Below are 65,605 nucleotides of genomic sequence, written 5' to 3' on the forward strand. Positions count from 1 at the left end.
GACACGGGGGTGGACCCTTGTTGCTGCCTGCGGACAATGTGGTCTCAATGGACCGTCGCCTCTTATACGCTCCCTGACGCTCTGGAGCCAGGCCTCCAGGAGCCCCAGGGAGTTGGTTCCAAAGCTGGGAGGAGGCAGCCCCTGTCTTGGAATGGACAGTGTGTGGGGGTCGGGTGAGGTGGGGTGGGGTGGGGTGGGGGTTCCAGCCTCTGAGGAAGGCTCCAAGGCTGCCCTTTCCCCAGCCCCGCCCCTTTGCTCCTACCCAGCTCCACTCCCCTTCAGGAAAACTTCCCAGCTGTCGTCAGCCTCAGGCTGGATTGCCTGCCTCTGCCTCCCTGTGGGTCCTGGGTGTGGGCCCCAGCTCCCACGGCAGGGCCCTCTGCCTTCTTCCTCCTTCGGTCTGGATTGGATCCGTCTCATGGAATCTTTCCAAAGAAGCGACCAAACAGGATTCCACAGAGTGGAAGGGAGTGAAGGGCCTGGCCTTCGGGGAGGCTACCTGTAGCCAGGAGATGCCAGTCAAGTTGCATCCCGGTGCTGCGGAGCTCGGGACAGGGTGAGGGCCGGGCGGGCGCAGGGCCCGAGGGGAGGGGCACGCCTCAGAGCCCTCCTGCCAGAGCTCTCTGCTGCTCGGGTCCCTGGGCTTCCAAAGCTTTGCTCGTAACACTTCGCAGTGGAATTTGGTTGGGTCTGGAAGGGGATTGCCTTTCTATGCCAAATTCTTAAAAACACGTTTTCTGTCCGCCTCTCCTCCACGCCCACCTCTCCAAATCCTATGCGTTCTGCATACCCTTTCAAAGAAAGCATGGTGCTGCTAACTAAGGCTAGAAGCCGAAGGCATTAAAAGGAAGAAAGAAACAAGACCAGTAAGTCAGCACAACCAGGACGGGGAGGGCAGAGGAGGCAGGGTGGGGAGGGGGAAGACCTGGCCCACCATGAGCCCTGTCCCCCAAGTGCCACTACATGTCACTCACCCACGTCATCTCGCCTGAGAAAGACCATGCTACATGACTGTTTGCCCAGGGTCTGCAGCACACATGGGTCCCCCACTTTTGAGGGCATATGTACTCCCTGAACGCTCTTTGGGGGGCCTGTGTGTACAGGCGCTCCGGTGGGAGTTGAAAGGCCAAAGATATGGGCCTTGATTTAAACGTTTGTCCAGGGATATACCCATCAGAGATCCTCTGTGTATGTCCCCAGCTGGGCCACTTACCATGTCCACTGCCTCGGCTCCTGTCTCTTGCCTAGGTCACAGCAAGAGACGGCATGACTTCTGTCCCCATTCTCTGCCCTCACAGCAGCCACGGGGAGTCCCTCCAACTGGAAGTCAGTTCCTACCAGTCCTCTGCCCAGATTGCTGCTCCCCGGCTCCCATGAAGCCCAAGGCCTTACAATCGCCCCTGCGGCTGTCACGGCTGTTACACGCCAACCTCTGCCCCGCTCTCTGACCCCTACTGCAGCTCCCCCCACCCCGCTTACTCTGCTCCAGCCACGCTGGCCTCCTTGCTGCTTCCCGAACACACCAAGCACACTTCTGCCTCAGGGCCTTTGCACCTCTCACTTTCTCTGGAATGTTCTCCCCCCGACTGTCATATGACTCTCGTCTTCACTTCTTTCAGGTCTCTGCTCAACCGTCACCTCCTCGGAGAAGCCTTCCTTGAACAGCCATCTAAAACCTTAGGTACGTATGTCGCTCCCTCATCCCCTTACTTCATGTCACTTATCAGCCCCCAAAGGAAGGGAGTCCCTGGAGCCTTTGTTGGCCTACAATGGTGTCTGGCGCGTGGTTGGGGCTCCATAAATATTTCTTGAACAGACGAATGAAGTGTCAGTGCAGGACTTCAGCCAAAACTAGTGATTCAGCCTGGAAGAAATACTCGGGGTATCTTCGTGAGTACTCGTTTGTGACCTGGTCATTTAGTTAGCTGTCCTTCCTAGGTGCGTAAAAGAGGTACTCGGACAAAGGTCAGGTCTGAAAGCGAGAGGGGCACAGCCCTGGCGATGCCGAGACCGCTGGCTGGGAGGGCTCAGAGCTGTCCTTGCTTCTCAGTGATGCCTCCGCCACCCAGAAGTCCCCGGCCCCCAACCCTTTAAGGTTCAGGCCATGTGCTTAGTACATCTTCTCATGCCCCCTGTGCGTCTAACCCAGGCTCTGATCTTCCCGCTTCTCATCCTGGGGCCACCGGGGGGCCTCCCACAGCGCACTCAACAGCTTAGCCTCTCAGGAACTGGACCCTACCCTTCAGCTCTGAGCCTGGGGACCACAGCCGGTCCTCCCGCAGCCGGCACAGCCCCAACCACTCTGTATTTGGGCTGCCAAATGATTCCAGGGAAAACATGGTGAGCAGTCTGCAGCGCCCCTGCAGATTCAGGTTCTGGCCTCAATCAGGAAGTCCGCTGTCGCTGAGGGTGTCCCCTGGGTTCTCTGTGAGCTCAGTCTCCCACCTTCTCAGTGGCCCCAAACTGTCTTTATTCTTTCCAAGTTTCTGCCCCCTGGCCTCCCTCTCAAACTCAGCAAATGCCTGCCTCCAATTTCATGAACAATCAAGGTCACTATTCCACTGCCACCCAGGAGCAGCTCCAGCTGCCCTCCTTTCCGTCCCAGAAGACCAGGGGTGCCTACTGTTGGCCAAGGCTAAGCCTGGGATCCCTCTCCCTGCACTTTCTGGATGCACTGTAACCTGCCCCTCCCCAGCCATGCGCTCTCCTGGCTTTGCCTGTCAGCACCTCAGTCTTCTCGCTCCTCCAGCGACCCTTAGCCACGTCTCTTCAGAGCCAAGAGCGAGCAGTGGGCACCCCCTTCTCTCCTTCACCTCCAATCCCCACTGAGCTTCTGCCACCCTCCCCACCCCCGCCCAGACATTGCTCAGATGCAGGGCACCAAAGCGCTACAACCAACAGACCCTTCTCTTAGCTCTCCTCTTCCCGCCCTCTCCGTGGTGTTTGACACAATCGCTGCCCTTCTCCAGTCTCCCAGGTCGTCCTCTTCCTCCTGCAGCTTGTAAGGGGGTGTATTTCCCAGGACTGATCTTGACCTTCTCCTCTTTATGTGTATAAAAGCCTCACCCACTGCTGTGCCCTTGTCTCTAAGGCTTCGTTTCCAGCCTCAGCTCTCACTCTAAGCTCCAGTCTGGTGTCTCCGACTGCTGGTTGGACATCTCCACTTGGCTTTCTCCAGGCAGCTCAGTCAGCGCAATCCACACCCACGTCACCTTCCTCAGAGACCCGCTCTTCTGCCCGCCGTAGTCTGTCCTGGCAAATGGCACCTCTGCTGTCCACTGTAATTCCAAGCCCCCCATTCGCCCTCTTGCCCTGACCTCCAGTCTTGCTGCCGCCACCTCCTCAGCGTTCCATGCCTCTTCCCACTTCATTTCTCCAGGACTGTGTCATGGCTCATCCAAACTATTCAAACAGAAGTCACCCCAGGCCCTTCTGCACCCCGGTTCCATCTGGCTGCCAGAACCATCTTCCTGACACACACATCTGATGACATCACTCTGCTTTAAATCCCAGTGACTGGACAGCCAGTGCCCTGCCATTGGTTCACTGGTTTCTCTTCTCCAGGTTGCTGTAAGCAACTCGGTGGCAAAGAACATGCCATTACCCGAGTGCCTGGCACAGAGGGTGCTTCATGACGGAGAGGAAGGACCCGTGTCCCCAGATGCAATGGGGTGTTAACAGCAGAGCAGGGCGATGGTGGGGAGCCGAGGTGTCAGACGGGGCAGGGCTGACTGCCAGCACCACCAACCTCCAGCTCTGGGGCCTGGGGAAGATTTCTTACCTTTTCCAGCCAGTTTCCTCAGCTGTCCGATGAGACCACCTTTCAGAGACTGCGACAAGGTACCTCAAGGACTAAGCACAGTGCCTAGCGCTCAAATAGCTGGCATTGTTGACAGCCATCACCAGTGCAACATCAAGGTTAGAGAAGAACCCAGGTCCTTGATGCCAGAAACACTGAGGCCCCAAGCAGCAGTGACTTCACGTCACCAATGTGTTTAAGTGGCAAAACCAAACCTAAAACCTAGTGTCAAATGAGGCAGCTTGCTGTTCCTCTCTCGCTGCCTGGGGTACACAGCCCTTTGTGAACAAGACAACCATAGATGGAGGAGCCTGGCAGACAGTGTACGAGCCTATCTGTCTCGCTAAACTTGGACTTGGGCTGGGCTAGTGTGCCTTGGGGCGAGGTCCTACAGTCCTGTTGATGGTTCCTACGGTCAGCTATCCTCATGTTACACTGGGAATTACACGATTCCCCCTTGGAGCCTTCACTAGGTCAGCACCTCCTGAGGGTGGGGGAGCAGCAGCATTGCCACCGGAAATCTCAGAATACACTCCCGCCCCCTTTAAGGACCTTGAGTAAGGAAACGTTAGACTACCAAGTGTTAGGTGAACAGTTCCCACACTCGTGTGCAGGAGGGGACCTCAGCGTTAGAAAATGTCATTATGCACGAGGAGAATGTTATGAGGACAGCTTGTGTTTTGTTGCAGCACGTGCTCGGCTCTGAAGGCTCTTGGATTTAAAGCAGGACTTGCTGACAGGAATTCAGACAGCCATCTGCAATGGGGCTGGTCCACCAATTGGATGAAGCCAGGACTGTGGGGACAGAAGCGTGGAGAAGGAAATGGGGCTCGAGGACGAGGGATCCCCAGGCACCCTTGCAGGATGAGCTGGGCTCTGCCAGCAAGCGTGATGAGAGAAAACAGTGGGGAACTGACTGCAAGGTCTGGTCCCCAAATTCTTCCTGGTAAGTGAGCTTTCCAACACTGGGCCGAGACCAGGGGCTGTTCAGAACATGGGGTGGGGGGGGATGGAGCAGAAAAGGCAGGTGCTACTTCACCAAGACACAAAGCTAGGTTGTTTCAGCAACAGGTACCCTGAAAACTGAACTCGAATGAGAAGTTCCAGCTCGCTGATCACGATGTAATAAAGACTCACTTTTATGTGTGTCATTTTGGGTGTGGACTTTCTAGATTCTTCCCACCTAGAGGTGTGTAAGGGCGCCTGGCACCTCTTTGTGAAGTGTCCTGGACGTTTCCTGTTGGCTCTGCAGGAATCAACTTGTCAAAGCCCAACAGCTGTCTGTGCAAGCAGGTCCTGCAGCGCAGGCCACGACAGCGGCCGTGTGGGTCCAGTGGCTGCAGAAGCCCCTGCTCAGGCAGCCACGACGGGGACTCTGGGCCCTGGAGCCAAACCGGCCACTCAAGGGCAGCAGTCCCGGGGTCTAGTCTGCCTTCTCTCAAGACAGGACCCCGACGGGGACGCCTGACAAGGGTCTCGGGCGTGTACCACGGAGTAAGGGCAGTGGGAGCCGCCAGGCCAGTGTCACTGAACACGCTGTGCCTGCCCCCACGCCCACTCAAGTCGCTCTGGTCACAGACCCTACCCATGAAGCTGCCTGTGTGGCCCTAGATTTGTCATAGCGACGGAGACACGGCACCAGAGCACGAGCGGCCTGATGACTTCCAGCGAACAAGGGCCGTTACTGCCACTCGAGTGTCTGCAAGCCCCTTGCAGAAGGACCATCTACAAGACCTTGGGACACAGCGATTCAACGTGAACGCAAAAGGAAAACCCCACACAACTGTTTCTCCATTATAAAACATTTTCAAGAGAGTCATCTGAATTTTTAGAGGCTTGCTTTAGCAAAGTAGACTAAAAACCATTAAAACACTTTAACTTCTTTTTTAACCTACCAAGTGGGATCTAAGTTAAATAAATCCTCGATTGCTTTAGGAGATTGCTTTCCTCAATCAGAAAAGCTGACTTCGCACACTCTAACCCCAAGAGCTAAACCTCAGCGGGGCGGTTCCCCTGGGAGTCGGGGGGGGGGGGAAGAACGGGGTGCCGTGACCCAGGCTGGATGAGCCTCTGAGGTACGTAGAATGATCATACGGCTTATCAGCCCAACAGGGTCCTGCGAGCGTGAGAGGGGGTGCTGTTAATCACTCAAGAACAAAGGGCGTAGGGGACATGGAGCCACCCTAGTGGTCAGGCCGCCGGGGGACTACGTTTCCCAGCATGCCCTGTGGCTAGCACCATTTCAGAGGTAAACAGTACAGGGCCGGTGTGGACAGGGACACTCCCTCCTTCCACGGGACACAGCACCTGAGGTGACGTTTCAGTGGGTATTAGCGTGGGTGGTGCCTCTGTCCCAGCAAGGCTAGCCACGAAGGTGCAGAGCGGGTGGGGCCGCCCGCCGCCCACGGCCCACGGCCACTCCTGCCCATCACCGGTACCCCTGCTGCTGCTAGTCTTTTGGGGGGTTCTGGGCCAGGTGCTCTTCCCACTCGACTTCAACCAACTTGTACAGCTCCATGGTGGCCTGGGCGTCCTCTACAGAGGAATGTCCACTCTTCCCGACCTGGACGGGGCAGGAAGAGAAGAGCATGAAGTTACGAGAGACCGTGTTCTCCCTTCCTGGCGGCTGCCCGGACCCTGTGCTGCTGCTCCTGCAGTCAGGGGGCTGAACGCAGGTCTACGGCTCCTCTGATCTCCAGGGGTCAAGTGCTGGACCCCTGGCTACTGTCTGCTCTGTCCACATTCTGCAGGACAACATCTGGGGCACAGCAGGGCCTTCTGAGTCCCCATCCTCCCCAGTTCCTTAACTCTACATATGACACGTGTCACCCCGTTATCAGGCAGGCCACCCCGTCCTCGAACGCTGTCTGACATACACACGAGATTCCTGTACCCACGGTGGGGCCCCAGACCAGCACCACCACCCTTTCTCCTCTGCTCGGGCTGCAACACCCGCCAGGACTCCTCTCCTTCCAGGTGCTCCAGACACTGGCAGGCAGAGGACACGACTGCTCCCCTGTGCACAGAAGCTGCCGGGCCCTCAGACCAACGTGCTCCCGTAAGAGCAGCCCGCCTGGATCTCTCTACAACCGAAGGAAGTCTGGGGCCAGAGCCCTCAGAGGCAGCAAGCACGGCTCCCCTCCAAGCAGGGGCCTGGCGGCATTTGCGGATGCGCTACCTGGATGTCCCGGTTCAGCAGCTTCTTGGTGAGATGCTTCAGAGACATGGTGGCGTTCTCCGGGCAGTCGGCCTTGCGGTTGAGGGGGGGGATGTGGGAGGTGTCGCGGGTGAGGGCCTTGGGGTGGACGTACTGCAGGGCCTTGAAGTCGTTGTGGACGGCGTGCCCCACCACGATCTTCCCTGTGAGGATCTTCAGGATCTGAAACCAGTGCGAGGGGGGAGCAGGGCTCGGAGGCGGACCCCGCCGCCCAGGTCCTCCCAGGCTCTCCAAGTGCCCGCCTGCCGCACCCTTGAAATGCCCCCCGACCGGCTTTCTCCCCCCTGTACCCCATCTCCACTTGAGGTGAAAGCAGACTTTTCACAGCGTAGCCCTGTTTGGACTTATGTCGCCGTGGGTCCTTCCTCACCTCTCATTAATTTCCACCCCAATGACGGCTTAATTGGCCCCCAGTCCCAAGTCACGCTCCCGTGTGAGACATTCACGTAACTACCCAGTGCCGTTCTGGCTTGCTACGTGATGTCCTTTAACCATTATCGTTATGTGGCCCTAGGGACACAGCTGGGACACAGGGAGTCCCGATGGACTCTCGGGTGCTGACACAAGCCCCCAATTTTATGCAAACAGATACGGATTTTCCTTTTTCTTTTTCGGCTTTCATCAGACTCTCAAAAGGCCACGAAAGATTAAGAAGCACTTATGGACTAAAGCTGCAGAGGGAACTGGTCAGGTGACCCACGCGTGTGCTGCTTTAACGGTCAGTCCTGTGGCTTTCGAGCTCCTCCTGCTCATAACCAGAGGGTAAAGCCAGCTGTCCAGGAACTTTCTTCACAGGAGACGTGAACCAAGTAACCTCTCACCATTTCAGCATCTCAGAGTATGAGGACACCCCACCAGTGAGGACATCCAAAGAACACGCCATGGACCGTGAAGCCACAATCGTGGATAATCAGGGCAGGGCCTCCCGGGGGACCCTGGGAAGGGGCCACACTCACCTGATGGCTTGGTCCCACACCCCGGCGTGGGCACTGGGGCAGTGCGTCAAGCGAACACCACGTGCAGTGCACCAAGCAGGTATTCAGCGGCTGACTTCACCTGCCTTTTACTGTCCCCCAGCACCAAGCCCTGTGAGAGCTGAGCAGACCTGCCCACCTCCTGCCCACCACACCTCTGCCGGCTGTGCCCCTGGTGACAGGGCATTCTCCCACTCTTCCTTCCAAGTTCTTTCTGAAATGCAACGGTTTCACCTCTGATAAACCTCCAACGGACTGTTCTGGCATATAAAGAACGATTGGAACAGTGTCTAGAGAAGGTGAAGAGTGTGGAGCTGACATTACAAGACGTAGGCCACGGGCGCCCTCTGGAGGCGTCCCAGGACCAGCCCGCCACCCGCCTTCACTCCCTTCATCTCTCCTGTCCTGCAGTTCATTGGCTGTGCTCCCAGGATCCCGCACAGGCCACGGGAGTAGGTCAGCTCGCCATACCAGCCGTGTCTTTTATCCCCGCCACTGCAGGCAACATGTCCCACTTATACAGATAATGCCCGGCTCCTTCTGTCCACATCTTGCGTGCTTCCACACCAACTGTCCACACCGCCACAGGCTACTTCTGGGTTGAGAAGCCCTTTCTACCTCTGTTCTCAATCCTAGGCTCCAACTGTGCAAAGCGTTCCCACACTGAACCCTCTTTCCTGGCGCTGATGCCCGCTGCTCTGTCCCTCGCTGCCTGTCACTCCCCTACACAGATTCCCAGTCCCCCAGGTTAGTACCCCACTCGGGACCTAAAATAAGTCTTAGCCAACGAGGTTGGTTCCATCAGCTAGCTGGAACTTTCCAGACTTTCACCACTCCGACCTGTTCCAACAGGAAGCCTTCTTCCTCACCCGATAGTCCACTTCCTCCTTTTCTCCCTCCACAATCCTTTGGTGCCTTCCCAGGGCGATAGCCTTGGCTGAAAGCGACATGGACGTCTCCCCACCCACCCCGCGCCTCTCACCTGGCTCCGAGCAACCTTGAAGGGTGTAGCATTCACCATGTGCTGCCTCCGGATGCCACTCCACCGGGTGCGGTAGTCCACGATGTGGCAGGGCGGAAGGACGTACTCGTCGTAGAGCACGTCTCCGCTGTAGTTGACGATGCTACAGCGAGCCAAGGAACTGACATGTCCCTTGGGTCCTGTGCCCACCATTTCGCAGTCAATCGCCACCATCTTCGTTGGCACCTTCTGGGATGCTCCAGAGCATGTACTCTCTGGATGCGCCTGGGTGGAGTTCTGGGCGGCATTCTTCTGGGGGCCCTTCTTCCGGGGGCGAGCTGGGTGGCTCTTGATCTTCGGAAGGGCACTCTGGAACTCCCCCAGCAAATCGACGGCAGCCACAAGAGAACCAGCCTTCTGCGAAGGGGCAGGGGTCAGCCAAGGCACAGTTTTCTTGTCCAGGAACTGCTCTGACCCACTGCTGGAGGCGGCGGTCTTTTTCTTTTTTGCAAGAGGAGGGACCTTCCAAGTGCCATCCACCCGAGGGCCTTCCCCTTTCCTTGGAGGTTCTGCGTGCGGCTTAGGCACCTTGCCGGGGCGCTGGTTCTTTTTGTTGAGAAAGCCTCTCCGTTCCAAGAGCCGCCGCTTCTTAACAAATTTTTGGTGCTTGGCATTCCCCTCTACTGCCTTTTTGGGGGGAGGTTCGCCAAAATCCAGATTGAGCAGTAAGGTAGACATGAGGACGGTGGCCGGTGGGGCAGCAGTGGGGAAGAGTGGCTCACGGAGGCAAGGACAGACGACTCATGCTGTGCTGAATCCCACACACCAACCTGGGGCGGTTGGTAGCATGCCCTGGGGAAGAGAGTGAACCTGATAACGGGGCCCGCAGGCTTGGGAGAACCGTAAGACCCATCTCGGCCGGACTCCGAGCAGCCTCCCGGACAGAACGGGGATGGATGTGCGGCGCGAAATGACGGAAGGAGCCCTGTCTGCGCCAGGAAACCCCCCAAATCCACCAGCCGTGCGGGCTTAGGAAGGTCATTTCCTTTCTCTGGGTCTGTAAACCGAGGGGGCTGGAGGGCCAACCAGCTCGAACTGCGTGAGCCTGGAAAGCCAGGAAAGATGAGCTCTGTCTTCTGCCCAGGGAGGGACCGTGTAAGTAGGCTCGGAAGCCGCGACGCGCGCGGCACAGACGACTCGGGGTTACCGGGGCATCCCCAGCGCGGGCCCCACATACAGAGGTACGATCGCAGGGACCCCTTTCCCTCATCTTCAGGGGGACGGACGCTCCACGTGCCCCTCACCCGAGTCCAGAATGCTCCCGAGAGAGGAGCTCCGACAACACGGGGCAGCAGGCGGGAGGCCGAGGCCGGGGACGGCCCCCCTCGGCGAGCACACGGTGCCGCTCACCGAGCCCACCCGCCGCTGACCACCTACCTCCTACCTGGGCTCGCAAGGCCGGAAGCGCCCGGAACCGGATACGGAAGTCGGCGCGCGCCCGACGAGGCCCGGGCCGGTGGCCGGCGCGCGCTCCCGCTCCCGCTCCCGCAGCGCCCCCACCTCCAGGAGCGAGGTCCGGGACGCGGAGTGCGTGCGCGGCGGCGGCGGGGGCGGGATGCGCTCCCCGGCCCCCCCGAGCCCCGTGGAGACACAACACAGAAGGTGCGGGGAGCCGGCGGCTGCCGAACGGGAACCGCCGCGCGCCGGGGCCCCGGGCCTCACTTCCGGGAGGGGCGGGAAGTGCGGAGGAAGGGGCGGGGCCTGGGCGCCGCGGCGTCCCTGCTCCGCCCCCGCCCCGCCCCCCGCCCCTCTCGTCTCCGACGCTGGGGGCGTCGCGAGCTGTGACGTCAGGAGGGCGCCTCGGGTCTCCGCCCCCTATCTGGACCTGGAACCCCCGGAAGGCGGCGTCGGGGGCCCACGCCGAGCGCCTTCTCCCCGCGGCGCCCGCAGTGCTGAGCTCGGCCTGTGTTCCGGCCCCGTGTGGTGCCGACCCTGCTTCCCTCCTCACCGCGTTCTCGCTCCCGGCACCACCGGCTGGACCCCGGATGCCGGGCGTCTCCGTCCGGGGCCTCTCTTACGAGGAGAGGAGGCAGCTGGCGGTGAACCTCACCCGTGTCCTGTCGCTCTACCGTTCCATCCTGGACGCCTACATCATTGTGAGGCCACGGGGGTGTGGGCGGGCTCCCGGTTGTGCGCTTGGCTAGGTGCCCACCACAGGGGGAGACTCTGGAGAGGGAGCTTCTGATCTCGTTTCTCCCAGGAGTTTGTCAGTCTTTACGAGAAGGGGTGAAAACTGGGGCGACCCCCCCTTTTTTTTCTTTTTTTTTTTACAAATGACACAAATGTTAACACTTCTAACATGTAGGGTGTTTTTCTAACCTTTCCAAATCCAGAATAATAAAACGCATGGGCATTTGAGCCATGCTACAGCTACGTTGGACTCGCCTAAGAACATGTGAGGTGTTCCAAGAACTTACATGTTCGTTCATTCACGCTTTGAATAAACCCCTAGGTTTGAAATGGAATGGAGCCTTCCAAGTTTGGAGTCAGACAGACTCGGTCTAGAACCCTGCCTCCCTTACTGTGTCAACCTTAGACATTAAAGAAAAATTCTTCCTCGCCCCATTTTCTGAGCTGGGAAATGGATCCCTGTTTGCAGGCTCATTGTGACCAAGAAATGAGATGCTGTGTCAGTGGCACCAGCAATACACTGGGTTTGGGCCCCCAAGTCCAGAAGCCATCCTCGATTCAGCTCTTCCTGATCTACAGTCCAACCTTTCAAGGCTCGTTGGCCCCACCTCCAGAATAGATACCAAATTCACCCATTTGTCTCCATTTCATTGCTGCCACCCTGAGCCACGCCACCTTCATCTCTCTCCCAGACTACTTTCTAACTGATCTCTTGTTTACTTCAGTCCCTCCACACTCAGTCCTTCACAAGCATCCAGACTGATGTCTTTAAAATGTAAATCTGATGCTAACACTCCCTTGCTTTCTAGGTGCTTTGATGAAATCTTAACTCTTTACCTCTACCCACGAAGCCGTGGGGGAGCCTGCTCTCTCCTGCCTCTGGAACCCCATCATGTTTCATTCTCTCCCACATTGTCCACACTGCACCTCCACGGGCCTGATCTGCCGGCCACAAATAAGGCCGGCCCCTGGGCCTTTGCACTTACTGGTCTGCCTGGAATGCTTTTCCTCCACAGAAAGGCAATGGAGTACAGTGGTTAAAAGCAAGAATTTTAGAGTCAGGTTGATTTCAAACCCCAGCTCTGCTGCTTATTAGCTTATAGATTTGGGCAATTTACTTAATTGTTGTGTGCCAGTTTTCTCATCTGTAAAGTGGGGGATAAACATGGTACCTACCTTACAGGATTATTGGGGGGGTGTGAAATGTGTTAATCCATGCAGAACGTTTGGCACGGTGCCTGGCATATTAAAGTACTTTATAAGCATTTGCTATAATTACCTGAATTGTTTCACATGCCTATTTCCTGTTCATCATTCAAATCTCAGTTAGTGTGTCGACTCCTGAGACAGTGTCCCCTCATTATTCTCTCCAAAGTAGCAGTTTCTCACCCTCTCACCCTCCACCCTTAGTTTGGCACTTGATGTTACCTGATTTTTTTTTTTTAATGTAAACTGTGCAAGAGCAAGAGATTTTTTGTCTGTCTGGTTCATTGTAGCCCCTGAGTCTAGAATAGGGAAAGCATGATGCCTAATCCAAGCTCCAGAATTTGTGTTGAACCAATGAATGACTAAAAGTAGTTTCAGGCATCTCACGGGTCTGGCATGTGTAATGATAGGTTACTAAATGGTGACACACTAACACTGCGTGTTAGTCACTGGGGTTGGGGGTGACACCCTCCCTGCCCTTACGTTCAGTTGAGCGGAGAAAACACACATAAGTAAGTGGGACCCTGCTGAAAGGAGAGGCGTGTCCAGAATGCAGTCTGGGCTCCGAGGAGGGAGGGGGAAGCCAGAGCAGGCTTCAGAGAAGAGGGGGACCTGCTGGCTGCAGCCAGTCGCCCTGGGTTGAGAGTGGGTGGGAGAGGGTGGGAAAGGTGCAGCCTGTTGATGGCTTCTCCTGTCTGCAGGAATTCTTCACAGACAACCTGTGGGGCACGCTGCCCTGCTCATGGCAGGAAGCGCTGGATGGACTGACGCCACCACAGCTGGCTACCCTGCTACTGGAGGTGCCCAGGGAAGGGGAAGTGGTCAGGTATGGGCAAGGGGCCCTGTGCTGGGGGGCTCGGCACTGAACCCCGAAGCCTGCCACTGCTCAGTCTCACAGGGGCTTCCTGGGCTGTGCACTTGGGACGCAATGGGACTTCACTGGGGGCCTGGGCTGGCCTATCTCAGGTACAGGTCGGTGTGGCCACTCACCCTGCTGGCCCTGAAGTCCACAGCCCGTGCGCTGGCCTTTACCCGGATGCCTGGGTTTCAGACCCCCTCCGAGTTCCTGGAGAACCCCAGCCAGAGCTCCCGACTCACAGCTCCGTTCCGAAAACACGTCAGGCCCAAGAAGCAGCATGAGATCCGGAGGCTGGGAGAGGTGAGATGGCTGGGTTTGATTAGTGTCTGGGAGCCTGGGTGGGTTACAGAGATGTGTGCACCTCGTATCACCTGCTGGACCGCAGGTCCCGGAAGTTCCTTTCCTTGGCAGGCATACGAAAATCATCTCGAGTCTGGTTTGGAGTGTTTTTGGATCCTTCTGCTGGGTTGGTTGGTGGCTGTGTCTGGATTACTGTCTTGTTCCTGTGTTTACATCCTTATCTGCTTGTGGCTTCACAGCGGGGCTCTTGTCCTTGTTCTGTGGGGAGATTGAGAGGAGCAAGGACAGTAGCCCGAGCCTGGGGCCAGCACCCCCGTTTTGCTTTCCCTGTCTCATCTCTTCCACAGCACCCTCCCTCTACCCCTCTTCCTCTGCCACCTGCAGCTTGACCACCCTCATCACGGGTGATGGCCCCGGGGATGAGAACCAGTGGCCAGCGACCTTTGTTCCCTCCTCTTTCAGTTGGTGAAGAAGCTGAGTGACGTCACGGCCTGCACCCAGGTTGTGGATGTGGGCTCAGGCCAGGTGAGCCAGAAGGACCCCTCACGTTCTGGTGGTTTGAATCGTGGGGATAGAACAGGTGGAAGGCAGGTTGTCAGGCCCCAGGCCCAGGGACGCAGGTGCCAGGAGTGGGGAAGTAAAAGGCAGAATTGAAACCTTCTGGGGGCCTGGGCCCCAGGTGTCCAGGCCCCTGCTCGAGAAGGTGACAGTGGGGAAGAGCACCGAGCAGGGCTGTCTCTCCTCCCTGCATTGACTCCAGGGTCACCTCTCCCGCTTCATGTCCCTGGGGCTGGGGCTGAAGGTGAAGAGCATCGAAGGGGACCAGAGACTGGTGGGGCGAGCCCAGCACCTGGACCGGGAGCTGCTACAGACGCTGGAGAAAGGGGACCAGAGGAACCCGCAGGTGGGCCATCCTTCCGGCCGCCAGGCCTGCAGGGGCCACGTTCCCTCTCGTTTCCGCACGGGGACCGGTGTGGTCCCTGTGTCCGCTCCCCTCTCCCCGAGTCCCCTACTCGCCAAAGCCTCTTCAGCTCTCACAGCCCCCGTCACAAGTGCTGTCCACATCGCCATGTCCTTCTCACAGCCACCTGTGAAGTGGTCATCGGGTCTTAGACTCGTAAACGGGGAAACTGGGACTCAGAGGTGAAAAAACTTGCAGTTCGTAACCCAGAGATAGACCCAGAATTTATCTCCTGCCATGGTTCACGGTCCAGCTCTCTCACGCCACAGCTTTTTTCCCAGCTGCCTCCCTGGGAGGGAACAGGACAGACCCCTCCCTGCGGCCTGAAGTGGCATGGGGACAGCCAACAGGCTTGCCACCTGCCCTGTCCTTTCCTGCCTCCACAGGGGGTGCAAGCCAGCCCTCGCCGCTCTCCACACCACGTGGTTCGGTGGGTAGACGCCACGGCCCTGTGTGAGGAGCTTCTGCTCCCACTGGAGACCTCGCCTCGGGGCGGGGCCCGCCTCCTGCTAACAGGCCTCCACGCCTGCGGGGACCTAAGCGTGGCCTTGCTGAGGCACTTCTCCTGCCCGGAGGTGGCGGCCCTGGCCTTGGTGGGCTGCTGCTACATGAAGCTGAGTGACCCTGGCGGCTACCCACTGAGTCGGTGGGTGGCTGCGCTGCCTGGCTCCCAGCTGTCCTACAGGCTGCGGGAGGGGGCCTGCCACGCCCTGGAGGAGTATGCGGAGAGGCTGCAGGATGAGGCCCCCGGCCTCCGCACCCACTGCTACCGAGCAGCACTGGAGACTGCCATCCGCGGGGCCCGGCCGGAGCTGCGGCGGCCAGGCGTGCAGGGGATCCCCAGGGCCCACGAGATCAAGATTGAACAGTGAGACTGGAGGGGGGGGCGGGGGGAGGTCTGATCCCCCCCACCTTCTGGTTAGCGCGTCAGAAGGAAAATCAGGCACAGCTTCTCAAAGTTCCTTTAGGAGGGAGTTGTCACTCTTTTATCAGGAGACTATCAAGATTTTTAAGTGCTAAGAATATGGCTGAATGATCGGACCGATGGGGCTGAAATACATTTGTGGATCAATTTGCTGTTGGACAGACAGCTCACAGCCAGAGAAACATTTAAAATGCAAATTAGGGCAGCAGATCCAGTGATGCTGGAATGGCATCAGGAAGGGCCACACTTAGGAGGGGGAGGGGAGGTTCCCCAAACCAAACTGAACGCATGTGGCTGACCCACAGGTACGTGCGGCGCGGACTGCAGCGCGTGGGGCTGGATCCCCAGCTGCCCCTGGATGCGGCTGCCCTCGGAGCCCAGCAGGCCCAGGAGAACCGGGTGGTGGCTTTCTTCAGCCTGACTCTGCTGCTGGCCCCGCTGGTGGAGACACTGATTCTGCTGGACCGGCTGCTCTACATCCAGGAGCAGGGTGAGGGTGACCTGCAGCAGGGATCCGGGCCCACGGGCTCCTCCTCCAGGCCCCACAGGTCGTCACTGGCTGGCAATTGTCAGGCCACCTGCTTCAGTCACCAGTGGGACGGGAGTGGGATGCAAGGCTTGTTCAGGCCGCCTCTGGTGTGCATCCCTGGGGTGCATTGTAAGCGAGCTCCCCAGCATTGAGAAGCTCCTCCCGTGTTCCTGGTCCCCTGGGGCCTCTGTGTGGGAGAGGGGCCATGCCTGCGCAGGCTGGGCCAGAAGCGGGGCTCGGGGCTTCACCTCCCTTTCTGAGCAGCCCTCCTCCTCCCAGGCTTCCATGCTGAGCTCCTACCCATCTTCAGCCCCGAACTCTCGCCCAGAAACCTGGTTCTGGTGGCCACCAAGCAGCCCCTGGGCCAGGCCTTCTCTCTTCTGGAGACTGAAGACGGCTGAGGCAGGCCGTGAAGGGCCCCGTGGCGCCAGGCTGTGGCAGAGCATGTGCGTCCCCGAGAGCCAGCCTCCTGCATCGTCCCGGGGACCCTGGGTCCCCACAGACCTCGGCTTCATCCCCTCCTCTCCCTCCACATGTTAGGTAATGCCATGTGAGAGTTTATTTTTAATTTATTAAAAAAGAAAATTGCAATCTTTCCTTCCGTTTTTATTAGGCACAGAGAAGCGTCTGCAGACGTGCATCCCCCTCCCCTACTGAGACCCTGCCGAGGTGTGACAATTAGGGCTCACGTCCCCATCCCATGCCCTCCAAGACAGACAGTGTTTTGTTACTCAGAGGTCCCCACTGGAGGGAACCTCTCCCACTCGGTTTCCACCCTGGGAACTGCAGGCCCTGCCCTGGGGCGGTCTCCCCTAAGGCTCGCTAACTTCCATCCACGTTCTGTCATAACATCAGGTCACAATGCCCCCCTCCTTCGGTCCTTGAAACAAGCACCAGGCCACCAGTAGACAGCTGCTCACATGGCAGGACTCAGGGCTCTTTATTGATGTCTGAAGAAGAGGTGCCCAGCCTTCAAGACTACGGCGTGGGGAGGGGCTGCTCCCCCGGGTTCAGTACCAGTAGACTTTCCTGTGTCTCCGAGTCTCCTGGATCCCCATCGCCTCCATCACCTCCTCCTCCAGCGTCTTCAGACGGGGTACATAGGTTCTTTCTAGAGCATCTTCCACTGACGTGTCTTTGGGGCCATCTGTTGAGCCAGAGGAAAGAAGAGGGGTGGGAGGGAATCTTAACACCCCCCACTCCCAGTCTTACTACCCCTCCCTGCCCTCCTGCCCCTCACCCAGCCTCACCAATCCATGTTTCAGGGATGATGCCGTCAGCTCTGGGAAATTCAGGTTTGGGGATAATTCTTCCTGATCTCGTGGAGACTCGGACCCGCTCTCCTGCCTCATTGAATCTCCACTCCACCTCAGTGGATTTCCTAGTGGATAGAAAAGGTGAGCCCGGCCTGGGAGCCAGTCTCCCTGCCGCCCTCCAACCCAAAATTCAATGGCTGCAAACACTGAGGTCCCCATCTTGTTTCTCTGTTCCTCCGTGTTGGGGTTGCTGACTGGCGCATGTCCGTGAGACGGCCCCTCCCTCCCAGTTTCCAGAGCATCCAACCCGCCGTTCCCCTTGCACAGCGTGGTTGACACCTGTGGACTCAGGGTGGCCCCTGGCCAGAGTCCCATGCGCTTGCCTGTCCACAGGATCCACAAGTTTGACCTGGTTGTGGAGCAGGGGTGCTTCGCTAGGGACCATGGTTCCCCGGTCATCCTTAGTCTGGCGAATGTAGCGGAAATGCTGTCCAAAAAGGGGGATGTCAGAAACCACGGGGTGTGCCGGGGACTTAACCTACCGCAGCTCAGCACCCAGTCCCGGTGGAAGAGAGAAGGTGCTGTCGTCCCACGTCCCGTCCGCCAGTCTCCTGCCTCCCTGATGGCACAGCCCTCCCGGCAGCCCCTCCTCACGCCTCACTCACGGTGTTCAGTCCCTCCACGACCACCCAGTTTCGCTGCCGGATAATTTGAACGACTTTGCCTTGCTTGCCGGCATCCTTCCCTTCCAGGATTTCCACCTGGGAAAGGTGTGAAAGTCAGGGAGGGAGGTCCTGCCCAGGAGCCCCCCAGTTCACCCCACCCGAGGTCCTCACCCTGTCCCCACAGAACAGATGCCAGTCTTCATCAGAGATGGGCTCCACAGCCACCGGGCGCCGCCTGGTTCCCGGAGGGTTCTTCCTCTTGTCTGCCAGGCTGCCCGGGCGGCTCATCCCGTAGCGGTAGTGGGGGGGCAGCGTGACCTTGGACGCCAAAGCCAGCAGGGCAGAGAGACGCATGGCCGGAGGCTGTGCGAAATCCCCTGGCCAGGGGTAGACCCAGGAACCTTCCTAGTCAGCTCTGGGCAGACGGAGAGAAACAAGGGGGCAAAGAAGCAAAGGGAGAAACGTGTTTTTATGCGCTTACTCCACTGCTCAGTGGCCCGCGTCTCACTGAATCTCCACAAGGTGCTGTCTTCACTTTACAGATGAGAAATAGAGGGTAAGTGACTTGCCCATGGTCAGAAAGGTACTTTGCGGGAGAATCAGCCTTCAAACCCACATGTAACTGACTTCAAAGTCCAGAAAGTTCCTTGAGCACAGGGACCTAGGTATCCAGCTGACCCCTGAATCGGCAGATCCCGGTAGAGCTGCCACGTAGCAGGTGCTCAATCAAGTCGTTAAATAAATGCACGAACAGCAGGATAGGAAGAAAACCGGTAATGGGATGAAACACTGGCACAAGGCCCAGATGCAGGCAGTTACACAGGAAAACGGAACAGAGACAAAAAACGGGGACCGAAAGGTTCCTGCACCACTTCCAGTGCCCATCCTGTCAGGGAAAGACCACGCCTCCCTAAGGTAGCCCCAGAGCCAGACTCAGGCTAACGGGGTCCTAAACGTCTACTAAGCCTCCCACTTTTGGATGGACTAGATCAATGGGTGAGTGGTGAGCGAACTGGGCACAAAATAAGCGCTTCCATTTAATGGGCACCTCCTCCCTGTCAGGTGCCATGCTGAGTGCTTCCTGTACCATCTCATTTTCGCCTAAGGACAACAGCTGAAAGGAGGTACCGTTAACCTTGATTGACAGCTAAGAAGGAAGCTTCGTTTCAAAGTACAAGTACAGCGCACTGTACTGGCCTAAAGAGCTCTGGGCTGGGAGTCAGATGACAGCTTCTCCATCCCTTACTCTGTGACCCTAGGCAACTTCACTTCTGAGCTTCTGTTTCGCCACCCAGAAAACTTTACAGGGTTGCTGGTGGCATTCAAGTGACTTAGTATTTCCACAAAGCAAGGTACAGAATAATTTGAGTAGTATTATCCCTTTTGAGTAAATTTAAAAAATATATATTCTGGCACAGGCGTAAATATTTACGGGCAGGAAATAGGAAAACAACTAAAGTACTTGTTTTGGAGAGGAACTGTTTGGGAGGACTGTTACTTTCCACCTTGTTCCTTGCCATAACGTTTCCATTTCTTAACCCTGTGCATTAAAAAACAAACAAACAGAAAACCCCGGCTTATCTGAACAGTGAGATATTGTGTCATTTTTCCTCTTTATACTTCTCAATATGGAAAAGGCCTAATGTTATTTCCAAATAATGCTGGTTGAATGTAAGGGCCTCAGTGTTTCCATTCAGATTACTACGTGACAGATGTATTGCTGGGAACGTCACTGGCACTGGCGTTTGATCTTCCCCGTGAGGGAAGTGGATAGGAGACGAGGAAACCAAGGCCCTGAGAGCCGAAGCGACTTGTCCTAGTTCATACAGCTCTGTGGGGACAGAGTCCCAGAGAGCAGTTTCCAGGCTCTCAGCCTCACGTGGAAAGGTGCTGGCTCGGGTAGTAGCTGGCCGTCAGCTGTGACTAGTTGGCCATCAGCCGTAAACAGCCATTTAGCCACTGATATAACTGCCGTGGCTGAGCTAGCAAAGGCGGATTGCAGTTAGCAGGCGGGTTGTGGCTACGCTAGGGGGTCAGGTGGTTGGCAGAGAAGCAGAGGGCAGATTGCAGATCGTGTGGCTCCTGCTTCCTGTATCTCCAACCCAGCCATCAGTGGGACTACAGTGGTATGAATCTCTCATCCATGGCTCTGTTGGTGTTCCTTTTTGGCCTCACCATATCCTACGGTCTTGTGCGGGGAGTGGGACCAGAGACCCCGCATGACGAGCTCCACAGGAGCAGCGCCAGTGTAGACCCACGACTCCTGCCTGACTCCTGAATGAGCCTCAGCCATTCTAAATCTGAAGCTCTGGATATCCCACAAGCCAGCCCCATAGATCTTTTCCTTCTTTCCCTCCAAGCCCTGGAGAGGCTGGTGTCTCTTCCACAGTGCGGCTTTCCTGGCAGGCTCCGGAAGAGCCGTGCGAGGTAGTGTGGTGGTGTCTGCCTCTCAGGCCCCGGCGCCAAAGGCTTCCCCACCAGCCCCTTCCCAGGCGCGGACCAAGTTCAGGCCCCAGCAATCTGCAGCACCCACCCGCTCTAAGCTTCCGGTGCAGGGCAACCCGGGCCAGACCGCTGAACCACCGCCGGGGAAAAGGAAGGCCCTTCCCGTACCCGCCTCCCTGACGGACCAGCCCAGGGCCACCCAAACCTGCGGGCCCCACGGCCCTCACCTCTGTGCCCTGCGCTGCCGCGGATATTCGGCCCGTGACTTCCTGCACATGGGCTCCGAGCCCCGCCCATCCCTGTCCCTCGGCTTTCTGGGAAACGTAGTCTAAGCGTAGAACGGAAGCTCAACAACCAACCTAGCCTCTCTGCATGCTGGGATTGTAGTCCGCCGCTACGAAGCACGCGGGAAACCGGAAACTGGGTGGGTAAGAAGTCAAAGAAGCGTAAGAACAGCGCGAAGCACATCGGGAATCGGAGGCAAAGCGGGATAGGCTGCGGCACCTGACACATTCCAGCACATGCTGTGTAGGGGCTGCTGGGAATTGAAGTTTCTAGGGACGATGGCTCCATTTTCTAGGTGATTGTGGCTTCCTAGTCAAAACACGGGGCCTCCCTTTCCAGGCAAGGCTACAGCCTATGCTGTCCACACCCGCCCTCTCCGTTGAAAGGGTCCCGGACAGATTAAAAAGCTCCTAAAGGAAGGGATGAAACGTGGGCCCTTCCAAGATGCCAGTCACTGATCTAGTCACAAAGTGTCAAAGCCGGTAGGAACCTGGGGTGATCTAATCCAGCTGTCACTTGACTCAGGGAACCCTGGGAGGTTTCCGCCCTATCAACCTCCTCGTCCCAATTACCAGTGAGGGGTGCCAGCAATCCCTAGCTCTAAACTTTAGGTGGGCAGGGGGTCAAAGTTGTTCTCACCACTAACCCACATACCCCCACTTGCATGGCCATCGTGGGCGCGGCCGATACCGGCACCCTCACCCTCCACTTCTGGGCAAGCTTTTCTTTAACCTTTCCAGGTGCTTATGAGGGAACCTGTGTTAAACAGTGGCCAGGCGGAAGTACAGTGAATGGTGTAGTTTATTCTGACTTTTCTTCATAGAATTTTGGCTATTTCTGACCGTCTGAGAACGGAGGAGAGGCTGACACCCCCTACCTCAATCTGAAAAGTTGATTTAGAAATCATTTGCCCTTTCCCACGTCCCCCTCTTCCGTTAACCAGTACACCCCCAAAGAACCAGTCGGAATCCGATGTAGTAATCAACAGGTTTATTTTCCTAGAACTGAAATCACCTACGCTTCTCAGAGCTAAACTTCCAAAACTACAGTCAGCAATTTTTCATCAGAGCCCAAGGGAGAGGGGCAAAAGTGAAAGACACGAGATGGAGGAGAGGCATGGAGACCACTCAGCGGTCGGGGAAGGGCACTCATTCCCTCGGTCCTCAGCGGTTTACTGATCCGTCTGGTGACAGACAACACTGAGGGGACCACGTGGGAGTATGTGGATGGGAAATGACACCGGAAGAACACCCGAAGCCCCAGCTACAAAAGAAAAAGTCATCAAGCCCCAAAGAAGAGGGGAGCCTCCCAGTGCACTCAGAAATGGGGGCAACAGTGGGAAAGAAAGGAGCAGAATGGGGGGCACACAAAGGGATAGGTGTCTTTAAATTTTTTTTTTTTTACATTTTCTTTTATTAAAAACATTTCCTAAAAAATGTGTCTTTCCTTTATGTCTGGGTGACATGTGACTGTAGGCTGGCCTTCAGCACTATGGGGAGAGGAAAAGGGGCAGCGAGAGGTCTCCCCAGGGCATCCCACCTCTGTCCAGAGATCTAAAGGGGGACAGCTATTTCTCAACACTCCCACCCAAGTTGAGGAGGTCAACGCTTTAGATCTCAGGTGCTTGGCCCAAACTGGGAAGCCCCAAAATCTTCTGATGAGTAACTACAACTCCCAGAACTCCTGGGGTTAGCAAAAGAATGGGTGTTGTCAATCAAGAATTTATGGAACAGAGTCCCTCCCCCACAAGCTGTCCCACTTTCCCTAAATCTATGCAGCTGGGATAATAGGTGAGGGAAGAAAGAACAGGAGCTCAAGAAGAGGCCATCCTCCTGCCCACCCCAATGTGAGGACTGACCCTCCTAGGCCCCAGATGCTCACCCTGCTATTTAACCTCCATCCTTTCCACTCCTATCCCTGACCCCAACCAGCCCAGAGGTCCAGAATGCCTGGGGAAGGGGCAGAGAGGTGTCAGGAGGTGGAAATGGCTGGTCCAGGCCCCAAGAGAAAGCCTGGGAGACGGCTCCAGTCAGGGAGGGACACAGTGGCCTCATCTCATCGCACGGAGCAGAAAACACAGCCCTAACTCAGACAACGGGTGTGGGGACGTGGAGGCGAGGGCCAGGTGGCCTGCCCCGTGCAGGTCAACCTCTAGGGGCTGGGCTTGGGGAGGAAGAGTGAGTGAGAGAGCAGGTTGGGGTGGGAAAGGGGTTCCCAGTTTGCAGGCCATGGCCAGTTTCCCCAGTAGCACCCAGACAGCAGCAGGAACGGGGCGGGGGCTCCTCTTGAAACATTGGTGGCTACAGGCTGCGGGGGAGGGTTGGAAGGGAGAAGGGTTAATGGTGTGGCCTTGGCCTGGCCTCGCCCCAGCCAGTGCCGGTCTCCTAGGAGAGCCCACCCGGCCCCCGAGAGGCTGACCGCTTGCTGCAGGCCCTCCCAGCCCGGCTGCCGGGGCGGGGGCTGGCTCACCTTTCATGGTCTCTCATGCCCGGGGCCTCAGCATCCTCCTTGGCAGCCTCCTCCGCCTCCTCTTCTTCCTCTTCCTCTGGAGGGGGCCCCCGGCCAGAGCTGGGCTCGGAGGGAGTGCTGTTCTTCTCCACCTCCGCAGCGAGGGGCCGCTCACCCTCCAAGATGGCCACCTCCTTCTCCTCCCCTTCAGGGTCTTCTGCTTCCTTGGGACGCTTTGGGGAGTCCTAGGCAGATTGATTGGCAGAGACAAGGTGCACTGAGGCTGGGGAGGGCAGATGCCAGCCACCTGCCTGTGCCCCCCCCACCCCCCAGCCCTCTGCTGGCTGAGATTCCATCTGTGTCCCATCTTCTCAGTAAGGGACTCCCCAAGGTGATGCCTCAGACAGAGCCCCGGCCCCGGGGGAGGGGCAGTTACCTCCAGCAGGTCCCCTGCTCTCCTCTTCAGCGCCCCCTTCTCATTCTTCTCCTTGCTGGGCTCGTCGATAACCAGCTTTCCCTCCTCATCACTGCTGCCCTCCGCGTTCCCCTTCTTGTCACCATCGCCTTCAGCGGCTTCGGGCTCGGGCTCTGGTTCCTCTGCCGTGCAGCTCTTCTTCTGGGAGGACTGTGGCAGACACAGCACAGGCTGAGTGGCACCAGCCGCTGCCACGCTGGCCCCTCCCAGACCCCTCCCTCAGCCACTCACTCCTTCCTTCGCCCACCTCGCCCCCGCCCCCACCCAGGTGCCCAGTCTCACAAGTGATTTGAGACCCACCTCTGTCGGATTAGCCCCGGGGTAAACCCACTGGCCGGGCAGGCAGGGCTCTGTGCAGGAGGGGGGAGGGCTGGAGCAGGAGGCAAAACCTCGGGTCAACTTCTCCCAAAGGGAGCTGGGACCCTTTCCCCGCCGACCCCCGCCCCCCACCCTCCCGCCTCATCCTGCCCGGCTCTCGAGCACCTCCTCCTGGAAGCCTTTGGGGAAGAGCTAAGGCTGGGCCCAACGAAGGCCTGTCCCCACTTACCGCCTCCATCCATCCATCCATCCAGGGGTGGCCCCCCAGGCCTCACATCTGCAAGCCCATCCCTCTGGCCGGAAGCCCCGCCCACGCCCCGCGAGCTCCTACTCTGAAAGGCCCAGCGGTGTTCGTTCCTGAGACCTGGTCCTGAAGACTAAGCTGCAGGATCCTGTGCGGCCCGGGGGTGCCCCGAGCCTGTGGCCGGCCACACCTGCTCTCCAGGGGCTCTTCGGGGCAGAGGGCAGCTCACCTGGTAGCCGGAAGCCTTGACGGTAGGGTTGTTCTCGATCTCCCACAGCCCCTCGCTGAACCCTTTCCTCTTGTTGGGTTTGCCGAACTTCTCCTTGGACTCCTCGTAAGGGAAGAGGTCTTTGGGGCCCAGGAATGCCCTGGGGAGAGAGGTGACACTGTGCTCTGGGGCCCCTGCCGGCCTCGGAGTTGCCCAGCCCCACAGGGAAGGGGCGCCACGACCACCCAGTTCCCAAAGTGGTCTTGGGGGCCTCCCTGCCTCTACCCCCTCACTCACGTCTCGTGGGTCCCGAAGAAAAACACTTGGTATTTGTTGGCTGTTGATTTCACCGCAGCCTCAGGCATCTCGTCAATCTGTAGGTAAGATGGGGGAAGCGGGGGTGAGCCGGAGGCCTGAGGCCGCAGATTTGGGGCTGGGGGGCTGACCTCTAAGGCACTTTTGTGTAAAATCAGACTGAGAGGGACCTAGGCGATCACCAAGGTGGTTTTGGAGTCATTTTCTTCACTTTTAATTTTTACATTCATTATTATTTTGTGTTAATTTCAGGTGTACAGCATAGTGCTTAGACGTGTACGATTTAAGAAGTGAGTCCCCTGACTAATCTAGTACCCCCCCAGCACGTTATTATATTATTGACTATATTCCCTATGCTGTACTTCTTAATCCCTTCCCCTTTTACACCCTGTCCCCCAACCCCCTCTCATCTATCACCCCCATAAATCTAGTACCCATCTGACACCATACATAGTTATTACTTAAGAGTCATTCTTAGCAGTGGAACTTTGTTCAAACGAAGTCAGATGTGATGGCCCAGCAGACACCCTGGAGTCACCACCACCCGCCACCCCAGCTCCGTCACAAACCCAGCAGCGTCTGTCCCGCCCATATCATACCCATAAGCTCACCCCAATTCAGCCACTGTCAGGTCTGGCCTGGACTAAAACCATAGCTTCCGTCTTTGCTGCACAACCCACTGTCCGCACTGCAGCCAGAGGGGCCCTCCCAAGTGTGGAACCCAGTGAGCATTTCCTACTCTGGCTGGGAACCTTTCCATGGCTGCTTTTCAGGGCGGTAGGGCCCACCCGTCCACCTTTTCCATGTCAAGATCTGAACCCCAACACTGCCACCAATATTTGTATGACCTTGGGCAACTTACGGAACCTCTCTGCCTCAGTTTCCTCCTCTGTAAAATGGGGGTAGTCTCAGTACTTAAGCCGTGGAATTGAGTGCAAAACGACCGTGACCTGGCACAGTACTTCCCACGTCCGTGCTTGCTGCACTCATCCTGAGAGGATGGCCCTTCTGCTTGCTGCTCTAGTCAAACTGACCCTCCAGCCTCCGATACTCACCAACTCCTAACCAGCCTTCCAACCTCTGCCCCATCCTCACCTCCTCCAGGAAGTCCTCCGTCTCCCCCTGCCCCTCAGCCTCCCAGATAACTAACTCTCAGCACCCCTGTTTCAGTGCTTTCCCTAGTTCCCGTTTTACAGCTATTCACGTTGTCTTCTGATTAATGTCTGCCCCCAAATCAGAGAGCAGGACTGCTTTTATCCCCAGCAGTGCCGGGCACAGAAGGGGGCACAATGTAGATGGTGGTAATGCATCTCTGAAACCGATAGCAGCACACTGCTCTGGCTGAAGTGGAGGCATGAGGCCGAGGGGCTGCCTATTCCACACACCCCCTCAGTAGCAGCCCTAGAAAGCTTCTGGGGAGCACTGTGAAAGTCACCTGATGTAGTCAAACTCTCACTTTACAGATGAGGAAACTGAGGCCCAGAAAAGAAAAGTGATTTGCCCAAAATGACAGGGCAAGTTAGTGAGGGCCAGGTCTCAGAGCTAGATCTCCGGACTTCGTCCCCTGCCCCACATGTCCTGGGGGCTTGAGCACTGTGGCGGTGAAGGTGCACAGGTCCAAGGTCAGGGAAAGGGAGAGAGTGGCCCAGCCAGCCTCTCAGATCAGGCCCTGGAAGCCCAGGCCAGGCTGAGGGGAGAGACTACAACTCCCAGCAGCACTTGCAGCAGCCCAGCAGCCTGGCTTCCCGCCGGACAGAGGCCAGGTGGCCATGTTGACTGGGGCCCCAGGCACAGATAGGAGAGAGACAGGCCAAGGCAGTGATTAACGTGCACCAAGAAGGGGACAGAGAGCCTGCCTGGGAGACTGGGGAGTATGGAAGCTGGGAGGATGGAAATAAGCTAAGATACACCCAGGAGATGGGGTGGGGACCTGGGCACGAATCTGAGGGGCATCTTGCTCAGATCGGCAGTCTTCAGTCTCCTGGGCACCTCCCCCCTTGCCCTGTGGCCTCTGGGGACAGAGATCCAGCCCCTCCCCCCCAAGAAGGCCGTGCACCAACTGGGCCCTCCCGATGACCAGGAGAAGCTGGGATTTGAGTGCAGGGGGTGGAAAGGCACACTGCCCCCCCACAAACAGGATCTCTATCACCATGACAACCCAACCCCGCCCCCGGGGCCACTCAGCAACCAGGAATGTGACCACCCCTCCCCCCAGGCCCTCTCTCCAGATTGGGGAGGAGGGGACGCTGACACAAGCCCCACCCCCAAGCCTGGAGTCTGGCACCTGGGTCCCCCAGCCGTGCTAGAAACCACAGTTAGGGCTGGAGGGCCAGGCCTTGGCCAGGACACCTGGGTCCAGTTACCCGCTAGCTCCCCACCCTCTTCTCAGAGGGGGAAGCAAAAAAAACAGAAGGAGAGCCTCCAGGGCTTAGAGATCCCAGGAGGCAGCACAGCAGCAAACCCCTTCTCGGTGGGTCTCTGCACTAGGACAGGGTAGGGTCCCGCCCACCCGGAACGCAGCGGGAGCTCTGAGCTCTGCATTTTCGGTGCCCACACCTGCGCCGGGGCGGGAATGTGCTCTAGGACATGTGATGAAAGGGGAAAAACTGAGGCTCAGGAGCAGATGGAGCAAGTGAAGACCTCCTCTCCAAGAGCACTGGTCTCTTTCCCAGGGAAAGCAAACTTGGAGACGGGTAGCTGACCAGTGTGACAGAGGACCCAGGAGGCCACCGGCTGCCCAGCCTCAGGGGCGGGGAGAAACAAAAGAATGGACGGGAATTAAAAATAGACAGGAGACACACCAGCCCTGCTGGCCTCTAGCCAAATAAAGGGTGGCCCTAGAGGAAAGAGGGGGCGGGGCCTGGGCAGATGGGCATCTGCCCCCAAAGGGTCACCCCCCACCTTGAGTATAGGCACCAGTGGGGGACGGGCCAGGAGAAATGTGCTCTTTTTACTTAATGGAATTCCCAACCCTTCACCCTAGAAAGGGGAAAAATCCCTTCTGTAGTGGACCCTTATCCTTCATGTTACAAAGGAAATGTCTCTGCTTGCATTTGGAAGCGAAAGGTGGTTCTTCCTAGACGTAGGTACAACGTCTCTGGGGAGGCCAGTACCCCCAGTACAGACAGAAGTCTCCCAGGCGGTGCCTTTATATCCAGGCTGTGACTCAGAACAAGTGAGTCAAGGCTAAATGGGTCAGGGTGGGGACCCTACTGCACCCCACACACTGGCCTAACAGGGAGGGGGACCCTGCTACTTCTAAGCCATTCCAGGTATCCAGGCAGGTTACTTCTCCCAGGCCAGGCCCACCCACTCCCACCCGTCTGCATTTGCAGGGCTCCATCCCACCAGCCCTAGAATATGAAACCCTGTCCTCCCAGATTCCAAGGACACCCTGAGGTCTGAAGAAGGCTCTGAAGTTCCCACGTGAAGAGTAGGGGAGAGGACCAAATCCAGGCCGAGGGGGGGCCTGCCCAGCTCAGAGGAAGGCAACAGGGAAGGCCAAGGCCACACTGCCTGCCAAACAGGGTTCTGACCACCACACCCAGGGCCCAGGCCCCAGCTGCCCCAGGAACCGGAAAATCTGGGGCAGGAGACAGTTGGGGCCGGGAAAGTGTGGCAAACTCAAGGCAGAAAAGAGGTGGTGGTGCCTGGGTGTGGGGGAGGGGCAGAGGGAGAAAAGATGGGTGAGGCCCTCTGGCTGCTCAGGTTTTCTGGGACTGAAACAGGAAGGGGAAAAAGGAGGAAGGAACGTGGGGGGGGGGAATCCCTGAGTCTTGGAGGTTAATTGTGAAGTGCTTGGAGATCCCCCAGGAAGTCAGGCAGGAGGAAGAGGGAAGGAGAAGGTTAAGGTGGAATCACACCATCCTTCCAGGCAGGTCTTACCTACCACGTGGCCCCTCTGGCTGGACTCGCCCAGCATTGGGCTGTTCCAGTCTCACCCAGTCAGCCATGCTCCCCAGACGCAGGGGCCTTCACCCGGCAGAGGGGAGGCCCCCACTCCTACTGCATCCATCTCAGGAGGGGCCAGGCCCCTTCAGGCTTTGCCACTCTAGGGATTAAGGCCCCCCCGCAAGACATGGTGAGGGGACTCAGATTTATCTCTTCTTTCGGTGGTCCAGGAGGATGCCTGCCAGAGATAAGAGCCTTGGGTGTGCAGCTCCCCCAGTTGTGACAGCCAAGAGCCAGAGCACAGGCCAAGGGGGAGGGGGACACAACTTTATCTGAAAGGTCCAGGCCTCGACAAAGGAAGAGACTGCTCCTTGTCCCACCCTGTGCCCTGCAGGCTAGCGGGAAGACGAAATGGATGGCACCCCCAGCCCCCCTTCAAAGGCCACCAGAAACCTGATGGTCTCCCCCACAGGGAACAACGTGGCCCATTTGTATCTCCCCTGACCCCTTCTCTCTTCTCTGGTGCTAAGGGGTCCCCTGCAGCCCATATTCTAGCTGTGCCCCCACCCCGGGCCTTAGGCCAGCCTCTGGACTTTGTCCCATGCCAGGAGGCAGGGGCAGTCAAGACTGGATTCAGTTCTTGCCCTGCCCACCAGGGCCTTGGCATCTGGGCCAAGAAGCCAGCTGGACCAAAGGTGCAGGGTAAAGTACATGAGTGTTCACACGCCTGACGCACACATGCACACAGGTTTCAGTGGCTCTGGCCTCCCCCCTTCACCCCCCCGCCCCGGGCCCCTAGCAGGCCCTGGAAGCTGGGAGAGCCTGCTTCTCCCTACTTGACTCCCATTCTGGAGGCCGGGCATCTAGAAGTTCCTGGAACAAGGAGCTCGAGGCCAGTGTGATCAGGCAGACTGCTCAGGATAGGGTCCCGAGTGTCCCCAAAGTCGGCCTGACACTGAAGGAGGGGAGCCTGGGGCCACTTCCTAAGCTCTGAGCAGGGTCTGGGCCCCAAAAGACACACACTCACGCCAAGAGCAAGCCAAAGCCCTAAGGCAGCTCTGCACTTGGACCTCGGGTTCCAGAAGGGGCCCTGGCTGCCTCTGGACTTCCCTCTGCAGGACTCCTACAGCTAAGCACCAGAGTCCGGCAGGTACCTAACACCTAGCCCTCCGACACCAACTTTGAAATAAGCTGCCAGAGGCACTGCCCCCACCTCCGTGACACCCCAAACTCTTTGCACCCTGTGGCTCTCCCCTCCCTCCCTCCTTACTTCACCTGTCTCAGCCCTTATGGAAAACAAGACTGGATACTAGACTGGGCTTTTGGGCCCCACCCTCCCACCTGGCCAGGTGGTGGAAGGGGGGAGGGGCCCTCATATTGGCGGGCTGATCAACCACATGGCAGACTGGGCCTTTCTGGCGGGAGAGGCTCATAGTGGGGGGGGGGGGGAGAAGAAACTCCGGCACCCCCACTCCAGTAAGAGACAGTCTGGAGTGGACTTCGCAGTCCCACAGGGCCCTGCCACCCTCAGCCCTAAATCTGAGTTGGCAGCATGTGGAGGTCCATTTTTGTGGGGCTGCGGAGTGAGGAAGGGTGCTGGCGGTTAATTTCCGAGCCAGGCAGACCCCTCTTACGCCGTCCCCAGCCATTCCTCGACCCTCCCAACCAACTTCAGACCTCGTTTACCGCCGCCCGGAACCAAAGTTTTCTAGAGGCGAACTCCGCCTCCATGTATTCCTTTCTGGGCTGGGATTCTTCTTTAACCCTTTAATCCAGTAAGAAGTTAGAGCTGGGGGCAACAATCAATGAAGAAACTGGGGGTCTCTAAGGGGGTCCCAGAGGGGGTGGCGGTGGCGCCTGGGGGGTGGGAGGAGTTACACGACTGGCCCGAACCCAGGCAGCCGACCCAAAACCGCTGGGAGTATGGGGGCTGGGGGCGGAACTGAGTACGCGGAGCCGGGCCGGGAAGTGACCCGCGCCCTCGGGTCCCCACGCCGCGCACACGCCTCTACGCGCGGACGCCGTCTCGCCGGGTGTTCGCCGCCCCCACCCGGTCGCCTCCCCATTATATAACCGGCGGGTGGGCTTGGAGGCGTCGGGGAAAGAGTCGGGGGCTCGGGCGCCCCCCGCCCCCACCCCTCCGCACGGAGCGCTTGCGCCCTCCGGGGTGTTATGCAACCCAAGCCCGGAGGGGGATCGGGCGGCTGGCCGCGCTGCTCACCCGGGCCGGCCAGTGTGGGTAGCCCTTCATCTTGGCGAACACCAGGTCCCCGCATTTGTACTCCTTCTGCCGGTTGGATCGCGACATGGCGGGGCTCCGGGCGCCCCGGGCTCCGCGCCGGGCCGGGAGGCGCGAGCCCAAGTTGGCGCGTGCGGCGGTGGCGGCGCCGCTCCGCTCCGGCCCTCGCGCGGCCCCTGCCTCGATGGCGGCCCCCGGCCCGAGCTCCGGCGCGGCCACGGCGTCTCCCCGCGCGCCGCACGGACGGGGCGGGCGCCGATCGGGGGCGACGCTCCGGCGCGGTGGGTGCGCGCTCGTGCGGTTGTTTGTGTTTGAAATTCAATTGCTCCCTCCTCTGCGCGAGGCCTCTTCCTCCACCCCCCGCCCGGTCCCCACTCCTGCTCCCTCCTCCCTTTCCCACTCCGCCTCCTCCCTCTCCGCGCCCCCTCCCGCCGCGGTTCGATGCGCGCAGCTTCCGGACGCCCGGGCCTGCCACCGCCCGACGCCCAACCTGGAGCCGCCTGGCGGCGCGCAGCGACACAGGCGTGCGGAGCCGATCGCCGAGCTCGCCGAGCCGGCTTTGTGTGCCCGCTGTCGGTGGGTGCCCGCCGGGCGGGAGGAGCTGGCGCCGGGCTGGACGGAGCGGCGCCCCTCCCCCGGCTGCTCACCACCGCGGCCCCCACGCAGTCAAGTGGCTACGTCTACTCACAGTGTCTTTCCCTGCCCTCTGCTCCCTCCCAATCCACGAGCGTGTGCTCGGCGCCCGCCGTGCTTGGCAGCGTGCTGGGCGGCGGGACTGGGGTGGGCACCGGGCCGCCGCGCGCAGAGGTACGCCCTGGACCTCCACGTGCTTACAAAGTGTGTGGGGTGGCCGCGGAAACGTCGGGGATTGGTGCCCCGCGACGAGTTTGGTCGCCAGGAGGTGGCCGAGGGGTTGTGGCACAGAGTAGCCACGTCCTGGGTGCACTAGTAGATAGATCTCGGTTCCCCTGGCTACTTCCTGTCAAAAGAGGTGGGCTCTACGACTCGCTAAGCCCGCGAAGATGAGCTGTGTTCTAGTGGAAAGACAGAATGCCAGTAAATCCCAAATCATCATAAACTGAAGACCAGGAACCAGGCACTACCTCGGGGTGGAAGTGGGGGACAATCTGGGAAGGCTTCCCAAAGCTGGCTGCTTCAGCTGGGCCTCGGAGAACCAGGGTAACTTTGCTGGACTCCAGAGTCTACATTTTAGCCCGGGTCATACGTTATCGAAGGATGGGGCCAAAAACGTGAACTCGGGTCTCTCCCCTCTGAGCCAAAGGAGACTTAATTGTAATTTCTCTCTTTGATTTGCTGTCACTGTATTGGTCTTGGATTTGCCCAAATTCCTGATGTGTATGCTCTCTCAGATTTGAATCTTCTGTTTCAGCGTGGCCAGATCCCTAAACTTTTGCCACAAAACATGCTAGGTTCGAATAGGCGAAACGCATGTTTTTGTTCTCACGTGTTTCTGGATCCTACCTCAAGCTCTGGAGGAAGCGCAGGCCCCCGCAAACGCCCAGGCCCACATCCTACACTGCTGCTCACCAGTCCCGGGATCTGGGATGAGGCCTGGAGTCCAAGTCAGTGTCCTCAACTGTAAGATAGGGTGACATAACTGGCCGCCAGCAGCCGACGCCAGGTGTGGCTGCTGATAGCTGAGGCCTGCAGTGGCCGTTGATACAGCCTTTTGGATCAGTCGGTTGTTGTCCTGCCCATGGCAATGACTTCACAAGTTTTGCCTTTGTATGTGTGCTCTCTCAGCATCTTCCCCTTGTGCCGGGACTCCCTCTGGCCCTGTCCACAGGCACTCCAGGCCCCAGGCTGGTGGCACAGCGGGCCACTCTGCAGGTCCTGTGGCAGGAGAAGAGCCATGCTGTGCTGTCGTCAACCACAACACCTGTCAGTTTGTTCAACAGCAAATCCAAACTTGTTGCAACAGACCAGCTAAGCTACAGTTGGTGTTTCCTCTGCCCTGCGTTCCGCTGAGATGTGGTTCCTGCGACAGTCCAAGCTGTTGTGCTAATGCTTTCCTTTGTTGTTCTTAGGCCTTTAGGAGAGACTTTTTTGTTCGCTTGCTTTTTGGTGGAAAAAGCAAGTTGATTCAAAATCAGACTCTTTTAATTATTTTTTCAATTACAATTGACATTCAGTATTGTATTAGTTTCAGGTGTACAGCTCAGTGGTTAGACATTTAGATAATTTATGCAGTGATCCCCCAATTAGTCTAGTACCCCCCTGGCACTATCCATAGTTGTTGCAACATTATTGACTATATTCCCTGGACTGTACTTTTATATCCCTGAAGGAGAGACTCTTGTCCTTGAAGATATTTCAGTAAATCCAGTGTCACAGTAGGTGTCCTATAAGTATAAATATGCAGTTTCAGTGCAACAAACATTTGAAAACTATTTTCCAATTTGGCACATCCCAATTTAGTTAAAACCAAGAGTCCCATTCATTTCTCCACTTCGTTGCGTCCTAATGCCCTGTTTGGAGGTGGCCATAAGGTTTCTAACTTCTTTTTGCAGCAAATCTCTTGGGCCTGTCTCAGTCCACCAGCGCATGCTGGCTGCCATAAACCAACCAGGGCTCCCTTTGTCGCAGTAATCTCCCAGGCCTTGGTTGCAATTTAATATCCAAGTTCTCCTTACAATAGCATCAACCAACTCCCAGCTGCCCCTAACAACCGAGCCAAGAGCCGCAGAGGGTCAGTTACACGGGCAGGTGGTCAGTTACACGGGCAGGTGGGCATAAGCCCGCTTCCCTTGGGATTCAGGTCTAACCTAGTGCTGTGCAGACTGTAATGTGCAAACAAATCACCTGGGAATCCTCTTAAGAAGCAGGTTCTAATTCAGTAGGTTTGAGGTGTCTGCATTTGTAACAAGCCCCAGGGCGCTGCTGCTGCTCCTGCTGCTTTAAACCACCCTGTGAGTGGGAAGATCTAGAACACAGGTCGCAGGCCCCCAGACTGCCAGCCCGGCTTGGAGGCCATCCACAGATGTCTCAGTGAAGTGATCTTGTCGATGCTGGAGCTGCCTTCCACACGTGTGTGGGGAGATCAGACAGAAGCCAGGGGACTTGGGGTCCCAGAGCAGAGAAGACTTGCGGCTGCAGATCTGGCCGTGGGGTTCTGAAGTGAGGGACAAGGTCAGGGAAGCTGTGGGTGTACCTGCTGTCCATAAACAGCAGGAAGGCGGAACGGCGGCAGCAGGAGGGAGTGCGGTCCAGTGGCAACGACCTGGGTTTGCACGTCAGGGGCCGGAGTTTGAATCTGGCTCTTGGCAAACAACTATAACTTCTCTAAACAAGATTTTCTTCCACTGGAAAAGTACGAAAACTAATGTCCCCCTTATGGGGTGGTTGTGAAATGAAAAGGAGATTATCTGTGTGCAAACTCTCACCTAACTTGTAAGGAACTTGACCTACCCCCCACCTCCCCAGCCCAAAAACTGCGTCTCCACGGCCCATTCCCTGGCATGCCACCCCCCCCCCCCGCGAAAAAGAACAGCCATGCTTTTATGCATTTTAGGGGGAGTCAGAGTGGGTAAGAATCAGGTAACGGTCTGAGTGCCTGCTCCCCCACCAACAGTCACTTTAGGAAAGCGACTTCACTGCCCAGTCTCAGTCTGCAGGTCTGTAAAAGGTTGCGATGAGGAAGGAAGGAAAAAATGTACAAGTGCTCTGAACAGCCTGGAACCTAGTAAGTGTTGGCTAGAACTGGTTATGTCTCAGATGAGATTTTGAGGGATATTTAGTTAGAAAATGGCTTCCTTTGCGGCGAGCATTATGCCTCAAGGGAGATGGCATGACTCCGGTGACTAAGGACGGCTGGCATGGGCTGGCTTTGAGTCCCACCTGCACAACCTAGCAGCCCTGTCACCTGCTGTAGTCGCTCAGTCTTTCTGTGTCACTTTTGTCTGTAAAGGGGTTGTTGATAAGCAGTTGACATGTGACAGATGTGTCGGTAGGAGGTACTGTTGGCTACTGAGTGTTCAGTATTAGCTGTTAGTGTAGCAGCTGTTTTTCTTAAAGGTGCTTAAGTTTTATAACCTCTATATGTAGAATATCCTCCATAACAAAAAAAAAATCATTTTTTAAAAAGTTCTTTTTTTTTTTAAGTGAAACTCATTGGATCCTTTCCCTAAGACTGTATACTCTCTAACATAGGTGACTAGTTCCATTTAAATTGGTGACAATTAAATAAACATAGCCATGCGGTTCCTCAGTCACGCCGCCACATTTCAGGCATGTGGTGGCCTCCTGTGGCGAGTGGCTGCTGTACCGGGCAGTGCATATGGGCCTTTCCATCATCACGGAAAGTTCTGTTGGACAGCGTGCTCCAAAGCAATGACCTTCCACTTGAGCTGCACATTAAATCACCTCAAGAATTAAAAATCGCTAATGCCTGGGCCGGACACCCCTGAGTTTAGATCGAATTGGTTGACAATAGGAACCATGAAAGGGTTTGGGCAGGAGAGAAACATGAGCAGAAGTGAACTTCCAGAAGCTTCCTCTGGCAGCTGCACGGACGGACAGATGTGGAGAGGCCTGGAATTGCCAGATCAGGAGACAGTGGTAGTCGCTACTGAGAGAAGCTGTATTTCTGGGTTGTTTTCTCCAAGAATTGTGGCGAGAGCTCCTGAGGGGAGAGGGCTTCAGCCTTCACAGCACGGGAAGGGGTGATGTGTCCAGATTCCCATGTTGCTGTTTAAAAATTCAGCTTCATTTTTCGTAAAAGTAATTGATACATGTACGTATAATATATATATATATATATATATATATACATATATATATACACACACATATATATACACATATATATTTAAATAAATTAATAAGAGTCATGTGTGGACAGATGGTGAAAGGAAATTAAGAGCCAAGGATTACAGTAATCCCACTTCTGTGCATCTGAGTCTGTTGCAGTTGTTTTAGTTGTATGTGATCTGAAGAAGCAGAGGTCTACAAAGTTTTGATGAAAAGTAGTCGTCCCAGCTCCCGCTTCTCTTCATTCCCTCTCTCCAGAGATAATATTCAACCTGCAAACTGTTTTAACTAATTTTTGGTGATTTACCTCCATATCTCTAAGCAACATACTTCTTGATTTATTCCGTTTTTAGGCATTAGCTGTTGATGGAAATCTGTGGAAGAGATCGAGCTCTTTCCTCTGTCCATCGCAGCCTCAGAGACTATTCCTGTCTGTCAGACACTCATCGGTCATCCCAATAGAGTGATACTATGATTTCTGTTGTACTAATATTAGGCGTTCACGTATCAGTCACATCTGAGCTGCAATGACTTCTGTGCATACCATTTTCCTTTCCCTGTTGATTGTTTTCATTTTTTGTTTAGTTTTCTAGGTTTTCATTTGCTAACTTAGTGACACATTCTCCACCATTTCAATTTCTTCATAAAATAGTTAGGCACATCAGATTTACTATCAATTTCAAGTTCTTATCGATGTCACTCAGAAAGCCCTGTGTCCTCATCCAGCCTGACCGGTGGCCTTCTCCTCCTGGCACAGCTGTCCTCCTGGAATCTCTCCCCCCATCCCAGCATGCTGGGAGTCCCCCTCCTTTCTCCCATGTTGGGGACTGTGCTTCCTAAATTCTAGGTGTTTCTCTTTCACGGTTTAATCCTCCCCGCCTCGGCCCCTTTTGAAGCACATCGTCTCATTGCTTCCTGAGAAAAAATGCTCAGAACAGAAAATTTTGAGAATGTAACACGTATGAAAATGTCTTTATTCTGCCCTCCCACTTGATTGAGAGTTTGGCTTGGAGTTGAATTCGAGGGTGGAGATACGTTTCCTTCGGATGTTTGAAGCCCTCGCTCCGTTGTCATCCAGTGTACAGTGTGGCTGGGACGAAGTTCGGAGCTATTCTATCCAGACCCATTTTGAGAGATCTGTCTTTTCCTTGGGAGCTTGTAAGATCTTTGTCTCCAGTGTTCTTAGATTTCATGATGGTGTGGATCTGTTTTTATCCATTATGCTGAATGATTGGTGGACCCTTTCAATCTGAAAAGTTGTCTCTCAGTTCTGGGAAGTTTTCTGTAATTATTCCTTTGATGAATTCCTCCCCTCTGTGTTTTCCTGGAACTCTTATTATTTAGATATTTCTGGGCTGGTTCTCTGATTTTCTTAACTTTTCTCTTGTGAGAATTTTATTTATGCTCCTGTGTTTTTATTTCTCAAGAGCTCTTTTATTTTTATGTTACTTTTTTATGGCATTCTGTTCTTGTTTCATGCATACACTATGTTTCTCTTGGTCATCTGAGACAATTATTGGTAGGTTTATAAAGTTTTCTTCTCCCTGCACTTTCTACATTTTTGTTTGTTTGTTTTGTCTCTATCACCCATGTCTGAGGCTTTCCTCAATATACACCTTGGTTCCTGCTTATGCTTAAGAGCGAGGGACTCAAACACCATCTGGTACCTCTGGGCATGTGGTGGGGGCTCGTCAGCTGAGAACTTGCCAACGATGTTACCTGCTTGGAAAGTTTGTACGGGGACCCCTGATATCAGGCTCCATAAGTCTTTCCTCTCAGGCTGAGCAGATTTTCCAGTGGAGATTTCCCCAATATCTAGTCTGGGGGTGGGGGTGGTGTATCTCTGTGAGACACGTGTATGTTGCTTTAATTCCCCTGATTTCTGTGCAGTGCCTCTGTCCTTGACTGTGTCTGGTTTGCCCCATAGCAGAAGCCCTCTGTTTTATTCCCTCTTGAGGAAAAAACAAAAAACCTTCCTTTATCTTTTCTGGGGTTGGGGAGAGGCAGTCTCCTGCTAGCAGACTGGCTGGGGGAGGGCACATAGCTGTTTCTTAAACAGCTTTTGACCAGTCCTCATTTTGGTTCCCTCCCCTTCTCATTCACTTCCAGAGGTACTTGCTGCCACCGCTCCTGAGCCCTTAGAGGCTTCTACAGGAGATCACGTGGATTCTCATGTCCCCAAGGCCAGCTTGGGTCTCAGGGAGGATGTGCCCAGTCAGTTATCACTGGGGCATTTGCATTCCATCTTCCAAAATGTTGTAACTGTGGTGTTCCCTCCTCATTGTCCCATCTTTATGGGTTTAAATCTTCAAAATGGTCTTTAATACCTTTTCAAAAAAAAATTTCCTTTATTGAAGTTTTTGTAGGATTTCAGGAGGGAACCAACCCCATTAGAATATGTGTTCAATTCACTATCTTTTACTGGAAGACTTTATTACAGTTATTGCTCCATTTGAAAGGGTAATACGTGCACAGGTTACAAATTTCTAAAGGTATAAAAGGGTGCCCATAAGAGATAAATCCCTTCCCTCCCTGTCCTGAAGTTTCTATCATCAACTTGCATGAAAACAACCTTTTGAGGGCAGTGTATATACCTAATAAATGAATCATTGATCTTTACAGGAAGAGGACCCAGCTTCGAAAATCCGTGTCAAAGACAGGTCCCTGACCTGGTGGGGCTTCTCTTCTCTGCAGGGCAGCGAGACCAGGAATGAGGATAGTCAGATCCCTTTGCAAGTTCCTTATTCTCTTAGGGTTCTAAGTCCTTCCACTGTGTTAATAGCAGGCGTTTCCCACAGAAGTCGGACAGGGCTCCTTCATACTCCGTCCATTTTTCAAAGGAGAAAAATGAGACTCAGAGAAGAGAGGGGACTGCCGAAAGTCACCAGAGACTGGGTTGGGGCACCTAGCTTGGAAAAGCAGGTGGTAGAGGCCAGCACCGCACAGGGCGCAGCTGCTGTAGGTAGGACTGGAAGGTCTAGCTCCTCAGGGCACCAGCTTTGCAGTCAACTGAGGAGTTTCTTAAAAACCTAGACTCTGCCCCCCCCCCCCGCCCCGCCCCACACCTGCAGAATAGGAAATCTGAAGTTTCAGTCATAGATTTGCATTTCTAAGCAGCTTTCACAGTGATCTCAGGCACAGTAAAGTTTAAGAACTGGCATGCAGAAACGTGCTCTGGGCACTTGGAGCAGGGAGCACACACAGTCCAGGAGGCTCCATGGAGGAGGTGGCATGAGTCTGTCTCCGAAGGCAGGGTGAGAGTTAGTACGTGGTGAGGGTGCAGAGGGGGCCGTATCAGCCTCAGCCGACGGAAAATTCAAGCTTGGGCCTTTCACTGCCCTTTCCGTTGTCACGAGCATCATTGTCCCCTCGTCTTCCTTTCCAGCCTCCTCCCAAACCTCAACAGTCTTCCCGGGCTGAGCTCAGCAGGCTCTCCTGCTCTCAGGGAGCAGGGAGGTGGCGCCCACGCAGAGGTGGATTAGCATGTAAAGGACCAGAGACAGAGTTGACAAGCAGAGGGCACCCGGTCACAGGCAGGCAGGACGGGGCAAATATGGATAAAGGACACAAAGAAAAGCACACAAAGTCACAGGTGGACAGGGGAGGACAGGTACAGACTCATGGGCAGACATATGAGCAAGAGGAGGACACGAACAGGGATGGAGATAAAGGGCACACCCAATAGAGTGATACCAGTGTGACAAACACCAGGCACACACAGAGCCGGATACGGCGGCCAAGTGCGGATGGATAGGTGGGAGGCGCCGCCGGCAGGGACGGACTCCGGTGACGCCCCAGATCCGGGAAGGGGCCTGAGATGCAGGGCCCCTCTGGGCCGAGGGGAAGGGATTAAGCTCAAGTACCCGGCTCTGACTTCCAGGGCCCCGCGCATCTTTCTGCCTCACGGGAGGCTGCCGAGGAAGGCCAGGCCCCAGGCTGGAAGCCAGGTGCGCTCCTGAGTGTGCACCTCGGTCACGGCGAGGGAGATCATCTCCCTCTTACGTCATCTTGACTTCAACTCTCAGATGTTTATTGTTAGGCCTGAAGTCTTGCTTCTTTCTGGCCCGCAGCCCAATTTCGTACAGGGCTCTCAGGCCCTGGCTCTTTTTGGGCTGTTTCGTTCCAACTCCCGCTTTCAGCCGACTCGGGGGCTTCGTCCGTTCATTTACAGATCATTTTCCCTTTAAGCTACTTTCCCCAATCCACCACCTTCCCAGACGCCCTCTCATTCCCGGCATCACTTGCAGTTTCTAAGAGCACTACATCTCCCATAAATCTCAGCGCCCTAGAGGCTACCCCAGGGAACTTCAAGTACCGAAATGCTCTTCTACCCGCCTCCGTGACTACCGCGGTGACCGATGGGGCTTGTAGTCACCCAGGAATTGTCAGGCGACCAAGAAAACCCAAAACTACTCATCCCAGGAGACCTCGCGCCAGAGGCGGGTTGCCCGTCTGTCTTTCTGCGCGCCCCTTAATCCTTCCTCGGACTCTAATTCCCGTCGTGCCTTGCACCGAGCTCCCTGCGGCGCAGAATGGGGTAGTGCCCTAAGTGTTCTCTGGGAGTTGTAGTTCCTGTGTCAGTGAGGCGAGGAGGAGGCGGAGTGAGTCGGCGGCCATTAGCTGTGTGTAGTTGCCCGGGACTGGGAGCTTAAGTGAAGAGGGAAGCCTTATTCGGGGGAATTCTGCCGTGGCCATGGGCTCTTGCCAGGGCTAGCCCTAGAGTACGGAGAAGGTGGACTTTACGGTTGCCCGCCCCGCCCAGTGGCGGGGCCCACTAGGCCTCCGGGCATCCCCGGTCTCAAGTAGGCCTCTTCTGCCGGCCAGGGCGCCCCAAAAGCGGGAGGCGCCATGTCGCTGGTTGCTTACGCCAGCAGCGATGAGAGTGAGCCGGACGAGGCTGAGCCGGAGGAGGAGGAGGCGGCGGCGCCTGCACCTGGGCCCACCTTAGGGGGCTTGTTCGCTTCCCTCCCCGCACCCAAGGGTCCGGCCTTGCTGCCTCCGCCCCCTCAGATGCTCGCCCCAGCCTTTCCCCCGCCGCTGTTGCTGCCCCCACCCAGCGGAGACCCCCGGCTCCAGCCTCCTCCCCCCTTGCCCTTCGGCTTGGGAGGCTTCCCCCCACCTCCGGGAGTGAGCCCGGCTGAAGCTGCGGGCGTTGGGGAGGGACTGGGATTGGGGCTGCCCTCGGCCCGAGGCCCTGGCCTCAGCCTGCCCCCCCCTGTCGCCGCCGCCGGGCCCCCCCTGGGGCTGCCCAAGCCAAAGAAGAGGACCGAGCCCGTGAAGATTGCGGCGCCGGAGCTGCATAAGGGGGATGTGAGTATCCGGGGAGGGCTCCCCAAAACTGCCCGTCGGGTGGGGGCATGGGCTCGGCCGGAGGAGGGACTCCCTCCTCTACACGCTGTCCCCGCCACTGGAGCCCCGGGACAGCGCGGTTCACTGAGCTGGAGTTGGCCAAGTTTGGGGCGTTAGGATGTTTGTCCGTGCAGGTTTCTCGAAGCTGGACTCGCCTGCACAAGGGCCACGTACCGGGCCCGGGCGTGAAGGGCCCAGGCCCGGGGACACTTGGTTCTACTTCCTCCTGTTGCATCTTCACCTCAGGCCGGGGTTTTGTGGGGTTTTGTCCTCTTATCCTGAGAACAGCATAAAATCTGGCACCCGAAGAAGTGACAGGAGGCAGGATCCTTGAGCCCTGGCTGAACACTGGAGACTCACCTTTTCCTTTGCCTGTGAACTTGAAAGCGTCAGGGTCTGGAGGAAAAGGATAGGAGGCCTGCATCTCTTTGGGAGGGGAGTTGCTGAGGCTTTGGCCCTTTCCTTCACTTGTGAAAGACCTCCCGGGAGATAACCTGACTTCCAGATGATGAACAGGTGTTGTCGACCAGGTGAGGTCTTAGCTGGTACAGGGCAGAGTGGCTAAGAGCTGGGTCCATCCAAACTCCAGGTCGGTGCCTCAGTTTCACCATTTAGGTATTGTCCAGCCTAGGTGAATTAGGGAGCCTGGGTACTCTTTCTAGAAGAGGCAGCCGAACTGCTGTTTTCTGGACGTTGGAGCAGGAGCTAGAAGGCCTTTTCTGGAGCGAGTACTTTGGGGATACGGAGACACTGAGCCGAGGGCCAGGTAGTACTTTGGGGATACGGAGACACTGAGCCGAGGGCCAGGTAGGTAGTGGTTTAGAGTTCTCCTGAGCTCTTTGTCTTCTGGAAAGTTGACCTGTCGGTGCCTGGCTCACCTTTGGTAACCCTCCGAGAGACGGTTGTTCTTACCGCTTTTCTTGAGACATCCCACTCTGCCCAGGGGCCATTTCCACTCCTGGTACTTGCGGTCCCCAGTTCCTTCCCCACAGCTCCTCATGTTCTCTCCCTCGCCTCTTTCAAGTCTTGGCTTGAAAGACATGTTCTCAGGAGGACTTCTAGCTTTTCCGTTTACATTGCAACCTCCTGTCACCCATTCTTCCCCACCCCCTTCTTTGTTTTGTTACCTCCATGGCACTCGGCATCCAACCCACTGTATGTTTGCTTGCCTCTCTTTCTGCTGGTTTGTGTGCTCCACGAAAGCAGGGCCTAGCGTTTATTTTATTCACTGCTGTCCCCAGTGGTTAAAACGATGCCTGACACGTCCTGAGTACCACCTAAATATTTTCTGAGTGAATCAACTCGAGTGGATGCGGATTATTCAGGGAAGCAGGTTCCAGAATGTCCCTCACTGTCCTGTTCCAAACCTTCTTCCGTATTATTCCCCTTCTTTCTCACCTAGGTCTGTTACTTTTGTCTGGGATTCAAAAAAGCCTTCTGTTGCCCCGCTCAGAGGTACTCGGCCTTGATTTAATCCGAAACAAGGGACAGACAGGGGAAAACAGGTTCATTTCCACGGCATTCTCTTTTCTGTCCTCTTCACAGTTTTCCTCCCAAACTTGACCTCAGCCCACTTGTGACATTTGGGGGAAGATGGCACTGTGCGCCAGCCCGCACCCTTCCACAGTGACGGGCAAAGGCTCACTGCTAGGTCTGTGAAGGTAGAACACGGTGCTGGTGGAGGCTGCAGACGCTTCCATTTAGGTTGGTGGCTGCAGTGGCAGGAAACGCTGAGGACTCCTAACTCCATCCCTGCTTTGTAAGTAGAATTCACTAACTTCCTGGGAACTGGGACACGGACAATTACAATTAAGTCACGTGCTAGCCCTTAGCTGGTTCGGTTTCCCGTGTTCTGTTCCAGTTGGTGTTTCTGTTCTCTGAACACGTAATTCCCGGGGAAGGGAGGCCTGAGGGAGCTCAGGATGAGCAGGTGACGGGGACTTTGCCTTGAAAATAGTTGTGTGTCCCGCCCCCCCAGCTCTAAGCCCCACTGGATCCAAACTTTGTGTCTTGCACTTAGTAGGCGCTTAGTACATGTTTGAAAAAATGAGTTAGTTTTCCTTAAATAATTTCCCTGTGGAGTTTGGTGCTAAAGTAGAAGTAATTAACTCTGAACTCTTATTAATTAATTTAATTAAGTCAATATTGAGCTACTTCTCTGTGTCAGGAGCTAAGAGTACAGTCAGAGTCAGAAGGACCTTATGGTCTTTGGTGGACACCGTCAAGACGATAGATTTTAGGGCACGTCAGACAAAGCCCAGGATAGAGCTGGTGCCCGGGGAGACCCCAGTGCAGAGGTTGGGGGTGCTTCCAGAAGGAGGAGATGTCTGAACAGAGCTGAGACCGATGAGGAGGAGGTAGCCAGAGGCACAGGGAGAGGCAGAGCGATGAAAACGCTGTGGGGGAACCTGGAGTGGGCAAGGCACAGTCCAGGGGCCCATGGGTGGGCGCGGTGGTGAGAGATGGGGCCGCAGAGAGAGCTGGGGCCACGTGATCGCGGCCGTGTATGGGATGCTGGGGAGCGTGAAGCGCCTTCCAGCCTGAGTAAGAACCCTCTGATGACAGCGGGAGCAAGGCTGGCAGGCACCGGGAGACATGAGGGCTGCCTGGGTGAGCGAGTGGCCGGGGATGGAGGCAAGTGGAGGTCCGTGTCTTTGGGAAGCAGAAGTACGAGAGTAAGGGACTGACTGGATGTCACGGGTGAGGCGACGAGTCAGGGTGGAGCCCCTGCCTTTGGCTCAGGCAGCCAGGAGGGCAGTGGTGCCATTTAGAGGGGAATACAGGAGGCGGAGCAGACAGGGATTGCATTTACCTGCTTGCAGGTATCAGAAAGCGCTGGAGCTGCCTCGCGTGGCAACGCCTCCTGCTGTGCCCAGGGCTGGGAAGGGGCCTGGGCCAGGAAGTGGAGAGCCGCGCAGCTTCTCGTTGCGCATTTTCTTCTTCCTGTCTGTCTGCAGACCGCTTTCCTCTGCTGCTTGCTTAGCCTTCGTTGCAGGTGAAAGATGGCCACTCATACCTCCTTGTTTTTACTCCCTTCCTTTTGGTGATCAGCCCAGACTAAACTACAATCTTAGTGCCAGTCCTAGTTTTCCAGGAGAGATTGGTTTGCTTTGGGTCACTCATCAATCAGCTGCAGTCAGGGGACAGGGTAATACCGTATTCTCTCTCCAGGTGCCAGGTCAAGCTCCATGTGAGGAGTCAGAAATGGCCCATAAAGGGGCTACCCATCCTCCTCTGTCTCCTCTTACTCTTCTTGCTGCCACCCAAGCCACCTCCAGGTATTGGTCCATTGTCGCTTTCATGGGCTTAGGGGAGGCTGACTCTAAAATCAGGAGGTCGGAAACGCAGATTGGAAGAGTAAGTACGGGAAGAGTTTCCTGTCAGAAGTGCATTCCAGAGCAAATAGGGATTTCGGCTTATCTGCCTGAGTATTACCCACACTTTCAGATTGTTGACCGAGATAATGGAAAGTTTGAAGCCGCGGGATTGAGGTTTCACCGATTTGGGTCATTTCTGCTAACCAAGTAAGGAAGAGCTGACTGCAGCGGCTCAGGGAGGGGAAAGTGCGCGGACACTTGTGGGGCGCCTCCCGTGACTCTAAGCTGAGTGTCAGCCCGCGTTTGCAGATGGGGAAACAGGAGGTAGAGGAGCGCTGATTCGCCTGAACCCCTGTATTTGCGTGCAGACAGGTTTTGTTCTGTCTGAAAGACAGAGCCTTGGGCCAGCGGCAGGGGAGAGCCGTCCGGTGCGGAGAGAGAAGGGGCAGAGCCAGCGCCATCCTGCCGGAGGCGGGTGTCAGCGCCGCGTGCTGAGACCCACGAGTAGACAGAGTGGATGCGTCCAGCTCGTGGGGATCATGGCGGAGACGAGTGTGGGGGTGACTTGAGGTTGGAGCCTGGGGGTGGTGGCGGTGTGCGTGCCCGCGTGTGTGCATGGGTCTGTGTGCACGTGTGTGCGTGACGTGTGCACATACCTGCTGCGCCTGCGCCCGTGCCCTCACTTCCTCCCTGGCTCCTGGCCACTAATGAGTGCTCTTTGGAGGGAGAGTCTGTCAGAACCAGAGCCTGGGAAGATAAGGGGAGGCCGCCGTGGGGAGTGAGGCTCCGATGGATGAGAGATCCCACTGGGCCCGGCTTAATGGAAAATGTCTGTTTCCGTTCTTGCTCAGCAGCCCCGGGGGGTGTGTGTCTTGTCACTCTTGGCAGCTGGAGCAGAAAGGACAGCGGTGGCCATTGAGGTTCAGGGCCTGTGAGGCCCGAAGAAGTGCAACGCCTTCTTCTGAAGAGATGCAACCAGTTGGTGCCTCCCAGACGGGGGCGCCAGTTTGGCTCAGCGCTCAGCTCCCCTCCCTGTGCTCGGCCCCGTCTCTCGGGGCCCGTGGCAGGTGCCCCCGCTGGCCATAGGACCCCGGGAGTTGACTCCACAGCCTCCTGTGGAAAACAGTTTGGCAGTTCCTCCGAAAGTTCATTAGAATTGCCGGGCGATCCCGCTACGGAGGTGAAAAGAATTGGAAGCGGCGGCTGAAACAGACACTTGTCCCCCAGTGTTTCGGGTGCACTACTCCCCGTAGCCACAGGAGGGCAGCATCCCACGTGGCCGTCGGCAGAGCAGTGGACCAGGGTGGGACGTGTACACAGCGGACCATTCCTCAGCCCTCAAACGGGAGGAGGTTCTGACATGTGCCGCCGCGGGGATGGGCTTTGAAGACTTTGGGCTTCAGTAAGTAGTAAGCCAGGCACAGAAGGGCACAGTGCTGTATGATTGCACTCGTGAGGTGCCCAGAGTAGGCAAGTTCGGAGGGAAAGGAGCATAGCCGTCACCAGGGGCTGGGGGCTGGGGCTGAATAGGTACAGTTTCTGGGATGATGAGAAAGTTCTGGAAATAGTGGTGATCCTTATACAACATCGTGAACGTACTTGATGCCACTGAATTGTCCACTTAAACATGGTTAATGTGGCCAATTTTTTGTTACACGTGTTTTACTATGATAAAGAAGGAACCCCGTTATGTGTGCACCTCTCGCCATGAAGGAAGTTCTGCTCGGGTCTCAGTGGAGTGCTGTGTGCTCAGGCTAAGCCCACTGCTTCCGGCACTTCTTGATAGAAGTGGCATTGATTTTCCTTTGAGTGCTCCCGGCAGCTGTACCCCCTGCCCGCCCTCCCCGCTCCCTCCAGGGTGACTGGAGAGCACAGCGCTTATCACTTGGATTACTCATCTCCCTGCCTTTGGGACTCGACACCGAACTTTATTGTCTTTTCTGAAGTGTTCGGATAGTTCCTTCCCAGCTCTCCTGTGCGCTGCGTTCAGCCAGGCGCTGCCTGCCCAGAAGTGCTGCGTGGTCTCTTCACAGCGACCAGTGGGTCCCGTGCTCCCAGCCTCTTCTAGGATGGACTTGACTCACGTTCTGGGGCCCTTATTCTGTTTCCCCACCTCGCCACCCTGAGCTGCTCCGTGGCCCCAGGTCCATGATGGACTGTCTCAGCGCTCTGTCAGCTTTAAAGAGGTGAAGGGTTATCTCTACCCCTGCTTCACAGATGAGTAGTCATGACTTAACAGGGTTTAGGGGCTCAGCAGTTTTCAGGGTCTTATTTTGGTGTTCCGTTTTAGGGAGCCTGTCCGACTTGGTGCCCATGACGAGATGGTTTATAATGGGGTTCAGTAGATTCCTGTAAGATGTTCAAAGACAGAAGGATGGGGAGTAGCCACAACAGTGCCCGAAGTCCAGAAGTAACGAGGTGTCCCTAACGTCTCTGTACATTCGTCTTCTTATTAATGTGCTTTTAAACCCGAAACTCAGGCTGTCAGGGTAATGGAAACACTCTGTGACATTTAAAGAGAAATTGGATTTCCTTCCCACAGCTGATCTGGTCTTAGTTCTATTAGCCGTAGGACAGTTTGCCTTCACTTTCACAGTAGCCATTGTCTGTCTGGCACAGGATCTGAAAAATAAGAATATGCTTATACAGTTTTATAAATGTGATCGTCTCCAACTTGGATAAAGTTTATTTTCAGATCATTTCCATCGGATCTATTGCCTAAGATGTTCAAGTTTAACTGTGCTTGGGGATGGCTTGAGAAGCTTGTGTGGTCCAGAGTGAGGTGTGTGGTCTGCTGGGAGGGACCCGGGTCTTCCTGGGAAAAGATGGGAGGTGGTCAGGAGCCCCTGCGGCAGTGAGAGTTTGGAACAGAGAGAAAGGCTGAAGACGCTTAGGCGTTTGGGGCGTAAGGCTTTTTCTCTGGATGAGTTTGGCAGACCAGAGAGAACGATAACCTTGCACTCTGTTTAAGATTTTAGTTTGTGTACATTTTCATGCATAGTGGCTCATGCAGTGTCTAGAACATCTTCGTGAGGTGGGTAAGTGCTATTTCTAACTGAGGCTTGGGGAGTTAAAGGGCTTACTGGGGAGTCCCCCAGCCAGTAAATAATAAAGCTGAGCCTCAAAGCTGTATTTCTGATTGTGTGCCTGGTGCTCTCGGCCGTGTCCCAGGGATCTCGTGCATCTCAGGCCTGGCAGCCACGGGCAGCTCAGCACGGCAGCACGGTGTTGCCCCAGAACCTCGGAGCCAGAGCTGAGGCGGCTGTTGTTTATTGTCCCCGAGCCTTGCTTTCCTTACCTGTGACGCTGACATACTGATGCCTACCTCGAAACATTACGTAAGGACTGAATGGAAGGTAGTAAGTTGCCCGACACACAGTAGGTACTCAGCTGCTACCACCCACTCTTATCGCCCACATTTAAGTATCCAGACAGGATCCCCGTGTGGGTGGTTTTCAGACATTTGGCAGCAGCTGGTAGTTGAAATCACCGTGTGCTGACTGCTGTGAGGCAGTCCTGAGTTCTAATAAGGAAGGGCCTTTGCTGTCAGAGTGAAGGTGCGTGCACGCGTGTATCTGTGCCGTTTCCATAGCCGGCTTAGTGATCCTGCCCCACCCAGCGTGGGACGTGGGGACACAGAGCAGCGCAGCAAGGTGAGATTCAGCAGGTAGCCCCCTCTCGGGAGTGTTGGGTCGGGAAGTCCAGAGTGCAGGCTGGGGGAGAGGGAGCGGCGCTCGCGACATGTGACACAGGTTCAGGGAGAGGGTGTGCGTGAAGGAAGGCACAATGCTTTAGGGCGTGTTTGGACCCCGCTCTGCCGGGGCTCCTCCTGCCTTATTGTAGTTATTTGGGTTCTTGTCATTCTTCTTCCTGGACTGTAAGTTTCTTGAGGGCAGGGCTTTTTTCAGGTCATGCCACACACGGAAGGTCTTTGAAGCACAGGAAGTGCTCCAAGGTTGTACCCCTTGGAGGCCAGCGGGCCAGGACTCGACCTGCCCCGAGCCCTGTGGGCCGAGTGGACCAGTGTCACAGCCTGACCTGCCATGGACACCAGTCGGGAAGCCCTGTCTACAGTACGTAGCACAGAGTCCTGCATAGAACAGCTTCTCAGTCACGACGACGAAGAGATCCTGGTAGTAGACAACGCCGGCTTGGTGGGGAGCTTGGCGGGGAGGGGCTGGGTCCACGGAAAGGGCGGGGAGAGGGCTGGAGCGGAGTCCTGCCCTGTCACCTGTGTTTACAGACACCCAAACCACGGTCCTGAGAACAGGTGGGAAGCTTTGAAGGCTCTTGCTGTGGAGATGGATTTTAAAAACACAGTGTTAAAGCTTCCTGGTGATACGCCGTGCATCTTTCTGAGAGTCGAAGATGCTAAGGAACTGGTTCTGAGCTAACAGTGGAGTTGCTTTTCAGAGCGAGAGCTTGTGGAGAAGCAGTCCTGGGGGTCAGAGGGGTAACAGAGGGCGTCCTGTGCTGCCCAGACTGTCACAGTCGTTCGTCGCTCGCTCGCCTGCCTCCTGGACGCGCACAGCTGTCTGGCAGACAATACATCATACTTGGAATGGCTTTCTCCAATGGCCTTGACCTTTAATGCCTTGTAGAAGAGTAGTTAACACACCGCTTGATCCCACTGGAGATCCCTGGCCCTGTGGTTCGGTCGTCTGTACAGTGGTTTTAGATGTGAAGCTGAGACTGGGTGGGATTGTGGCCCAAATCCCGTTCACCATCCAGTGGACAGATTTATAGGCAGACACATGCACACAGCCTTTTCTTCCATCAAAGATTAAATGGAAGGAAATAGTTTTAATTTAAAGAAACAGAAATTGTTGCCAACAAAGCTGTGCCACAGGTCGGGCGGGGTGGGGGGACCGGGAGGCCAGCGCACCCCGTTCTCTGAGCCTGCTGAGAGCAGGAGGGAGGGAGCTGCGCTGCTGGGCCGGGCCCCGGGGCACGGACGGTCCCGCTGCCGTCGGTCCTGTCTGCGTGCCTCCCTGCATGTGTTTCCTCCTCTGTCCTCCACCAGTGAGGCCTTACTCCATTTCTTTTTCTCTTAGTCAGATTCCGAGGAAGATGAACCCACAAAGAAGAAAACTGTCCTTCAGGTAAGCGTGGGGACATAATAGAAGCCATTTCTCCTCTTCCCGTATTCCCCCCGAAGATGGGCTTGAGACGGCAGCGTTTCCCAGTGAGGCTCTGAGGACCGGCTCTTTAGGTCTGACGTCGTTTTCCTTGACAATATCCGACCGTGTGCTTCTCTGCCCCCCGCCCCCCGCACTGTCCCCTGGCTTCTGTGTTCCCTCTCTTACAGGACAGGTTGGGGGGGTAGGGGCGTGGGCTGGAGCGCAATCTGATTCATTACTTTCCAGTAAGAGGATTTCTTCGGAAGGGCAAACAAATTGGTCAAAATGATTTAGGGAACATCTGCATTTTATTTGTTAAATTTAAAAAAATTGTTCAATTACAGTTGACATTCAATATTATATTTGTTTCATCTGCTCAGACACTTACGTAACTCACAGAGCTATTAGTCTAGTGCCCACCTGGCACCACAGAGTCCCCACAATGTTATTGACCGTTCCCTGTGCTGTGCTTTACATCCCGAGACTGTTTCATAACTGCCAACTTGGACTTCCTAATCCTTTCTCCTTTCACCCCGCCCCTAACCCTCTTCATCTGGCAACCATCAGTTTGTTCTCTGTATCTGTGAGTCTGTTTCGAGAACATCTGTATTTTAAAATTACCCATCTTCTCCCTGTCTCATTCTTAACCTGGACAATGAGCGCTGAAATAGCACTTACTGTGTACCAGGCACTGTTCTAAGTGCTTTAGTGGCGTTTAATTGATTTACTCTCGTAAGTGCCTAAGTCATCGTGTTCTCATCATCCCTGTGTTACATGGGAGCAAACGGCTTAAGGAACTGACTCAAGGTCAGACGGCGGGGGCAGAGCCGGGGTTCAGGCCCAGGGATCTGCTGTCATGGCCGCTGCTCCATAACCGAGACCAGGAGTCCTGACCTGGCAGTGCCAGCAGGTGACCTTTGCTGCTTCTCTATTCCTCCATGTCCCACGTCCTGCATTCGGCTCCCAGGAGTCTCTTCCTGTTGCACCCCGCACGTGGTGACTTGTACACTCGCTGACCTCGTGGTGATCACACGTGGTCCTGCCTGGAGGTTTCAGGTGTAGATGCTGAAGCTGCCCCTTCCCCTGACTGTTAAGGTGTCACTTCCACCTTAGCTGGGAGGTCTCAGAAGGACAATCATGTGGAAGTTAGACAATTTTCCCCACTGGTGGTGGGTGATGAAGGAGTCATGGAGGAAACTGCCAAGCTGAGACCGAGCGGGCGTCGTTCCTGTTGTCAGAAGGGCTTCCTGGAGGAGGCGGGCTGGCATCTGAGAGGTGGGGGGACACTGGCTTATCAGAAGGCAGCCCAGGGAGAAGTGCAGTCTTCCCGATGGTAGGAACACATAAGTGGTAGGGAGACTGAGCTGGTCAGCAGGGTGAGGACCAGCACTGGCGAAGGGACGCAGGTGTGACCGCAGGTGTCAGCTGGGAAGCCGAGCCTTGCCAAGGCAGCCTGCGGGTGTGCTCCACTCAGCCCCCCAGTCTGCCTCCTGCGACCCTGAGCCTCAGGTCAGCTGGGCTAGAGGGACCTCAACCTATGCACACATAGCCGGGAGAGGAGCCCACTTTCCCGTGAGCGGTTTTGCCTGGACTGCTTGACCCAGAAACAGTAATTTATGTGTTCTGGGTGTTTCTTGGCCAAGAGGCTGAAGCGCACTGGACTCCAAGACACAAGGTGACACAGTGACCTTATTCCATTCTCCATTTTCAGGCTGGTGCTTCCTCAGCCCTAGTTAGGTCTGGCTGGCCCGGGAGCATCCAGAAAGCCGGACCCAGGGGTTCCTCTTAGGGGAACCTTAGAACCAGCTAGCGTACACATTGATCCATTAAATGCTTGAATCGGGCATGAACAAGCTGAATGCACCACATCTGTAGGGCTTTCCTGGGGCAACATGGGACTCGTGGCGACACGTGTGAACGTCTCTCTTGGACAGCACCTTGTCCTTGACTTTGAGTAGCATCCAAAGGAAGCAGCAGGTTCCCACGAAGGGGAACCTTCAGGACGGGGACAGGTTGAGTGAGCAGCTGCAGAGAGCCCTGGGCTTTTTGGGAAGAAGGGTGATGTGAGAGGAAGAGCGTCATGTTTGCCGAACACAGAATTAGGCACGGCTCGGTGGCAGAGGGAGTGGGGCTGGCTTGGGATGGAGCCGAGGAAGACGGATGACGTGTTACCTTGGGAGAAGCAGCAGCAGAAGGGCCTGGGGCAGGAGGGGTTGGACCACGTTGGGTGACCGTGGTGGGAAGATGGCAACAGGGCGTGAGAGTTAGGCTAGAGCACATAGCAGTTCTCGTTCTGTGGTCGGTCAGTAGTACCTGTCCTAACATAGCGCCTGTCATCTTTCTTCCCTCCTCCCCAAAACCCGGGCTCACCAGGGATCCGGTGAGGGGACTGGTTTGTCGGCCTTGCTCCCCCAACCTAAAAACCTGACTGTGAAAGAGACTAACAGGCTGCTCCTGCCGCACGCCTTCTCCCGGAAACCCGCGGACGGCTCCTCTGACACCAGGCCCCCCAGAACAGCTTCTAAGTCCAAGCCGTCTGCCCTGGCGCCCGTGGTGGGCACCACAACCACCACGCCGTCACCCTCGGCCATCAAGGCTGCTGCCAAGAGTGCCGCCCTGCAGGTGACGAAGCAGATCACGCAGGAGGAGGACGACAGTGATGAGGAAGTAGCCCCCGAGAACTTTTTCTCCCTGCCCGACAAGGCTGAGCCTCCCGGAGTCGAGCCATACCCCTACCCCATCCCCGCTGTCCCTGAGGAGCTGCCTCCAGGCACGGACCCGGAGCCGGCCTTCCAGGACGACGCCGCCAATGCCCCCCTGGAGTTCAAGATGGCAGCAGGCTCGAGTGGGGCCCCTTGGATGCCCAAGCCTGGGGACGACTACAGTTACAGTCAGTTCTCCGCGTATGGCGCCGCCAGTGCCGCCGGTGCTTACTACCAGGTGGGTGGGGATGGCGTGGCGGGCGGAGAGCTCGGAGCCCGTGATGTGGGCAGTTAGCACCTTTCCGGCGTCTGCTTTCCTATACCTGTGCTGCCTCCAAACGGCCTACTTTTGTTCAGAACAATATTGGGCTAAAATTTCCTGAGTCTTGAAGTCTGACCAGTAGGACCATGTGAGTGACCCCTTTATTCTGGAAGCAAAAGCTCACCTGGGAGCTGGTGGGAGATGCAGGGAGAGGGCGGGAGGGCGCGGTCTCCGACCTTAGAATCCTGGATGGCCTGCGCGAACGTGGGTGACGGCAGCGAACCGTGGCCTAGGCTCTAGCTGCTGTGAGCCCAAGAGGGGTTTCTGGAGACGCGCAGCACTGAGCACCCAGAGGGGAAAGGGTGGGGAGGGGCGGGGAGGGGAGTCACAGGCCGTTGAAAGGACTGGAACAAGGTCCTGGATAGCGGAGGGGGGCCATCACCTGGGCAGTGAGGGAGGAGGAGGTCTGAACCCCAAGCTCCGTGAGTCGGCAGACCCCTGACCCTCTCGCGCCTCAGGCCCCGCAGCTGTTAGAGGCGATGGCAGTGACGGGGTTGCAGGGAGAACTGTCAGCCGAGTGTGGTGCCCGGAACGACAAGTGTGGGTGACGACAAGCGTTTTATTCAGATGTTTAGTGGTGTGTGTGGCCTCCGAACGTGAGTATAGGATGCCAGGTTGTAAACGGGTTTAAGAAAGACTTTCCCAGCAGCCAGAGCCTGCCTGGTGGGAGGGTCCCAGGAGGTGGGCCACTTAGAGCAGTGGTGGCCCAGGAGAGGCGGCCGGTGGCCCGTCCCGGCAGTGCAGAGGTCCTGCCCGCTGGGGCGACCTTCAGCCACCGCGGCCCGGAATGGTCGGTGTTCATCTTCTCTTCATTCTGGGCCTGGGTTCAGATCACAGACGGAAGTGTTTCCCACATATTTGCTGTTGGACTTTCTTGTATCTCCTTGTATCCTGGTATCTGACCAGAGGCAGTATAGCTTCCCTAAACGTTGTGGAGGAAGGAGGAAGAGAGTGTTTTGATCTCTTGAGCGAGAAAAGATGCTCTTTAAATCTAAGAGACCACCGGTTTACATCCTGCAAATGACTAACAAATTGGAGGCAATCTGTGCGAACGAAGGCACTTTAAATACCCCAGGGTGCCCTGCAACTTAACGTATCTCATTGTGAATCCAGTTGGCCCTTGGACAATGTGGGGGTGCGGGGGCCAGCCCTCCCCTCAGCCCTCGGAAACCTTCTTGTAACTTCTGATTCCCTCAAAACGTAACTAACAGCCTACTACCGGCCTGCTGTTGACCGGAAGCCTTACCAATAATGACCAGTGGATGGACACATACTGTGTATGTTGTACGTATCACGTATTCTTACAATGCAGTGAGCTAGAGAAGAGAAAATAGTGACAGACGTGGGAAAAGCCACATACGCAGCTCAAATTCATGTTGTTCAAGGGTCAGCTGCACTTTAATGGGAAACCATGCTCCAGTCGTGTTGGGTTTCCATAGATTCTTCTGGTTCAGTCAGTATTAAACCTTACTTCCCTCTTGGCTCACTATAAAATGCATGTTCCTAGAGAGGCGTTACTTTGGAGTTTTGGGCAAAGGTGGAAGGATTGGGGGAAGTGTGACAGGGTGGGGACCGGTTATCAGCCCAGGGGCAGCCTGGCTTGGCCCCCCGGTCTGTACCTCCTCTCGGGGCCACAGTGACGTGTGGACAGCACACCCCTAAGGGGGACCTGAGCTGAAAGTCTGGTGACACACACCTGTTTGTTCCCAGCTTTGGAAACCCCGTACCGCCAGGCAGGGGCTGGTTGCCCATCGGGTCTGTCGCCCCCCTGCACGTTCATTAGTGGGGCTTTCCCAGAGTCCACAGTGGCGCGGCCTCACTTCACCCTGCTCACATCGGGGCTTACTGGGGTGTCACGAGCAGGAGGAGCAGAGCTGGGGCACGGTAGATGGAAAGGGCGGCATTGCTCTCGGAAAGCAGCCAGGGGCACAGGCGCAGGGTGTAAACGAGCAGGAGAGACTGTCTTTATCTCTTGTCACCTGTTCCTAAAAAGGACCCACCTGTCTGGACGGCGCAGACCGTCCAAAGAGCTGCAGGGATCATCCGGGGAACTGGGGGCGAGGTCCTTAGGATCTGTGCCTCTCTGGTCGGTGGTGTGGGCGTCACACTGCCCCTGTGACGAGGGTTTCCTGTCCCCTCTCCACTGTGCCCTCAGATGCTGTATTTTTCCCTCCTTGGCTGCAGGATTATTACAGTGGTGGCTACTACCCCGCACAGGACCCAGCCATGGGCCCCCCGCAGGAAATCTCCCCAGACGCCTCCTTCATCGATGACGAAGCAGTAAGTTAACAAAGCGCAAGTGACTTTCTTTGACCCACAGACAAATGGGAAACTAAGGGACAATCTGAAGCTAAAAGATTCCTCTTTATCAAACTATACACTCAGTGAGGATTAGGCGCAGTAGCATATAACAGACTGCAAATGACGGCGGCTCATACATGAAAAGGTAACTATTTGCCTCAAAAAAGAAGGCTGGACATAGGCAGGCCAGGCACAGCTGGTGGGATAGCTCCACCAAGTTGTGAGGGATCCAGTGCCATCCTGATCACTGCTCTGCCATCCCTAGGTTGGGGCCTGTGTTCTTAGGGTCGGTGATAGCTGCTGAGGCTACAGCTGTCACTCCTGCATTCCAGCCAGCCCTCTGCAGCAGCGTGGAGCAAAAGAGGAGAGACATTTCTCTCCCCTTTTAGAGACTTCCCCAGAATTCCTGCGTTCACTTCCACTTCTGTCTCATTGGCTAGAATCTGGTCACATGGGCACATCTAGCTGCAAGGGAGCCGAGGAAATGCAGTCTTTTCTGTTGGGTGGTGACATGTGTAGCCAAAACGTTGGGTTCATTCACATGACAGGAAAGGGGAGAATGGATTTGGGTGGAGGGGCAGCAGCCTCAGTTAATAGCCCTTGTGTTTCACGTAACTGAGCTCCCCAATCTCAGCACAAGGGAGATGAAAACCACCAGGCCACACACAGGATATGAAGGGCTGTCTCATCTGCAGGGATGTCGCCGCCTGTGGTGGGGGTTGGAGAAGCAGAGGATGCTACCCTTTGCACACAGCTTCTTGTAAAAACAATTATCTGTGCACCTGTGCACAGGAAGGTGCCCATCCCTTTGCACACTTACACCTGTGTGGTGTCCACTCACCCTCCTGTGCACGTCCTTGGCAGGTTCCATAGTCAGGCCCTTTTTGTCCTAAGCCTGGGAGGCAGCAGGGAGCTCATCCAGGGGCCCAAGTTAGTTTCTTGTGGGGAGAGTGACCCCAGCGGCCTCCTGATGCTTCGTCCAGGGCCCAGGGCTCACCGAAGTTCCGCAGTGTTTGGATTTGACTGCTCTGCACCCACATCCCTCCTGGGCATGTCCTTGGGTGGCTGCCGTGAGTTGCGTGGTCTGTGAGGAGGAGGAGGGAGGAGAAGCGGGCTCCTAGAAAGTGGGCCAGGCCTTTTCTTGTGACACCCTCTCTACCCAGCTCCATGTTTTCCCTCGCTGCTCTGGTGTGGGGTCTGCTGAATCGGTGCTGCCAAACCAACGAGGAGGCACAGACACGTACAAAGTACTGATTTTTAGAGGACAATTCCTACATGTTTTACCCCGAATTCTTAATCAGATACAATTTACATGTAGTTAGAGGATGGCGTCCTACCAATGGCCACGCTCCCTCGTGTTTGGAGGTGCCTCCTAGGCCTCCCTTTCCCTGTGTCCAGGAGAACTGAGGAGCCGGCCTCGGGCCTCAGGTGGAGAGCATGCCCAGAGGGCAATGAGGCTGCAGCAGGACAGGCTCCAAACCACCCGTAGCCTCTGGCTCCTTGCCGACCTCTCCAGTCCCCACTCAGGTCCCCATTCCTGCTTTGTTTCTCCTTTTCCAGTTTAAGCGGTTGCAGGGCAAGAGGAACCGGGGGCGGGAGGAGGTCAACTTCGTAGACATCAAAGGTGACGACCAGCTTGGTGGGGCCCAGCAGTGGGTGACCAAGTCCCTGACGGAAGAGAAGACCATGAAATCATTCAGCAAAGTAAGTGGCAAGGTCGGCTGGCTTGGGGGCCCCGCAGCACACGTGGCCCTGCTCCCACTGGTGCCGGCGGCCGCACTGGGCCTGGGGAGCGCCCCTGCCTCCACTGCATCCAGACAGCAGCCGTTTCCCATCTCTGATGCGCTGTGGCTCCGCCCTGGACGGAACCCACAGCCGCTCACGCTCTTCCTGCAGCCACCCCGTCTCCAGCCCTGCTAAGCGGGGACGTGGCTCAGCGCGTCTTTGAGGTGTGGGCACCACAGCGTCAGGAGTTGGGGGGACAAGGGTCCTAGCCTCTGAGTGTGCAGCCCCTGCCCTCGCCTCTCCATCGTCTGCCGTAGCTGCCTGCGGTCCCTTCTGGTGCTTTATGCTCACGTCCCCCACCACTCCCGCCTCGTCCAGGCTAGCTGTCTCAGTCAGGAGAAGGCACGCCTTTTCATCTAGTACTGAGTGCAGCAAACGTGGACGTTTATGGGCCTGCCCCGGGGAGCATGGGGGGGCCCTGGATTCCAGCCCAGCACCAGCAAGGCCAAGGTCGGGCATCTCATTCGTCCTGCTCCCCCGTTGGCTCTGCTCTGTTCTGTGGCCATCTGCACCCCAGCCGTTTGTATGAACTGAATGCTGGCGGTCACACAGGACAGAGCAGAGGATTGTGGTCAGAGCAGCACAGATCCATCATCGCTGCCCGGGAAACCACTTAGGAGCGCCTGCTCTGCTGGCTGTGGGTCGGGAGGCATCACCACGTGGTAGTGACTGCTGCAGTGCCCGTCGTGGGCCCGTCGTGGGCCTGCGTCTTCTATGTTTGTCATCTTGAACTGTCATTAAATGACGTTAAACAGCAGCAAGGGATTGGACTTTGCTGTTGTCCCAGGTCCAAGTTTTCTTTCCACCATCTCATTGTGTTGAGCTAGAATTTTAAAACAGCAGGAGACGCGTTTCCTGTCCTTGTGGAGTTGACAGCGTTGAGGGGAAGAGATTGAAGGACGCTCGCGTGTAAGCGACCACCATGCAGATAGATTACATGAGCGCCGAGGCGACTCGAGAGGCGACTGGGTGGTGGGGGGGGGGGCTGACGGGAAGCTGCTGGTCTGAGGCAGCGCTGCGGGGGACAGGAGACCCGCGGTGAGCGCCCAGAGCGCACAGGCTCTGACAGTGACTCATTGGCGTCCGAGTTCTGTTAGGGGGCTGTGCCCGTTCCAGGTGGAGGCTGAGATTGGAGCGGTGGGCTGATGGCGAGAACCCCGTCCGGGGAAGCTGCTGGCAGGGACTAGAAGGGCTGGGGGTTTCAGCCCAAGGTGATTGATGAGGGAGTGTTTGGAGCGCAGGAGGCAGGAGGCAGGAGGCAGACTGGGCATCTGGCCTGGCTGGGGGCGGGGCTGTGAGGAGGGAGGTTGCCAGCGCTCAGGCACTTACCCCGTTCCAGACTGACCGCAGGCCGTGCAGCTGCTATCGAGTGTCCACTGTGGGCAGAGCCCCGGGCTGGGTGCTGCGGGGGTGGGGTGGGGACCAACAGATAGAAGACACACCCCTGACCTCAGAGCATTTCCAGTCTAATGGGGTATTACCAGGCTATTTCAGGCAAGTATTCTGAGCTTGCGCTTTTTGCATAATGGCTTTAATAAATAACTTCTAAGTTCATAGGCACAGAAACGGCTCCAGGCTCACTTTTCTCCCCCAGGATTTGGACTTTGTTGCTGGTTTCTCCCCAGTGTTGCACCACCTGGGCACATGAGGAACGTCTGTGTTTCTTCCTGTGGGTTAATGATTGTTTTCTTCCCTTGCAGAAGAAAGGTGAGCAACCAACAGGCCAGCAGCGGCGGAAACACCAGATCACATACCTGATTCATCAGGTGAGAGCGCTGAGGACCTGGCCTTTCCGCAGGTTCCCCGGGAACCTGAAGGCTGAGATCTGGGCTAGGAGCCCAGGTGCGGGCACCTGCGCCCGGCAGGTGGCCCCCTGTTCTCCATGTGGCCACTAGGGGGAGACGTATCCCTGAGAATCACCCACTGCATCAGTGGCACTTAGATGAGACTCAGGTACAGGGGCCCAGGACGTACACGTAAGAGGGGCGGGGAATGGTTGACCACAGGGTTCTTTTAAACAGCAACTTTAATAATTAAAAACTGTTTAAAGAAAAACTTGGTTCACCAACTTTTAGCAAAACATCCAGCGATGAGGAAGTTGGTTTTTATGGTGGGAAGCGTCAACAAGAATAATGCAGAATACAGATGATCCAGAAATGTCTTCAGGAATTAGACCGTGTCTTGGTATTTATCTGATAGGATCTGGTAGCTTTCGAATACTCATTCCGTCATTAAACAACTCTCTTTTTGAGACGAGTTGTATGAAATGTGTCAAAGGTACCGACGGGGAGAAGACTCCTGGGGGGGTGTCTGCTTCTCAGGGATTTCAGTGGCAGATCTGGCTTTTGCTGTTTTTGTCATGTTTTTACCTTCCTTTTCAGGAACTCCTTTGTACTCTTTCTTGTTATTTGCAGGAAGATTTGGAGGGTAGCATCTTTTTTTAAACCCAAACTCTTATCCCCCGACCCCGTTCCACGGGAAATGAGCAGGCGCCTGACGACTTTCATGGGGTGGGGTGGTGTCTGCATTCCCAGAATGCACTGCAGAGCCGGGACCTGTGGACGTCAGAGGGGAGGCAGGATTCTGGCCCCTTTCAGGCCGTCTCAGTGGTGTGTTTCTGGGGCCCCACGTACACTGCATTCAGCACCTCAGCAAGCCACGTGTCCCCACCAGGATTACTGCCTGGTGTCCTGCTTGGATCCGTCCATGTCTTTGAGGCCGTTCCCTCCCACTGGGCTGGCCAGGTACCCACGGCAGCTGAAGTGTCACCTTTCAGATGCCAGATTCTAGCTGTCATTTGTTCATTTCCCACCTGAGGATTCCAGTTTGCATTCTAGCAGCTGAAGGTCCAGAATTCTTGAGTTTTTATTCTGCTTACCCCGTCAGCTCCCTAGAGAGATGTCTTCCCCTTATGCTTCAGGAAGAGAAAAGGGGTTTGCTATTTGTCCGTAACGGTTGTGATGGGAGAAAGATTTTAAATTGCGCAGCTTGGGGGCCAGAGACAGGTCGGAGAGCCCCGGCTGACTGGTCTTTTCTCGCTGTAGGCCAAGGAGCGGGAGCTGGAGCTGAAGAACACGTGGTCGGAGAGCAGGCTCAGCCGCCGGCAGACCCAGGCCAAGTACGGGTTCTAGGCCCCAGCGCCCGGCCTGGGACCCCGCTTCTTCCTGAGGACCCGGCCTCGCCGCTGTGAGGACGGACACATTGGATCAGTTTTTCTTACCGCGAGTCAGAAGACTAGGCTCTGTCTCAGCTGGCAAACTCGCGTGATGCTCGCAAGGGCCGAGTCCTGGGACGGGAGCTTTGCCTCGCTCCCCGTTGGATGTGATAAAATGTTGAAGCCCTCCCTTCGCCTTTTTTTTTTTTTTTTTTTTTTAACCAGGGATGTCTTGAAATAAAACATTCAGTCTGACAGATGCCACCTGCCCTGCCCCCTTCCTACTTTTTCGCATGGTCTCCTTTTCCATCCTGGACACCCGTCGTCTGTCATGCGTCCCTGGGCCTCGGTGTTGACCTTGTATAAAGCACCCTGCCACCCATCGGAGCTGCCTGGATGGTGGCTCTGCTTTGTCCCCTGTACCCACCTGTCCATCGAGGACCCAGGAGTTGCATGGACAGTGTGAATGGAGCAGGGGCCTGTGACCCCACGAATGGGAAATCATTGCCCTTCTCAGGTGTCGTAGACGACGGGGAAGTCAGGAGGTCTTCTGTGACAGGGCAGATTGTTAGGACAGTCCGGCAGGAGCAAAAGTGGCGAAGTGACTCTGGGCAGATCCAGGGTTACGTTGGTCGTTGGCCTGGACTGGCGCAGAAGCTTGGCATACAGCCTGGGGGCTCAACAGGGCTCCTGGGAGGCTCCTGGGCCCCCTCGCCTTTTGCTAGTGAGGGAAGGGAAGGGCGGTGGTGGGGTCCGTAATGCCCAGAAGTGATGGGATGGAGGGCAGGGCTCAGGTGGGCATGGAACTGGGCAGCTCTCCCTCCCTGAGCCTGCTGCCGCGGGCACGGGGCCCAGTGGGGCTCCCACCGTGGCTTCTGCAGGACGGGACGCTGAAGAGGCTCCTGTAAGAAGACGGCCTAGGCCTTGGCCTTGGGGGTGCCAGGCGGAGGGGCACCAACGACCGGACAAAATGCAGAGGAGGAGTTACTGTGTGACCGGCCTGGCAACAGAGAGGAAGGGTAAGGCCAGAGGGGCAGTTCGAAGGGTGTGGTGGGCCTTGGGCTGAGAGGCAGGAGGCAGGGGCCAGCCTCTCACCTTGCTCTGGGCCTGTGTGCCCGGCTCGTCCAGCCTGTTTGTCATTAAGTGCGGAGGACGGCCTCATCACTTACAGGAAAACCACCGCTTATCTGAAACCTGACCTACTTCGGGTTGGAGCCAGACAGGGCTCCTGTGTCCCTTGGGGACACTCGGCCTGCAGTTGTCCTAGTCGTGCCTCCAGCTGGTCGTCAGCAAGGAGCGCCAGCCCGTCCCAGCGCGTCCCAGCACTCCCACCGCCCACCGGCCCCAGGCCGCAGGGGGCCGGTCTGGGCGGCTCAGCAGGGCCAGGCAGGATGCGTCCCGGCCTGTCCACAGCCCACTGGGCAGCCCTGCCCTCCAGGGCTCAGAGCGCCTCTGCTCTCCCCTCCCCAGGGCCTGGGCTGCATCGTGCTGTGGGAAGGGCTCTGGGCTGGGGGGCAGGACGTGGTCCGCAGGGAGGGTCCAGTCTCCTGGGAGCCGACAGTTAGGTCAGATGTCTCTACGTTTCCTCTTTGACTCCCGCCGCCTCTGATTCTCTGCAAGGAATCTTAAGTCATGTTTTTAAGTTACTTTTTAGTGCTACCAACGATGACATTTTATTTAGTGGGTGGAATTTCTCGGTCACCAGGAGAAATATTGACAGGTTAGAAAATCGACAGACTATCTAGGAGGGCTTCCTGGAGGTGGTAAATAAACAGGAGAGAGAAGACAGGCAGGGATGAGTGAGAGCAGAGGAGGCAGGAATGGATGGCACTTGGCTAGCAGTGGCAGGCTGAAAAGCGGGGTGACAGAGGGAGGAAGGGGTACAGGCCTCGGGTCCAAACCGCCCTGCAGACCTGGGCTGGGGGTGGGGCACAGATCCAGTGTGGCCGCGCGTTGATCAGGACCAAGCTGGGATGCACAGGGGTCCCACTTAGGAACCGCAGATGGCCAAGCTGCCATAAGGAGGTGTCGCGACTCTGGGGAGGGGCCCGCGGGTCTTCAGTCCAGCTGGGCGCTGAGCTTGCTACCCCAGAAGCCGCAGTCTAGAGGGGTGAAGCCATGTCGGGCCTGGGGGAGCTCTGCTGCCGCCCTAACCTCTCCCTCCGCGCTCCGCGTGCCTTCAGGTAGGGTCGGTGTCCGGAGGCCAGTACAGCGAGTTAGGGGAAGGCCTCAGCGATGGACAGGTGGGTTCCCAGGGCTGGTGTACTGTGGGAGGGGCAGCTGGGGTTACGGGGTTCATCGCTTTCCAGCCCCCTCTCCCCAGCCAGAGGCACAGGGCACCTTATGAAGACTGCTTTGCTGAGGAATGCAGCGGGGGGGGGCTCAGGGGAGAGAGGCTGGAGCCGGAAAGAAAGACGAGGGCCGGCAGGCTCAGGGCAGCCAAAGCCGGACCCTCCGCTCAGCCAGGCCTTCGCAGGCTCTGAAGGGGGAAGGCTGAGGCAGCTGGGACGTGCCCCCACTCTCCTGGCCCCGCTGCTCCCCGGCTGGGGTGCTACCTGCTCAGCACGCTGGCTGCAGCTCCTTTTCCGGTACAAGTTACCCTCTCCACCCTGAGGTGTCTCCAAGGTGGTGCAGGGGCCTGTGTGTGAGGGGAAGCGGGGCTGCATCACCTTGGTCTTCAGGGCGGGGCCTGCAGCTGGGGTGGGGGCCGTGCTGTAAGGGGGAGCCCGGGATTGGGGTGACAAGATCTGGGCCTGACTGCCTCCAGCTCCCTGTCACCTGCCCTCTCTAGACCTCCCTTTCCCACTTAGTTGGACCGAAAGCAGTCACAAAGGGTCTGAAGCCCTTTTAGCCCTGCAGCCGTGCTCTGCCTTCATTTGGATGGGAGGATGGGATGGCCTCGTCTGATCTGTGCAGCTGCCCTGTGTGCAGATAAGGAGGCGTTACCCCCATTTCAAAGCTGTGTGGGGAACAGTGGCTCCGAGCAAAGGTCTGCCACCAGAGGCTGCATGCAGCTGGTTAGCACGGCCAGAGCCAGGCCATCTGGGTCTCCCCCCACCGCTTGGGTGAGCCCAACCCCAGCTGTGTGGAGCCAGAGAGACGGGAGGTCACCAGGTCCCACTCTGCCCCCTCTAGTCACTGGTCCCCACACCGCCCATCCTGTCACATCCCAGAGTCCAAGGAAATCCTGTTTTCTGACTGCCAGCTCTTTCTAAACAGGGACCTTCTCCTTTTTCGGCCAGCTCCCCTGCCACGAGGAGTCAGCCTGGAGGTGACTCCTTTCCCTGATTTCGGCAAACCATCTGCTCCCCTCTCTCCCGCCCCATCTCTCCTCTTGCTCAGGAGGCAGCCCAGACCTACAGCCAGCAGGAAGTGGAACCCCGACTCTGTTGACTCAGCAACCCTACTTCTCCCTAAGCTGATTAGCACTGGAGTGGAAAGGAGGGAAATTTGCTAGTCACTGGGCTGGCACCTGTGCCAGGCTGGGGGTGGTGTGGCGCTGGCGGCCCCTAGGCCTAGGGGACATGGCTTCAGGGAAGGGTCTGGGGGATTTCTGTGCCTCTGACGGGCACTGACGGCCTTGGACTGGCCACAGAGGGGACCACAGGGATACCTGGGCCTGAGGGCAGTGCAGGGGCAGACCCAGGCCTGCCGCGGGGGCCCCCAGCCTGAGACAACAGACACAGGCAGACCCTGCCTTCAGGTGGCTGAAGCCCTCACCCCTGTGGAGCTCAGTGGGGAGCAGGAGGCTGCTGGGAGGGGAGGGGTCCTGACAAGGCAAAGGCTCATGGGATGGCACACGGGAGAGCCTTGGAGCCACTGCAGGGCCGCCCCTCGTCGAAGGGCCCACACCCAGGGTAATGGGGCACGCCCCCCCTCCCAGTCCTGCGCGCGGCAGGGGCTTGGGGCAGGGGGTGCTCCTCCACCACTCCCCTCCTTGCCTGGCACCCCAGGATACCTGCCCAGCCAGCCCGTTAGGGAAGGAACACTGCAGAGAGGAGTCTGTGTCCCTTGTCTTGATGTCTCTCAGCCCCCGGACCCCTCCCCACACTGCCGTGGTGCTTCAGGCACCTGCCTTCCACAGTATGAGAGACAGAGACAGAGACAGAAGGAGCCTGGGTCCCTGTGGGGGGAGGTGGTTGGCGATGATTTATTAGCCAGACAAGAATCAACAAACAATTCTAACATCTGTTCTCGCCAAACCAATCCTCAGACAACAGCAGCATTGGACCAGGGCCCAGACCCAAAGGCTCAGAGGGCCCAGGAAATGAGCCTCCAGGAGGGGCCAGGGCGAGGCTGCAGGGCCCACGTCCTCAGAGGGGCGCCAACCTCTGAGGGCTCTGGGAGGGGACTGAGCTGTGTCCCCCTTATAGGGAGTGGACTCCACATTTGCTCCTCTGACCTCCAGGCTTCTTTATGGGGGTCCCAGACCTGTCAGGGGAACAGGGCTAAGCTGGGACCTGGAGGAGGGGAACCAGCACCCAGGCCCCCTGCAGCGGAACTCTGGAAAGCAGCAGGGTTCCCGTCTGAGGAAATTTCTGACATTTCCTGTAGAGAAGACTTAGTGGGTGTGGGGCCAGGAACGCCGCAGGAAACCAGCGGTCAGGAGGCCCGGGCTCTCGTCCTCGACCTTGGCCACGTCAGCAGCCCTCTCCGGCTTTGTTTCCCCATCTGCACGGCAAGGGAGGGGGTTGGACTTGGTCGGGAAGGGCAGAGAAGAAGCTGCTCCTCTTCCTCCTCTCACCCATAGCCGACAGCACTCATCAATCACGTGCTCTTTTCTGCTGAGTTCAGACGCGACCTTAGCATCCTTTCCATTGCAGCGCCCTAGGCATCCAGGACCAATGGATTGGAGCTGGCACACAAGGTGACACCTTTGTGCCATCTTTGCAATAGATGAGGCTGAGGTCCTTTCCAGCCTCGATCACTGACAGTTTGTGACATCCACATTTCCCGAGAAGGGCACCTGGCTGTGTGCGTGTGTGTGAAGGTCTCTGGGTATCTTTCCCCAGCTCAGACTCACCAGCTACTGGGGAGGCCCCTGAAGCACCTGTCTAGCAAAGTGGTGAGGTAGGGTGTGCCCCCAGCGGGGCCGGGGCTGGTGGGGCCCAGGAGTGCCTTGTCCAGCCACAGAGTCCTCAGGATGCAGTCGCTGGCCACCTGGGTTCTGCAGAGAGAAGGACAGTCTTAGGTCACACCCTCTCCCCTCTTGGGCCCACCTGCAGCCTCAAGGGCCAAGACATCTGGTCTTAACAGACGATGGCCTGCACAGAGCAGGGCCAAATCCCTCCCATTCATTCAACAGATGTTTCCTGGGTACCTGCCCTGTGCCAGGCCCTGTGCTGGGTGCTAGGCAAAGAGCTGAGTGAGTCCTAGCCCTGCCCTCAGGGAGCCCACTCTGCTCCGTCTCAGGTGCTCAGTGGCCTGGCCGATGTGTACAGAGCACAGAGGACGGCCTCTGTGGCCAGGTCCCGGACATCTTTCCGGGTGAGAAGGGCAAGCTAGTCTGCAGGGTGATTAGAAGGTTGCCAGACAGGAGGGAGTCGCTGGAGGCTGAGGGACCGGCATGTGCAAACCCCAGGAGGTGTGAAACCACTTGGTGTGTTTGGAGAAAACTGCATAGTTCTGGGAAGATGAGTGGTAAGGCTGAGGAGGTGACACCCCAGTATGGAGGGCCTCGTGGGCCAGGCGGCTGTTTTAGAAACACCTTTGTGGCTTCCTGGGGCGGAGTGCAGCAGAAGTGGCAAGACTGGTGGCTAGAGATCAGTGAAAAAGCTCTTGGAAAAGTGCCGATGAGAGATGAGGGGGCCGAACCTGGCGACAGGAAGAGACCCAGTAGAAACAGTGGCTTACAGGGGTGCGGGGGTGGAGCGGGGACATGTGGAGGGAGCCCAGGATTCTGGCTCTGCCTGCAGGCGGCCAGAGGGTTATCAATCCAGATAGGGAACACCCGAGGAGCCATGGTGGAAGGGTGAGGGCAGTGCTGCCCGTTACTAAGTTTCAGAAGCCGGGGGACGCTGGGAAGCTGAGCGGGAGCCTGGAGAGAGGATGGGATGGAGACACGGGCTGGTGACG

The 65,605-nt window shown here is 56.6% G+C and overlaps 6 protein-coding genes across 19 annotated transcripts in view; 2 read left to right on the forward strand and 4 right to left on the reverse strand.

Annotated features, from left to right (window-relative positions):
• Positions 1-5,593: 5,593 nt before the first annotated feature.
• ISG20L2 (interferon stimulated exonuclease gene 20 like 2) lies at positions 5,594-11,095 on the reverse strand. Of its 4 annotated transcripts, none has more exons than XM_033092565.1 (4): positions 10,960-11,095; positions 8,973-9,803; positions 6,978-7,178; positions 5,594-6,362 (listed from the first exon to the last, which is right to left on the reverse strand). In XM_033092565.1, the coding sequence occupies exons 2-4, from the start codon at positions 9,687-9,689 to the stop codon at positions 6,249-6,251; spliced, it is 1,032 nt and encodes a 343-aa protein (XP_032948456.1). In that variant the 5' UTR covers positions 9,690-9,803; positions 10,960-11,095; the 3' UTR covers positions 5,594-6,248. The 4 variants fall into 4 exon arrangements, with proteins under 4 accessions (XP_032948456.1, XP_032948454.1, XP_032948453.1 ...); XM_033092563.1 differs by lacking the exon at positions 10,960-11,095 and adding an exon at positions 10,396-10,532; XM_033092562.1 differs by lacking the exon at positions 10,960-11,095 and adding an exon at positions 10,389-10,525.
• On the forward strand, positions 10,523-16,348 carry METTL25B (methyltransferase like 25B). 7 transcript variants are annotated; one of them, XM_033092554.1, is made up of 8 exons: positions 10,523-11,107; positions 13,049-13,173; positions 13,314-13,506; positions 13,969-14,031; positions 14,267-14,410; positions 14,854-15,335; positions 15,698-15,882; positions 16,201-16,348. In XM_033092554.1, the coding sequence occupies exons 1-8, from the start codon at positions 10,997-10,999 to the stop codon at positions 16,320-16,322; spliced, it is 1,425 nt and encodes a 474-aa protein (XP_032948445.1). In that variant the 5' UTR covers positions 10,523-10,996; the 3' UTR covers positions 16,323-16,348. The 7 variants fall into 7 exon arrangements, with proteins under 7 accessions (XP_032948445.1, XP_032948447.1, XP_032948446.1 ...); XM_033092556.1 differs by having other exon boundaries at positions 14,309-14,410; XM_033092555.1 differs by having other exon boundaries at positions 13,320-13,506.
• Positions 16,349-16,510: 162 nt separating this feature from the next.
• MRPL24 (mitochondrial ribosomal protein L24) lies at positions 16,511-20,621 on the reverse strand. Of its 2 annotated transcripts, none has more exons than XM_033092566.1 (6): positions 20,515-20,621; positions 18,014-18,257; positions 17,843-17,938; positions 17,561-17,664; positions 17,172-17,302; positions 16,511-17,068 (listed from the first exon to the last, which is right to left on the reverse strand). In XM_033092566.1, the coding sequence occupies exons 2-6, from the start codon at positions 18,194-18,196 to the stop codon at positions 16,932-16,934; spliced, it is 651 nt and encodes a 216-aa protein (XP_032948457.1). In that variant the 5' UTR covers positions 18,197-18,257; positions 20,515-20,621; the 3' UTR covers positions 16,511-16,931. The 2 variants fall into 2 exon arrangements, with proteins under 2 accessions (XP_032948457.1, XP_032948458.1); XM_033092567.1 differs by lacking the exon at positions 20,515-20,621 and adding an exon at positions 20,376-20,495.
• A 924-nt stretch (positions 20,622-21,545) lies between these two features.
• On the reverse strand, positions 21,546-31,093 carry HDGF (heparin binding growth factor). The gene is made up of 6 exons (XM_033093424.1): positions 30,693-31,093; positions 24,563-24,639; positions 24,287-24,425; positions 23,457-23,645; positions 23,042-23,265; positions 21,546-22,879 (listed from the first exon to the last, which is right to left on the reverse strand). The coding sequence occupies exons 1-6, from the start codon at positions 30,777-30,779 to the stop codon at positions 22,873-22,875; spliced, it is 723 nt and encodes a 240-aa protein (XP_032949315.1). The 5' UTR covers positions 30,780-31,093; the 3' UTR covers positions 21,546-22,872.
• Positions 31,094-40,086: 8,993 nt separating this feature from the next.
• Positions 40,087-59,774, forward strand: PRCC (proline rich mitotic checkpoint control factor). The gene is made up of 7 exons (XM_033092965.1): positions 40,087-40,790; positions 49,201-49,248; positions 51,640-52,206; positions 54,475-54,570; positions 56,152-56,295; positions 58,077-58,142; positions 59,421-59,774. The coding sequence occupies exons 1-7, from the start codon at positions 40,329-40,331 to the stop codon at positions 59,505-59,507; spliced, it is 1,470 nt and encodes a 489-aa protein (XP_032948856.1). The 5' UTR covers positions 40,087-40,328; the 3' UTR covers positions 59,508-59,774.
• A 3,888-nt stretch (positions 59,775-63,662) lies between these two features.
• Positions 63,663-65,605, reverse strand: part of SH2D2A (SH2 domain containing 2A) — a 7,130-nt gene continuing 5,187 nt past the window's right edge. For 3 of the 4 annotated variants that reach the window (XM_033093211.1, XM_033093210.1, XM_033093208.1), the window contains exon 8: positions 63,663-64,697. In XM_033093211.1, coding sequence (XP_032949102.1) covers positions 64,557-64,697 — 141 coding nt within the window. In that variant the 3' untranslated portion in view covers positions 63,663-64,556. The remainder of the gene's footprint in view (positions 64,698-65,605) is intronic. The other variant, XM_033093209.1, reaches the window with a different exon arrangement.

This window comes from Rhinolophus ferrumequinum, chromosome 22 (assembly GCF_004115265.2).
Source record: "Rhinolophus ferrumequinum isolate MPI-CBG mRhiFer1 chromosome 22, mRhiFer1_v1.p, whole genome shotgun sequence".
Taxonomy (NCBI): domain Eukaryota; kingdom Metazoa; phylum Chordata; class Mammalia; order Chiroptera; family Rhinolophidae; genus Rhinolophus; species Rhinolophus ferrumequinum.

Bases quoted from the DNA above. Each gene is read 5' to 3' on its own strand.
- ISG20L2 (XM_033092565.1), bottom strand. From the start codon at position 9,689: ATGTCTACCTTACTGCTCAATCTGGATTTTGGCGAACCTCCCCCCAAA. The intron at 7,179-8,972 runs GTGAGAGGCGCG...CACTGGTTTCAG, and splicing joins TCAAGGTTGCTCGGAGCCAG to ATCCTGAAGATCCTCACAGG. The intron at 6,363-6,977 runs GTAGCGCATCCG...TGCCCCGTCCAG, and splicing joins TGCTGAACCGGGACATCCAG to GTCGGGAAGAGTGGACATTC.
- METTL25B (XM_033092554.1), top strand. From the start codon at position 10,997: ATGCCGGGCGTCTCCGTCCGGGGCCTCTCTTACGAGGAGAGGAGGCAG. The intron at 13,174-13,313 runs GTATGGGCAAGG...GGCCTATCTCAG, and splicing joins AGGGAAGGGGAAGTGGTCAG to GTACAGGTCGGTGTGGCCAC. The intron at 15,336-15,697 runs GTGAGACTGGAG...GCTGACCCACAG, and splicing joins CACGAGATCAAGATTGAACA to GTACGTGCGGCGCGGACTGC.
- MRPL24 (XM_033092566.1), bottom strand. From the start codon at position 18,196: ATGCGTCTCTCTGCCCTGCTGGCTTTGGCGTCCAAGGTCACGCTGCCC. The intron at 17,665-17,842 runs GTGAGTGAGGCG...CTTTTTGGACAG, and splicing joins TCGTGGAGGGACTGAACACC to CATTTCCGCTACATTCGCCA. The intron at 17,069-17,171 runs GTGAGGCTGGGT...CTGGCTCAACAG, and splicing joins CATCCCTGAAACATGGATTG to ATGGCCCCAAAGACACGTCA.
- HDGF (XM_033093424.1), bottom strand. From the start codon at position 30,779: ATGTCGCGATCCAACCGGCAGAAGGAGTACAAATGCGGGGACCTGGTG. The intron at 24,426-24,562 runs GTGAGTGAGGGG...CTCTCTCCCCAG, and splicing joins TTCTTCGGGACCCACGAGAC to GGCATTCCTGGGCCCCAAAG. The intron at 23,646-24,286 runs GTGAGCTGCCCT...TGTCTGCCACAG, and splicing joins TCAAGGCTTCCGGCTACCAG to TCCTCCCAGAAGAAGAGCTG.
- PRCC (XM_033092965.1), top strand. From the start codon at position 40,329: ATGTCGCTGGTTGCTTACGCCAGCAGCGATGAGAGTGAGCCGGACGAG. The intron at 49,249-51,639 runs GTAAGCGTGGGG...CGGGCTCACCAG, and splicing joins AGAAGAAAACTGTCCTTCAG to GGATCCGGTGAGGGGACTGG. The intron at 54,571-56,151 runs GTAAGTTAACAA...CTCCTTTTCCAG, and splicing joins CCTTCATCGATGACGAAGCA to TTTAAGCGGTTGCAGGGCAA.